Here is a 72,089-nt window from a genome sequence, read left to right on the forward strand (position 1 = left end):
TTCTAGTAAATTATAAAATTAAATTATAAAATCATATATTTGATATTGTGAATTACAAATAAAAGATGAAAACATTTTGTACATAGCTATGTCCTTTATGCATTCCAAAACCGTTCATCCGCTTGCGAAGAACTTTAGCACAGAGATAGATTAGACCTCAGGGAAGAAGATATGCTGCATTTTGTCGTGAAAAATGTAAATAAGAGGTTCAAACCGGGGAGGTTCTCAAATAGGGATTTTGACGATGGAAATGTTTGTTTATAAATGGTTGCTATTGGGTTTAATAATAATTATTATTATTTAGCCGACAAAGGGTTCTTGATTAGAGATATTTTGCAAACTGGGGTCCATCTAAATATACCACCCTTTCTTAATACACCACAATTTACTAAAGAACAAATGTATTTAATTGTTAAAGTTATTACAAACTTAAGAGAGTTTACATGTACTCGTCGCTCATCGGGTACCCAGTATTTCAATACTATAGACCCAAGAGAGTTTACAAAGGCCATTTGGCCACGGTAATTTAAAAATTAAATCCGTATTAAAATTATTAACATTGTGTTCCGAAATAATGTGCAACTAAGCGTTTATTACACACAAATAAAATACAATTTATTGGCGTACAACGTGGTAATGTTGGCATGTTGCTTACACGATTCCCCACGAAAAAAACTTAGTAACTTATTTTATTTTAAACCGAATAACATGGTAGACATCATAAAGATTGATAAATAATGCTTGGTTACGTTTTCAAAAAGTGATGTCAGGCAAAAGAAAACTAATCATTACAAAAACAATTCAGAAACTTAAATTCAATCATTTTACATTCGTATTAAGATTAATAAAATCGAATTCCGAAATAAAGTGCACCTACGCATTTATTACACATAAATAAAATACAATTTGTTTGCGTATCTTGTGTGTTATATTGCCTACACGATTCTCCGTGAAAAAGACAAGGTTAGCAATAATATTTTCAAACTGATAAAATCGCAGATATCCAATATTTCCGGATAGATGTAATCCTTCAAATTGAACCATTCATTTTTTTTCGATACTCGTCATTATGAAATAAATTGTTGGTCCATTAAGAAAATGTTCTAAATCGTTTTTATGAAATAGTCCAGGAGAGCAATTTTAGGGTTTGAGTTCAAATATTCAACTCTTTGAACAATATTTTTTATGTTTGGAGTTCTAAAGCATAGAGCAACTTGTATAGTTTAACTAAACAAATTATAATAATAATTTGTGTAATATTTAGTTACTGTTGATATTTTAATGATTATTATGAAACAAACATTTCTGTTTCTATTACCTATATACATATTCTTACTTAATAACTATTCATTTTTTCGGACACTTATTGTGTCACAATAAAATACACATATTTATACGGACACTTCACTTCAACATTATCATTTTCACCTATTGACCATCAATCATCATATACCTAGTGACCATCGGGTGAAGCGCCAATAAATCCACACTGGTGTAACCATAGTCTAGTTGATTGAACTATAATATTTTCAGTTTCTTGTAAAATATTTACTGCTGTAGTGCTGTTGATTCATTAACCAGACCCCACTCTATTGCACGAACATGTTTAATGCTTCTATACTCATTATTCAATGATTTTAAAAGACATTTTGGTAGGTATCCTTTTTTTGTCATAGTTGATACTATATCTCCAAAATTGCTAACTGTTAGTCCATGTTTTTTGTAAATAAGCCATAGATAGTTTTTAGCTTGGCCTACAGTTTCTTCGTCAATTTTTAAAACAATGTCATTAGTGACTAAAAGTTTTTCTGTGAGAAAATGTTGTTTATTTTTCAAATGTTTGCAATTCTTGAGCGATTTTCTTTTTTTTTGTACATCCGTTTTTTGCCGCACTACCCGTTTACATTTTTTAAAACACTTGTTCATATCAAAAAAAATGAGTGAAAATATGCCGAAAAAATAAATTTTAATATATTAAACTAAATTCAACACAATATAGAGAATCGTACACTGTAAACGGTGCCCTTGATAATAATCTTACCTTTAAATTGGTAAATATTTAATAAAACAAAATCTTATCATGGACATAATTTTTTTGTAAAAAATGATTTATATATTTGTTTGACGGTCTTCTCTGGTTTTGTCGTTATCACTATACTGTTACGGATCTCTCTGGAGGTCCGTGCACAAATAAAAACAACGAACACTTTCGAACTAATTACTACTCTCTATATTTAACTTGAAAAGAAAAACATACAATACACTTAATGTATTATTTAATGTTTTATAAAAAATGGTCCGACAAATATAATGTTCTGGTGCGAATCACAATGTTCCGTCTACTGCTCTGAAATGCCACTGGCCGTGCCTGCTATACGAGCCGTGCCTGTACCCAGCGATTGCCTGGAATTGCTGTCGCAGCAATTCCAGACAGTCGCCGTCGTACAATATTATATTATACACTATTATATATATATACTAACTAATATAGCCAGGGGTTCTTAACACCCCCCCCAACTTAAATGGAACTTAGGGACCTAATGGTCCCCTAATGTTCCGTACAATATGTTTTCACAACTAAATTTATGATTATAATGTTTACTTATCGATTATTTAGTGATAAAATATCCGGTAAATCCGGAGAGTACATTCTAATTATGCTATTTCTAAACTTAATAGCTAATCCACTAACTACGGATATTACAGTTAACATTAATATATACACAAGTAACATATGAAATTCCATTTGAAATATTATTAGAGAATCTGTTGTTACCCTTGGTAACTTACCAATTATTTCTATTAGCCTTTTGGATAAAGAATTAAAATCGTGTACGATACTTATGTCTTTTAGGTTCTGGGGAATTATATTTTTAAGACTCTCTGATAATACTGATTCATGTTTTTTGCTTTCTGGAATTAAATCAGTAGAGATACCTCTATTAGATCTACTTGTCGGAAATATAATGGAATTTTCTGTATGGATTTCACAATCTTGGGAGGTGGTCAACCTTCCTACGCCTGAGATCTGAAATGTTACTATTTGTGGAGGATCCGCAAATTTGATGGTCACTAAAGTTGGTTGTGTGTAAAATAACCATGCATTGGAATCCAATAACTTATCCCAAATGGATGTTGTTAATGTTACCAGTTTTATTTTGCAAGTTTCTGGGATTGGTTGATATGTTAGAAGTACTACTTCACAAACGTTCGATCTCGAGTGGCGGTGAAATGTTTGACCACCTTTACATAATTTGTAAATTCCTAAATTTACACATGATTCCCACTGTTTCCCTGTCATAGTGAAAAATTCCTTCATTTCCATTCATTTGGAGTAGAAGGCATCTAATGAAAATAATTTATTATACTATTAATTTAACTTAAATAGTTTTACATACCTAGATAAAATGTATTGAAAATTAATATAACTTATAACATTTTTTTAAAAAATACGTCGTTGAAAAATTATTAAAACAAGCTTTTTAAATAGTATCATGTTTAGGTGAAATATTTTAATTCATTTTCACAGCTTATAAAAATAAAGCAATATCAATCCGTAACTCCTGTCTTAACGTTTGATAAATTTTATAAGGCAAATGTAAAATTGTGGACAACTGGGTACCTCTCTGCTGTATAGTAGTTGTCGAGCATGTCTACCGGGTACGTTATAATATGCTGATCTAAAAAATCGGAGCATTTTACTACCCCAAATGTTGATGAGATAATTTTTATTTTTAAAAATAATTCGGAAAAAAACAAAAATAAATATAACTTAGGGTTATTATAACTCAGAATCGTATTTTTTATTATCACAGTAACCTACTCAATTATGAGGTACACTAAAACCCTACTAGTTCTCGATTGTTTATTAATAAAATTAATAGTTAATTTTATTTACTAATGGTTAATCATTTTACATGTATTGATTACAAATATATTTTATTTTCAGCTACAAAATGAAGTTGAAGAAGCTTCTTTTGACTATAGCTACAGATATTATAATGATAACCTTTCGTTGGACATTTCGGAAATACAAGGGCCATCAACACAGCAATTGTCGCCAGCGCAAAATGAAATAGTACCACCACCCAGCAGGAAAGATAGTGTTGATGAAATTATTAGTCCTGGGAATCCAAATCAACCGCGAAAGAAGAATAAGAAAAACACAACCAATACAATTGATCATAAAATTGATGAAGCGTTCAACATTCTGAAGAGGTCTGCGTCGAGCTTTAAGTCAAATTCATCCGATGAATGTACAACATATGGTGCCCATGTAGCAAACAAAATAAGATCTTATCCGCCACAGACTCGAGCGATCGTCCAACACTATATTAATAACATACTTTTTGACGCGGACATGGGAAGATATGATTACTATTCTGCAAACCCACATATTCTTTTTCAAAATCCAGTACCACAAACAAATCTAAGTTCCTATTACTCGAATACTCATATAGACCCTTCAAACCACTCTTCATCAAATTCGGTTGATATACCAAGGGAGTTTTTATCTGAGTCTACGTCATCTGTATTAGATCTAGGTGATCATCCGACATAGAATTAAATAAAAATATAAATTGCTGGGTACTTGTAAATATCGAGAAAAACAATTGTGTAAAAATAAGAAATTGTATGATGATAATATATATATATATATATTGCTTGGTAATTTTTTGCATGACACCGACAATATTTAAGTGTGGTAATTTTATGATTTAAAAATGTATATTCAGAGATTTGTCTGTATGGAAGAATTTTTTTTTTTATAGATATTTATTATTTTTATTATTATGAGTTTATGACTGTTAAATTGTTAACCCAAAGGATATTTCAAAAGTTGTTTTTGTTATTTTTTTTATAATAGGCATGTTTTAAAAAGTAATCGTTTTTTGTTAATATATATTGTTTGTTTCTCAGTTTTTAAAGAATGTTGATTAGTTGAATAAATTAATGATAAAATTGACTCCAGTTAAAATATATTATACTTTTTATTGAACTTACCTTTACATATGTGTTCAATACTTTAACAAGTGCGCTACAAACTTCTGGAATTATAGTAGAAATGATCTGTTTAGAAATTTTAAACAGATATTGCAAGCTACTATACGAATCTCCTGTAGCGAGAAATCGCAACGTCACCACTAATCGTATTTGGACTGTAATAGCCGGTCTCATATTAGTATTTTGTTTGTATATAAGTGAGCCAACAAGGCAAATTATTTTTTCAAAATCTTCTGAAGACATTCTGGTGAAATTTTGAAAGTGAAATACATTTACGTCATTTTTAATACTGTTTATCATGTTGGAGCCTCTATCTTCGTTATCTCTATAAATTTGTGACATCCACCATCGTCTTTTACGAACATTTTTTTTTTCTTTCTTTTTCGCAAGCTCACACATTACAATGACTACGTTTACATGATACGAGTTGAGCCGTTCTTAATTGAAACCGTTTTTATTATGAGTCGACCTAATATTCCTGACCTGTTTACATGTGGGTCTTCAATATTAAATCGGTATGTTATAAAATTCATTATTCCATGACATTAATATTTCTTTCCAGCTCCATTATCATATATCACATATCCATTATCACAATAATCAAATATTAAAATTTAAAATATTTAAATATTAAAAAATATGTAATTTGTTTCTTAAATTTTAATATTTTTTGTTTATTATTTAAACGCTGACTAAAATGAATTCTATACAAGCAATCGCTTGTTTAAATCTGTATAAACTTAAATGCGAGGCGCGTCGTAGTAAATATAAACTCTTATTACTACGCCATCGACGACAATTTCAAAAAAAAATGATGTACCTTCAAATGGCTATAGAAATAATTAATCAATTCATGTACAATATGATTACTTTTAATTTAAATCATATGAGCAGAAGGATGTGGATGAAGGTACTCAATATCAATACCTATTAATTTTTGTAATAATCAGTCACTGTTATAATTTGAATGTATGATATTTAGAACAGAAGCTCCGATTTTTGGGACAGAATAGTAAATAGCAACTTTGAAGAAGAAGATTGGCTCGAAAACTTCAGAATGAGTAAAGAAACATTCCAATTAATGTGTTTCAAGTTGAATGATTTTCTTAAACCATCTGAAAATGCTGTACGTCAACCATTGAGTGTAGAGAAAAAAGTAGCTATTGCTTTGTACAAATTGGCATCATGTGCAGAATATAGGGTGGTCGCAAGTTTATTTGGTGTTCATAAGAGTTCAGTGCATAATTGTGTATATGATGTTTGTATTGCTATTATTACGGTACTTGGTCCATCTTATTTAAAAATGCCTTCAGTGACAGAAGCAATAGCTTTGGCTGAATCAGTAGAAAAAGTAACTGGAATGGTACAAATTTTTGGAGCTATAGATGGAACACATATACCTATATTACCACCTACTAATGGATATCGTGATTTTGTCAATCGTAAAGGTTGGCCATCTATAGTTATGCAAGGTATTGTTGATTGTAATTATTTGTTCAGAGATATAACAGTAAAGCACCCAGGTTCTGTTCACGATGCTACTGTTTTAAAAGATTCCAATATATTTAAACAGTCTAAAGATAAATTACCAAATCATTGTCGCATTATATCTGATTGCTCTATTCAACTGATGTTGGCTGGAGACCCTGCTTATCCTCTATTACCTTGGTTGCTAAAGGGTTACACAGGAGCTCTTACACCAGAAGAAGAGTCATTTATTACTTACCTATCATCTGCAAGAATTTGTGTTGAAAATGCTTTTGGCCGTTTGAAAGCTAGATGGAGAGTGTTATTGAAAAGAGCTGATATTAATTACAAATTCATGCCAAGTATAGTACATAGTTGTGTCATATTACACAATATAATTGAAAATTCAAAAGATAATTTCAATCCATGCTGGTTAAGATCTGTCAATGAAGTTAATATTGAAAGACCACAACCTCGACAAGTAACGGTTACTCGGGCTGAACCACAAGCAAAGGACATTCGTGAAGTCTTAAAAAACTATATGTATAATAACTATCCATTAAGACAATCATCAGTACAAAATTATGTAAGACATACAGTTTAAAACATCTTTATTAAACATTAAAAAACAAAATAAATTTTAAAACTTAATACTTTCTTATCTTATTGCATTATTCCCCAGTCTTTGGTTTACAATTTTTTTTGTTATTTTAAAAATATATACATAATGGTAATTAATTAATATTTAGTCTTTGGTAAATGTATAATAACAATCCTTCAAAACTATCAACTGTACAACATTAAGTAAGACATACAATTTAAAAAATCTTAATTAAACATTTAAAAACAAAATAAATTTAAAACTTAATACTTTCATATCTTATTGTAATATTTTCCAGTCTTTGGTTTACAATTTTTTTTATTTTAAAAATATATACATAATAGTAATTAATTAATCTCTAGGCTTCAGTAAACTTGTCAGAAGGCTAGTAAATTCTGCTTTGTCTTTCTGTGCTTGTTCTTGTTCAGCTTTTAGTAGATCTTCCTCCCATTTTCTCTGTTTTTCATTCTCTTCTCTAATGAAATCTTTATGTCCTTCCATAGTCTTATGAAAAGAATCCATTATGTTCAATAAGTCGCCAGAATCTAAAATGTAGGCAAATGCATAAAAAAAAGTAATTTTGTATACAAAGAAGTTAATTTACTTCTAGTTTTACGTCGAAATTCTCTTTTTTGGGATAGAGTTTTTGTTTCATTTTTCTGTGTTGAACTTGAGTCTAACTGGTCCTCTTGCTGGTAAACTACTTCATAACTGACATCTTCATTTTCTTCGTTAACACTTGTTATATTTTCTTCAACTTCATCAATGAACTCCATATCTATATATTAATTAGTTAGGTAAGTTATTTTATGATTTTTAAGACAAAATTTAAATAAGTAGGAATTTACATGAATTAATTATATTCTCAAATATTTAGTTATAAAGTTACTTGTATAATACAAGCTACTTGGCTACAACAAGCTACTTGGGGCAGGTGTTTAGCTTAGGGCAAAAATATTATCTATATAACAATAATGTATATATTTTGCAATTATAGGTACACAATACACATAAAAAATACAGGACAGATAAATAATATGCAACACTCCCTATAAGCATAGCTTGTATTGGGAGAGTAGACTTTAGTTTATAAGTTAATTATGTCACAGCAAGTTAAAAAGAATATAACATTAGTAAACAAATTTAAAAATAAGGAATAATAATTTAAACAAAAATAAATATATGTTCAATGTTCAAATATCATCAAAGTTCAAACCATAACTAAAAACAAAATGTTCTATTGAACATACACCTATATTGATTAATCTTAAGTTATTTACAATGTATTATATAACATCAAAACCGCCCTAAGTTGGTCGTTTCTTTAACACAAAAGCTAAACAAAGGTCCTTACCATTTTCTTTTGTCGAGTCTGTTCCAAAGTCCAGTGGTTTTATAGATGGACGAGTTCCAAGGACTTCATCTAAATCTTTTTCTGAATCACAAGACATCCGGTTGCTTCCACTTATCTTGTTGAAACGGTTCTTCTCAGAATAGCCACTTTTGAGCGCCTTCCACTTGGCTCGAACTTGAGCAACCGTTTTAGATGAACCAATTTTTTCTAAGTCCAGTCTTACAACTTCATAAATCTGGAAGTTGGGTAAATTAGTTTATACTACTATTTTATTTTAAATTGCATAAGAAAATCAGTTTTGTTACTTACATCTGCGTTTCTGTATCGTTTCCCATCAAGGAGTTTCATTATATTATTTTCTTTAACAGAATCAACCAATGTAGCAATTTCTGCAGCACTCCAACTGCATCTTTTGTTAGAGTTATTCATTTCTTATAATATACAACTAATGAAGTTAATAATTAAACTTATTAGAGTAGGTAATAATACGACTTAGTTCACTAAAAACTTGAAAACAATTAAAAAAAGTTTTACGTTAATATACGTAAAATAAAATCTGATATATATTTGGGTATTATCATGATATTATTTCATCACTTATCAAAATAAAAGTGATCGGTTTGTTTATCGAGTGTTTACATGACAAAAATACAGCCGACTTTATTTATTAAACCGATTTAATTTGGTTAAACCACATATTCGAGCGTCCTTAAAATAAAGACGGTTTATGTTATTAAGGTCACTTTAAAGCGTTTACATGATGCATGATTAGACCGCTTTAGTTTTTAAACCGACCTTAGTTGTGCATGTAAACGTAGTTAATGAAAGCTGCACTTGCAATTTGTAATTGATCACTCATGATTAAACAACAAAAAACACGATTTACGTTTCCACTTTTCAGTTTAAAAAAATGTAGAGTTTATAACTTATTACTTAGTTCAATTAAAATGTAAACACCTTTAAACATAAAGTAAACTCGATTACATTCTCGCATGGCGTATAGTCTACTACTGAAAAAAGCGCAGGGAAAAATCCGGGATTTGGTCGAATAACCACGCATGGGATGTGTGTGCGACGCACTATGTCCACACGAAAGAATACATTCTTCCACATGCTCATGCGAGCTTGTTCGTGTTCGAAGGTGCTCACTTTGTTCGCCACACAATGTGCGCTCGTGTGTACATACCTTTATGTGATGAACGTCAGTGATGACATACTGTTAAAAGTACTAAATCGATTACAAGAAAAAGGACTTACATTAAACTATGAAAAATGTCTATTTAGGGTCGAGAAGCTTACATTCTTAAGGTATCAGTGAACAGGGCGTCAAAATAGATGAGAAAAAAATTTAAGCATTTGTACAACTCAAGCCACCATCAAATGTATCTGAAGTAAGAACCATACTAGGTATGATAAATTACTGTTGCAGATTTATTCCAAACCTAGCAGATAAAACAAGACCGTTAAGAAATCTGATAACAGCAAACAGAAAATGGTCACGAAACAGCACAGAACAAGCAGCATTCGATGATCTAAAAGAAAGAATTGTAGAAAATTAAAGTAACTCTTATTATGACACATATAAACAAACCGAATTAATTGTTGATGCAGGACCAAAGGCATTGCTTCCATCTTGGTTCAATTGCCTAGTAATGTAATTGCTTGTGCAATTAAGGCATTGAATCCAGTTTAAAAAAGATATTCGCAGATAGAAAAGGAGATGTTATCTGCAGTATGGGCGGTTCAATATTTCAAATTTTATTTATTGGGTTCCAGTTTCATATTAAAAATAGATAACAAGCCTTTAGTTTCAATCCTAAGTAGTCAAACAAAAGAGACATATGTATGATTGGAACGATTAAGACTAAAGTTGCAAGGATACAACTACAAAATATTACACATAAAAGGTAGCACAAATCCATCAGATTTCATGTCAAGACATTTTAAAATAGACAAGATGAAGAACAATGACTGGGACAGTGCAAATGAAGAACATGTCAATACAATAGCAGAACTAGGAATACCAAAAACAATGACAAGAAAAGAAATCGCAGAGCATTCAAACAGTGACGAGGAGATTATAAAAGCAAAAAAAAGCATTATTGGAGAATACTCCTCTATAATCAGAATATATACCATTCAAAGATGAACTAGCAATTACAAATGATGAACTATTATTAAAACAGAATAAAATAGTAATACCTAAGACGTTAAGAAAGAAAGTAGTCAAATTGGCACATACAGGACACCAAGGTATTGAACAAACAAAATCATTGTTAAAGCGAGGTGTGGTTTCCAAATATGAACAATATGGTAATAGCAGAAACCAACACATGCATCCCATGTCAAGCAACTACACCAAAAATAAGTACAAATCCGATAATGAGTTCAGAGTTATCGCTAGGACCATGGGAAAATGGACTTCGGCTAACCATTTCCAAATGGTAAACATACACTAGTTATAATTGATGAATATTCTAGATATCCACTTGTAAGAATAATTAACAATTTAAAGACTGAAACAGTAAATTATGAATTAAATAAAATATTCATGGAATTTGGGTAACCAGAGTGCATTAAAACAGACAATGGACCACCCATGAATGGGAAATTGTTTAGTCAATTTTTAAAATCACTTGGGATCAAACACAGAAAAATAATGCTATTTTGGCTACAAGCAAATGGGGCTGTGGAGCGTTTTACGAGAACACTAGGTAAAGCAATCTAAACATCAATAATATCTCAAAAGAAATGGGAAGATAATATCGATGAGTTTCTGATGGCATACCGAACAACCCCCCATACTACCACAAAAGCAACACCAGCATCACTGTTGTTCAGAACAAAATGTAGAACTTGGTTACCAGAAATGAGAAACATAGAGACTAATGAAGATGGTGAAGAAACAAATACAAGAACAAAGGGATACGATGAATAAAAACATAAGTGCAACAAACAGTGATGCAAGACAGGTAACTAAATAGTAACTGTATATTCTGGTGTGCTAACCACTCTTGCCATACAGATAACCTGTTTTCGACTGCTACCATTGCGTAGCTGTTTCTGTCTGTCGGTACTTCGTCTTTGATCTGCAATTCAAACAACCTTCCGCAACGCTAACCTGCGCATACAGGTTTTCCGTTTTTTGCGAACACAAACGTTTTATTATCCGACGTTAATTCTAAACCTTTATCTAACGCCGCTCCGCACGAGAATAAATTACATTTTAAACCTGGCACGTGCAATACATTTGCCGTGTAATTTTTATTCCAATTACCGTTCCCGTATGATAATATATTAATATTACGTTTTCCTGTTACATACAGATTTGTCCCATCACCTATCGTGATTTGTTGCGTGTTATCTAATGGTTCATAACTTCAAAACCACTCTCGATTCGCGCTCATATGATCTGACGCACCTGAGTCTAATACCCACACATCTGTTGTAGTATTTTTAATCCTTGACCCGCTTACACATGCATTTAAATTTGTACTTGTAGTACCGGTTTTGTCACCGTTCATACTACGTGGGTTATTCCTACAATCTCGTTTATAATGCCCGATTTTACCACAGTAATAACATTTAACATTACTTTTATTAGTAAATTATTTTTTACCTTTACCATAACTGCCGTTTCTTCCATCAGATTTATTTTGAAATTTGGCTAACCTGGAAATGCACTGGATTTCTCTTGTTCACCAACTTCACCTTTGATCTGGATCATCCGTGATTCTTCAATCAACAACCTACTAGTTAAATTATTTATTGTTATACTTCCCGCTGGGATAGAACCCCAAGCACTGTAAAAATGATTATATTCTTTTGGTAATGTCATTAAGATTTTTGTTATAACCATGTTATCCGTAACTGGTTCACCCGCTACACTCAGTTTCCTTCCTAAATTGACTAATTTAGAAATATGCTTCGACATGTCATCTGTCGGTTCCCTTGAATAACTGAAAAATTATTGTTGAAGCAAATGTATACTTGCCTCAGACTTCTGCTCGTAAATACTCAGCAGTTTCTCCCACATTTCAAGTGCAGACTCACAGTTAATCAAATATTCTAATGGACCTTCGTCCACTGAGGCAACTATTATTTTTTGACATTTAATAGCTGTTTTTATCCAGGCACTTGTATGCCTTTTCCAACGTGCTTTGGCATCCTAAGTCGTCTCTGTTTCCGACAACTTCTTGATAGGTAATCCTGGTTTAGTCTGTTCACCTGAAACTATACCACCTATTTCCAAGGCATTAAGTATTACCTTCATCTGGAATTTCCATAACGACCAGTTTTCCTCACATAATTGTGTAATCTTCACTGAGTCTTCCATAACCGATGGATCCCGTATACTTGACCTGTATACCAATTTACCAACACAACCATGTACACTTTTCTCCCGTTTTCCCGAAATCCAGGGTATCTCCGACTGGTTGTAGTTCTCTGCGTTAATACAAATATAAAAATGCTTCGATCACGAATTCACTAGACTGTGTGTCTGGGCATCTGTGTGTCCTGGGCCTATAACAAGTTGAAAGTGACGCTGGACGGACTAATGACTTCAGTATTAGTATAAATGAATAATAACACGACAATATGATTATGTATAAGTATGATATATAATAACGTACAAATGGACTATTTAACTGTGCAGTACACACACACCGTATACGCACTGTACGACGGCGCCTGTGCAAGTGAGTATTTCATACTTCAAAAGCTCTATATATATGCACAACCGAGGTCATGTTACATCCTTAAAGAGAGTGAGTCGTATACTCGTATAACTAGATACTAAATTGTACACACGTGTCAAGGTTGACTACTAATATTAATTGTATATTTCAACAATTCCTGCTAATTCCTGTAATTATATTGAGTGTTGTATTGCCTATGTGTGCATTTCAAGGTGCTATTTTCTTTTTATACGTATACCTACCGGGTCGTTGGTATAATATCTTATTAAACTAAGTACAATAACAATGATTGATATCAAGCTTTCAATAATTGTGTTAATTTAATCAATATATTATTATTCTGAAGTCTAGAAATAGTGAAGTATTGCCGGGTTCACCATTATAATATACAATAATATAATATATTCACATATATTAGCACCTTCACACGGCAGACCTTAAATATTTATGAATTTCAATAAATATATAATTCCTCAAATGATTTTTTAAAACATTTGGTATTATATATTTTATGAAATCAATTCCTTGTAACATCATACTAAGCTAATAAATTGAATAACTGACTTTAAAAATTATCATTATCACTCATCTAAAATATGATCATTTTATTATTTTGATTACCTAATTATTTATTAATTAACAAAAAAACGAGTATAGTTATAACACCAGAATATATTTTATTGTTAATGAAAACTGTTATCTTATAAAATTTTTTATTTGATACCATATCTAAATATCGTATATTTGAATAAATTAAATAAATAGTATAAATGGAACAATTTATATGTGTTACATTGGGTTCCTTGGGTTTTTTAAATTTTATACATTTCTAAAATACAGTGAAAGATTATAAATTAAATAATATTTCAATAAAACTAATTTGTTTGTTATTAGGTCATAATAGAATCAATAGAAAGTTTGGTGACATGTAATATGCTGTATTGAGTTTCTTTCTGGCTTCGTTGTGTCTGGCACCACCTTAATATAGTAAAAGGAAGATGAGCTACAAATAATAATAACTTCGATTAAACATTTTTTTTTGTTAGGTCAAGTTAAATTAATCAAATAGTTCACAAACCGCTTGTACAGATTTAAATTATTAAATTAATTTGCTAGTTAAAAAGAAGTAACAATGAATCATGGACACAAGGCGAAATAACAGAATATTCTAGGGATAAATTCGGTGATTTTTTAAAAGATTACTATTTACTGGGTGCTTAGTGTTGCAACCAAGTAAGCAACAGTGTTGCTTAGTGTACTAACCAGCACAATTAAATAAATTTTATACATACAAATGAAAGTAAGCAGATTGATGTGTCGTGTATTGTAATCATTACTCGCCTAGAGATATAGGTTATTAATAATAATAAATAATTAACAACTTCGGCGAGTTTTCAATCTTAAAAAGTGGACTGTATTGAAATGATATACACCACACAACATAAAATAAATATAAATAATAATTAGCATCCGTGTAATACATATGTGAGGGATGTAGGCGCCCACCTACTATATAATGTAATATTGGACTGATTGCTCGATAGTCGAGACAATAATATATAATAGTAATACAAAACGCCGCGAAGGCAATATAAAAAATAAACAAACAAAATACAAAACAATGATATGGTATCATAAACAATGATAATAAAAGCGCGTATCACTGTCGTGATACCGCGTTACCAGTTGTTGCCGCCGACCACTCGACTGTCCTTATGACCAAACCTCCATGACGCCTGCTTGACCGTTCTGATCCCGCGATCCACGTTGCTGGCTGTTGGCACTAGGCGAAATATCCTGATCGCACCCGCGCGCGATCACTGCTGGATACAATATGGCATACTACCGCCTTACCCGTTACTGCTTTAAGTACCCACGTACTTCAAACAGTTATATTGACAATTTATAATAATAACCGAGTCGCCCGTTCGCACTCACGACGTTACACAAAATGATATGCCACCGATGGCAAATGCACTTGCGTATTGATATTCCGTAACATCAATAATATGAATATTATCGAATGGCTAAACAACGCGTAAATATATTACGTGCCGCAGCAGTAATAACAAAAATGGCGAGTTCGGAAACAACTAGCGTCACACGACTTCGACGACTGCGGTGGGCACGGAACGACGACTATCTTAATTATTGCTACAAAGTCCGTGTAACGCGGCGGTAGGCCTCTGTTGGCGGCGGCCGGGCGGGTAGCCGGTTTGCACTATACGGTGGCGGGGGGTGGGGTCTTCTAACAGATTCTACGCCTTATCGGCGTAGACCCACGACAAAAATAAATATTGTCACCACCGGAGTCGGCACCGAACACAGATTAACAAACTGAAATTGTTATTAGAAACTTGAATACACGTTAATATGTACTGTAAGGTACGGTTTTTAAAATTTGATTTACCCCAGCAAAGAAGATACCTTTAAATATAAAGGTAGTTTTTTGTTGGTACCTATCGTTTTTCGTTCGCAAAGGTCCATCTTGAATTTAAATTTTACACATACTTTACAGCGACTTACTCAATTACAATAATAGATACTATCGGATATAATTTATCTGGAATGAAAATAGCATGTCTCCCCTAAAGTATATACTGTGTGCACGAATTTTAGTCCAGTGCTAATTGTATAGTAAATACAAAAATAATAATTAGTATCCCTCTAGATTTTATTAAAAGTGAAAGAGGAAAAAATATGGTCGCCTGTATGATGGTTATTTGTATTGTTTTGAAAGTCAAAATAATGAAAAAACTATATGGAAAAATTGTGTTGAAAATTATAAAAAAATGTAAGAGGATTTTTATGATCCTAGGTTCTTGCTTTTTTAAGAATGTACAAACTTTAACCTATTAAAGTTATGTAGCTTTGGGTGGACTTTGTGTGTAAATGTGTTATATTATGACTTATATCTAATCACTAATCATTACCGCAGCATTTAGGATTTTTATGACCCAGGATAAAAGATATTATGTTTTTCAAATCAATTCAGTAAGGATATAGTAGGTACAGTAAGTTTAAGTTGTGCCTCTAAAAGTAATGTATAATGCCCATTTGGAATGATTTCGATCAGTTCGTTCCACTGCAGGTGACATCGGCGCGAATCACCGACAAAATATCGCCGGTAAAATATCGCGTGACCAAAATATCGCGAAACCATTATATCGCATGGAATAAATATCACCAGTATATATACCGCCAGCATGAAATATAGCAGTAATTGCATTATAGATCAATAATATATTTCAAGCATATAATATTGTTATATTAATATATAGTAGAATTGATAAAAGTTATAAAAATATGTATAATTTAATAAAATGTATATAAAATTGATACAAGTATTAAAAAAAAATTAAATATCTATATAGATACGAGCATAGAATGTTATAAACAGTAATATTATGTATCTTACCTTGGAATCAGCACCATCTTTTTCTTTTGTAAAAGTATATCCGTTATGAACTAATAAATTTTTACCTTTTGCAGTTTTTTAAAAAATTTAACTCCATTTAAAATTAAAATAAATAAAAATAAAACTCAGTAAAACTGTATAAAAGTGTGAAACTGTAAAAGTGTCAGTCACAGTGTCACAGTGACAGTACAAAGTATTACTAAATAGAAATTATAAAATGAAAAACCAGTATACTTGAATGCATTGCTAGCTAGAAGGTGAATACGATTAGATAAGATTAAGTCAAATGCTATATACAGACGCGATAATAATGTACGGCAGTATTATTTCTTTACGATAAAATGGTTTCGCGATATTTAAGTTGCGATATTTTGGTCACGCTATATTTTACCGGCGATATTTTATCGGGGTACCCATCGGAGCAGGCCATATAAATGGGCGTGTGTCACATAAATTGACTATGAATACGAACATAAAACTATAATAATTTATAAGAAATAATATTCAATATCGGATCGATTTTATAAAGGTATTATGGTGAAAATTAGGGCCAACATATATTTTAGGCATTTTCATATTTTTATTGGTCGGTCAAAACAATAGGTAGATTATACCGAAATGTCTTTCATAACCGAACGACTCTGTATACAAAAGTTTATTTTGCATATTTTTGCATTTTTAATACCTACATATTTTAGGATTTTAAGAGATGTTTAGAGCATATTTATGATTCAGACATATTCAACTCTTTGAATCGAGAGTCAAAAAATTATAGTTATAATAAATATTAATTTTCTTGTACCTATCGAAGTCATCAGTCCTGGTTTATAGTTTGATATACCGTCAATAGATCGCGCGGCAATTGATCGTATACGACAATTGATAGTGTACGAAAATTAATAATGTACAACGTTTTTGACAACATTTTCTTTTTATTAAAACTAAAAAAATATATTATCAAATTTGAAATTAAAATATTAAAATAATAATTAATTTAATAATATGAGTTTAAAATATATAAAGAGTGAAAGAGGCACCAACATTTTGGTGGTTAGTGAATACATGTATCAGTGTGAATGTAATAAGCCCGAAAAAATCATTACCTAAAACAGCTAAAAATCAACTACCTAGTGCCACCTCATTGAAAAAAACTATGCAACGTGTTCGTCAAACTTAACTATCAGCTCCGTCAAATCTAGTCGACTTTAATTTTAATAATCTAGAAAAATTTAAATTAACAACTGATGGGGAACTTTTTCTTCAGTACGATAGTGGGTCCACTGATTCTAAACGTATTTTAATAATCGCAACAAACAGAAATTTTGATTTAATGGAAAATAGTGAAAACTGGTTTTGTGATGGAACTTTTTCTAGTTCTCCTTCAATATTTTCCCAATTATACACGATTCATGGAATACATTATTCAAACGTTATTCAATCTATTCATGCTGCACTGCCTTACAAAAAAAAGGAAACTTACAAACGATTTTTTCGAGCTTTTAAATCGATTAATCCTAATGTTAAGCCAATTACTGTTATGAAAAAGCAGCAATAAATGCAGTAAAATGTGAATTTCTGAATGTGGTTATAAATGGTAGTTTTTTGCACATATTATATCAGTGTATATGGCGACATGTCCAAGGAACTGGCTTATCAAAAAAATATAAAGAGGACTCAGAATTTGATCTGCATGTCCGCATGTTACCAGCTTTAGCATTCGTACCTCAAGAAAACGTTATTGAATCATTTAGTATTCAAATTTAGAACTGTTTTTTTCTTGTGGAAGCAAATTTGCCTCAAACAAATAATTCAGTGGAGGGCTGGGATAACTGCTTGTCATCAATGTTGAATTCATCGATTCATCCATCTATATGGAAATTTATTACTGCACTACAAAAAGAAGAACGTGTCAATTGATTGAAAGTTGAACAATTAGTTGCAGGAAATCTACCGTCAAAAAAAAAAAAAATACAATGATCGAGCAAAAAAACTTAAAAATATATGCAGTGATTATAATAATAGAAGTATAGAAGATTATTTACGATGAGTTGCGCATAATTTTCAACTGCAAGTTTAATTTTTTTATCAGGCACTATTATATTATATTTTTAATTATTGAGAACTTTGGTAAAGATAATTTCTGAAAACCTATTATTATTATTATTTAAATTATTGAGATAAATTATTTGAGAATTATTTATTAGGTCTTATATTTAATAAGAATTAAAAAAATTAAAAAAAAATATTAAAAATCATGACACTACCAATTGTCGTACACTATCAATTGTTTATACTACGCGCTATCAATTGACCAATATCAATTGACATGGATCCTTCTAGTTTATACTCATACGGTGCATAAAAAATCAATCAATTTTATCATTCAATATTTATAAATCAATATTTTCAGTATAATACACACAAATATAAGTCATTTAATTTAAATTAGAATATTATGATTAATAATTATTTTTTTTTTTATAGCATATTTTAGGTTAACTGTTGGTATACATACATTATTGGTCTTGAGGGCATATAATTGTCAGCCCTAGTGATTGTACCTTTTGATGACTACCTACAATAACTTATTGTCAAAATGTTATTTGATAAGACGTAATTGGACCATTACTGTCACTAGTCACGTGTATTCACCGCTGGGTACAACCTACGCCGAATTAAGCTGATCCACAATTAGATTGAACATAATAATTTATTTGAAGATAAAACTCAATCGTTATTCCAGACTTGTGAGTTGTTAATAAAATATATGTTATTTATATTATACAACTTTAAATGTTTAAATTGTAATGATAAGTTTCTAATTAATAATTGTTAATATAATATAGGTAGGTAATATTAATAGGCCAAAATCTCACATCATTTATCAGTCTCCCAAATACTATATATGCCACATATTATAGCTTTTATAACCCCTAAATTATAGTAAAATTAATAATTTTACATATAAATAACACAATAGTTTCTTTAAATTAAGTTGTACATATCAATAGGTTATAGAAATGTGATGATTTTGTTGGTGTTGTCTAGGATTTGGCTGAAGGCTTCGAAGAAATTATAATGCATTTCTAGGCTTATTCTGGTATCTATATGGTTTCGACAGTAGACAAGGAGGTGCCCCAAATCGGTACTAAGTTCTCGCTACATAAGATGACTTAAATTAAAGCACACTTCCAAATAAGACCCAAATTAACATTCATCTAATTTAAATATCAAAAATCTAGTCCTTTAAGTTAACAGATTCAACTCTTCTCTTCAACTTTTATAAGAGGTTTTTTGCTCTAAAACCAGTGAGTCAGCCGTGTTTTTGGAACTAAAAATATAAGTTTTTACTCACAGCCGTGGGCTGTACGGTAATGCAAGGACGGTCGCGGGCATTGTAATATATCCAACATAATTTTAGTGATTTGATTTTATTTCATTTCATGTAAATAACAATATTAACTATGAACATAATAGGTATATATAAAAATAATGCAATGACATGCGAAGCGCAGACCGCCGATAACAGACCGGTTTTGAACTGCCGGCTGCCGGCGATCGTGGATGTCAGATCTAGGACGGGACAAACGCTGCCGCTAGAAAAGGAAGCAACACATTACGGCCGTAATTAAAATTTTTTTCTGTAAATTATGCCAATTTTGTTCCAATAATACGGCTTACAGAATGGTTTAAGAGCAAAATACCTTTATTAATAGTTGTAGAGAAGAGTTATATCGGGTGACGTATAAGACTCGATTTTCGATATTTCATTCTCAAAATCGATAAAATCGTTTTGCGTTTTCACTTTTTTTCACTTTTTTACTTGTGAATAAATAAAAAATTAAAATATCAAAAATTGAGTCTTATACATCACCCGATGTAACTCTCCTCTACAACTTTTAATTAAGGTATTTTGCTCTAAAACCATTCAGTAAGCCGTATTATTGGAACAAAATTGCCATGTTTTGTACGGTATTTTCACCCGTGTATATATATATATGCCTATATTAGCCCCATTCACCCAACACCCATTAAATCATGGCATATGTTTCGATAAATAATTCCTAAAATTATATTATTTTAAGAACTATTTTCTTATTGATTACTTTGTAACGATACAAAACTGGACGTCCCGCTCATGTGGCGCACTCTCGTCACTAACCATTTATTCTCGCGTACCGAGTACCACGACGCGCTCTTGCGCATCAATAACTCATTACGCCCGCTGAACGCAGCAACATCCGTTCACGACGCAACCTAGAGAGCGTGAAGAAGCAAACTTGCTTTGCGACGGCGCGCCGCCCGAGTTAATAAACTCATGTTCGTACCGAACCCATCAACTTAAAACCCTTCTGAGGACATCATTGAAATCAGTATGTTCCGAACTATCGGTAATGGATTTCAATGGGTTTTAAGTTAAAAAGAAAAAATGGCAATCTTCAAAAACCTATTACATGTTCTATGCATCCTGTAAAAGTCATGACTATGATAAGTACCAGCCAGAAACACGGCAAAAACAACAGTTTCCCCGCTGAGTGCGGTATATTGGCGAGCTGGACGATAGTAAAACATCGTTATTCACGGACGCCAATTACCAAACATATAACAGCATTGCCCCCAGACTGAGTAAGCCGGACGATATTAAAAACGGTATCCGGCCAAAATAGCGAAACAATTACCGCGAATTAATAATAGCGTAAATAAAAATAGTGAATTGTAAAAAAGAGCGAAAATACATAATAGCGAAAAGAGAAACATCTATCTGTCGGGTTGCTTATATGACACAGTGTAAAAATCAAACATATTTGTTACAATAAAAAATGGATAAAAATAGTTTATATAAATGAGATTAATAAATTTAAAAAAGTAAAACATACCATAGAATATGGAGTGATCATGGAATATAAATAAAAAATCATTATATTTAGTGTTTATTTGTCTCTTATATATTTTTTGAATACATTCATTATAATTATAATATCGTTAAGTTCTAATAATAAGTATTTATAGTAGTAATAATAATAATTTTAAATAAAATAATTATATTCAATTTAAATATAATTATATTTAGACATTCAGTGACAAATTATATGCTATACCTTTTATGAAGTTCTTATTCTCATTAGTATTATAATTTGTAATTAATGCATGAATTATTTTATTACAGTCCTTGTACTTTTTTTTTTCTGTGGTTATTCTCCAGCAATATACTGCTCTCGTTTCAATTCTTCTATATTTTGAACTTTCTTAATTCCATCAATGAATTTCCATATATTAGGGTGGCTTGCTCCTAAAGAATATGTATTCTATTACTAAAGATACTAATTATTAATAAAATAATACGAACCAATAACAGATGTAAATCCTCTGTGCCACCCTTCAACAGCGTTGTTTGTTGTTGGAAGACCATTTTTGGCTGAATAATGACAATTCCAAATATCAATAGGATGTCTTGGTTGTCGTCGAGTTTTTCGTCTTCCTGTTATTTTTTCTACCCAGTTATCCTCGAAATAATCCAAGAATGGCATTAACAGGTCTTCATTTTCAACATAAAATTGTGTTTCTAAAATTTCTTCGTATGCATTAATAATAACGTTATCTGGTGGAACATAGGCCAAAGCAGCTAACATACGAATATGAAGAGCAAAGTTAGCATTATTAATATAATTTTCGACTAGACCAACATTTTGAATTTGTCGCCACATACATTTAGAAAAATGAAAAAAACAACCTTGGTGTTCAGCATGTGGAAAAACAGTTTTGAATACATTGATTGAGGCATGTTCAAAGTCCATTATTACCGATGTAGGATTTAAAGATGGTTTTATTTCTAATAAATATTTAAGAAAACGTGTATATGTTAATTGAGATTTATCGGTTAATAATGCATAAATGGTAGGACTAACTGTTTGGTCACCTTGTTGAATAAGTACATGAATAGTGAATAACTGATAAAAAAGTGAAGGTACCGTTTTAAAAGTTCCATCGACTAACCAATTAGTTGATTGATCCATTAATTTTAAATTATTTTCGGTCGAAAATATTAAAATTCGATCTTGTGATGCCCACTGTCAAATATTAAAAATTGTTCGCCTTTCATCGTTTTAGTATACCTACTCATCAGCAATTCTAAGGTCACTCACTGTTTTCGGAATAGGTGGTGCGCATTGGTTACGTGTTCGAACTCTTCGTATGGTGTGTTTTAAATGATGAACTGAAGGCATTGCACCGGCTACTCCAGGTACTATTTGAACAGTACTGATTATATCATGTGGAGTATTTTGTGTATGAACAGCCGCTTCTTTTATCTTATTCACAGCCATTTTGTATTAGATTTTACACGGATCGGGAACACGATTATGTGAGTTTTCCTTAGGTTGACTTTTAATTTCTCCGTTTATCGTAATTATTCTATCTTTACATGAACTTTCTACGCAACGCCAATATATTGTGTTATTTTGTTTTCAATCTTCACGATGCAAAAAGCCACTATACAATAATAAATCCTTATTTTTATTACTTTTTACAAATTCCATTGATAATAATATTAATATATTTTTTCACTGCACACTTTTTTTTTAACGAACGAAAATATTAAGTTAAATAATACAAGCTACACATTTACGCACTGTCGAACTACAACTGTAGGTATTACATTGTGTCAGCTCAAATATAACGCGATTGACAATCTTATCCATATTTTCTATATATATATAAGTTAAATAATAATTAAGATAGCATATTGACGATATCAGTAGGTATAACGATATTATTGTGACCTACCTGAATAGGGTTTTGTCCTAAAATTATTTCGCTGCGAGATATTTAAAATGATATATAATTTTAAGTTTCGTTATTATGTATGATCGCTTATTTTAAAATTCGCTGTTTTTATTTACGCTATTATCAATTCGCGATTTTTAAATTCGCGGTAAATTGTTTCGCTATTTTGGCCTAGACCCATTAAAAACATCGTTATACACGGATGCTCAATAGTCTGTCCCGGCATTCCCTTTCCGCTTCGAACGACCGTACGCTGTGAAAAAGTGTGTTGTTGTCACTCGTTGCCCTACGTACACTCTGTGAGACGACCAACACCAGGCACCGCAGTAGTCAATCCGTCAGCCGAGTCGAGAACGCCGAGCCATCGCCGCCGCCGTCCGATCGTTATACTCCACTGAGTAAGTCGAGAACGCCGAGCCATCGCCGCCGCCGTCCGATCATTATACTCCACTGAGTAAGTCGAGAATGCCGAGCCATCGCCGCCGCCGTCCTCATCTACACCCCATTCACCGTCCACGCCGGTAAGTCACTATAAAGTGTTACCGTGCCACTGTACGAGCCGTTGTTATTGAAAGTACGCCGCCATCGAGAGCAGAGCATACTTCACCAGCTACCGAACAAAACTGTGAGTTATATGTTCGCATTCCCACCCTTTTATGTAACCCCATTAACTATTTTTATTGTACACTCTGATGAGTATAATTAAAATAATTTATAAAATATTGTTATACAAAACATTTGAATTATATAAAACTAAGATGATGAAGACATAGGTTCAAAACATGATATTTCAATAAATAAAAACAATTTATTACCAACAAATTGCGTTTCATTACAACTTGTAGCGTCATACTAAGTTGGTAAGCTGGATAACCGTTTTTACACTATTTTATCTAAACTCTGTTTATTTTGTTAATTTAATTATTCATTTATTAGTTAGCAAAACAACTATAGTAATGTTAATATGTTACACACCAGTATATTTTTTGTAAATTCATAAAAGTTATTATCCTATACATTAATGTTAATACATTTTTATACTTTATATGTACCTATTCTAAACATCAATATTTAAATAAAATGAAATAATAATTTAAATGGGCTGATTCTTACTTGTAATATAATATTAGTATATAGCATAAGTTTCTTGGTTTTTGTAAATATTATACATTTTTAAAATACAGTGAAAGGTCGTATTAAATTAAATAACATTTCTATAAAACTAACTAGTTTTTTATTTCTTATAAAAGAGGTGGATTGGTTATAGGTGTGCTATCTTGAATCGGTTACGGATTGTAATATTTTCTGCACCACTTTGTTTTAGTCCAGTATTCCTCAGCTACAAATAATAATAATTTTAATGAAAAAAAATTTTTTTTTGTGGCAAATTAAATTAATCAAATCATTTTTAAGCCATTTGCAAGGTTTTTATATAACTGAATTAGTTTAAAAATTAGAAAGAAGTGACAATGAACCTTGGACGTAACATCATATTCTTAGAATATCTTTGGTACTTTTTTAAATGATTACTGATTGTTTAGTTTTATGCCAGCAAAATGAAAAAATTTGTGTCCGTACAAATGCGAATTGAATAAAGTCATAAACTAAAACTTGTTTAGGTGTAATGTATATTGTATAGTGCTATAGTAAAAAACTATCTTTGGCCCCAGAAAAGAGGTTACCGTATATAAGGGTCGTTTTTCGTTATGAAATAATTCATTGCCGAATTCAAATTCAACACATATTTTACATTGACTTACTAAATGATGAGATACACTCAAAGTAAAAGTAGTGTTACCTACTTTCCTCTTTTTTTTTTTTGTTTCAAAATACTTTTTAAAACAGGAAAATGTTGTTACAATATTCAGGGTAGTTTCTGGTATAAGTTATATGAATTGCCATCTGACTATATGCGAGTTTCCTCCGAACGCACCCTAAATTGTGTGGGAACGAAAAGAGTAGATACCTATTACAACTATACTAGCTACCTCCTAACGGGTAGGTAGCAATCTAGTAAATGTATAAGTAGTTCCAAACATGTTCAAACATTATGTATCAAAATAAGTTTAATGGTCGTAATTAATGACTTTTGTTATATTTGATATTTGATACGATTATATTATCTATACGCATAAACATCAAGGGCGCCCATTAGGGGGTGCAAGGAGGTGGGATGTCCCCTCCTAGACAAATGCAAAATGATTCGTAATTTTTTGTTATTAAAAATAATCAACTATTTTTACTGATGATATTATAATATATGACATATTACATAAGGTACATCTTTTATCTATGTTGTGTATTTATCTTCTGTTATTAAATAAAATCAATTTGGTTGGTTCTTAGTTATATTTTTAAGATATTGTCAACCCCCTAGGTTTTGATTGGTGGACGCCCTTGCTACACATTAAGATGATATACTCTTTTGTGTAATGATAAGATATACATAATCAGTGGTGTAGTGGGGCGTATAAAGAGTTTCAGTGATAGGGGGGTTAAGAAATTAACATAGGTAATCATAACAAATTTAAATGTATAATCATATATTTTAGGAATATGATTGTACACTATAGAGGCTCAATTGCGGTAAGGTAGTAGTAAAGTGTATGTAATTCTAAATATATTATTAGTAATAACGTAGTTTTGATTGGTGGACACCCTTGCTATACATTAAGATAATATACTCTTTTGTGTAATGATAAGATATACATAATCAGTGGTGTAGTGGGGCGTATACGCGAGTATACGGCGTATAACGACTTCTCCAGTTTTTTTTTGATGCGTATACTTATAAATCAATAATATAAACAGTATTAACAAATAAACAATAATACCAAACATAATTCCATGTTATCACGTTCATTAGAAACCGTTATTATTTTTACATTTTACACATCTATTTTTAACTTCATTTTATGGATCTATATTTATTATATATACATATATTATACGTCTAAAATTATAAGCTTATCGATAACGATCGCCGACGCCGAGATTCACGGTCACATACATTACTGAAAATAATTTTGTCAAAAAATATTATTTTGTGTACCTACACTGTGTCACACAATTACATAAATATAACAATTGATCTACAAAAAATGATGATTTCATTTATTTTTAATTATTCAAAGTTGTGATACATAATTTATCTACTACCGAGTATACTTTTAAGACTATAAATGTTAATAAATATTTATGTTTTTTGACTTAAAAAGAAGTGGGGATAGGGGGGTTTAACATAGGTAATCATAAAAATGTAAATGTATAATCATATATTTTAGGAGAATGATTGTAAACTATAGCGGCTCAATTGCGGTAAGGTAGTAATAAAGTGTATGTAATTATAAAAATAAAATTAATAATAACGTAGTATATATGGTGGCTGTGGGGGGGGGGGGGGGCGAAGCCCCCCAACTTTTACACATCTAGCACATTATATTAGCAGACTAATGTAAATAATATACGTGATCGAGTAACGTTTAGTTGATTTTCAACACTCGTTCTCCTTGTACGATATTATTTTTATAAATATTCTTTTAAATAAGTTTTTAGAATGGATCAATGTGAAGTGCGAAACATGATTAGTGAAAGGGCAAATGTGTTAAGATTATTAAATGCTTTAAATTTAGTTTTCAAAAAATGTTAGCCTTCATCTAAGAACGGTGGAACTGTACTTCAAAAATATGTAAGGCTTGTATAAAAGTAATCTTTGACGAAAGTAAGTTGAACCATAATAATCATGTAGCATTATCTGAACAAGTACTTAATAGGCAAGAAATTAGTAACTCTTTAAAAAGAAAAGCAGTCACTGAAACATTATCATGTAAAAGGCCTTCAAAGTTATTACATGCAGAATAAATTTATTAAGATACCATAAAATAGATACTATATTACAACTACCGATGTATGGTATCTCCTACTGAAGAATTCATATTTTTATCTAAAAGTGGTTTGACATGAACAAGATGAATATAAGTCATCTTAGATTCGTAGTCACTAAGGTAGCATTAAATTATACTTAATTTATAAACACATACACAACTATTATGGCACTTTGAGTTACAAAAGTCGACCAAATTTTTTGCATCTACACCGATAGGTATTACATTATATTACAGTAGTAATGACGGACTACGCGACGTCGTGACATTATTATATTTATTGGATTTCGAATAGGTAGGGGTTTTACGATAAGATAATGAAATATTATCTATATTACCTATAATGTTTGAAATTATTATTGTGTTCGCGCAAATTCGCAATATACTATGTGTTCACTTTGTCGCTCAAATTACGGATCGGTTCGTATTACCGGCAGTTTCTTTTTTCAGTGCATACTAGTTAACCTCCCAAAATATACGAATTGCCTCCCATCCTTTTCGCAAATAAAAAGGTTAATTTACACTAGTTGTCTCCGATGACCAGGTAGTTCATAATTATATACGAGTGGCCTCTCAAGAATATTCGGACTAGTTGCCTCCCGTATAGAATTAAGTAAGTAGTGGTTCATAAACTTCACTAAACAGTTCCACATAAATAGATTAATTTATAAAACTAATATAGTATACTCAATAATATGATATAACATTATGTATTGAATAATAAACTCTTTTAAATTCGCCTGTTTAACTATTCAATTATATGTTATTCGTTTTCCTTTTGGTTATACTTTGTAATTGACTCCGGTCCATTAAACTAAGCTAAATAATGTTTATTCATTGTTGCTATTAAATAAATAAATGTAAGTATCATTCTTGGTGTATATGTTATGGGCCATGTAGGAAATCGGGCATTGTTATGCAATAGCCGAACATTTTGGGCAACGCAATAATACTATTTTAATACTCAATTTGTTCATACATTGGTAGGCTCATTTGTACGAGATTGCCCGGACAAAGTGTACATCACCTGGATTTGAGTTGGCATACAGTAGTGTGCTAAGGGGGGGGGAGGTTAGGGGTTATATCCCCCACATTGTCTTTTTTTACCGACCTACAGAAAACAACTTAGTTATTACGGCTGTCCAGAGTCATTGATTTTTCTAAATTATTAATTGTATTCGTTGAGTCAACAAGCTTGAAATTTAATACGAGGCTCCTAATATATTCTTACAATGGCAGTTGAAAAATATTTAAAAATAGTCTCAATTTTTATTATTAGCATTTAGTTCAAATTTTGATAAATTACGTAAAAATCACGAAAATGTGCAAATTATTTTGAGTTATAAATTCATACAATTTTTTATCTAACTATCTAATAATTGATAATTTAATACAAGATTCCTCATAAGATTGTCGACCTTTATCAAAAAAAAAAATGTTTACCGGAAAATCAAATTTTAACATCATTGGATTCACTCGATTTCCCATGTATCGATTTTCTTATATTGAATATTTTTTTTATATAATATATATGATATATAAATAAATTTTTATTTGTTTGGTCAAAAATCGTGAAAATATAATACACGGCTCCTAATATATTTTTACAATAGCAGTTGAAATATATTAAAAACACATAAGCACATTTTTTTTAAATATTTAAAGTTTTAATTTTGACAAAATTTAATAAACTTAAAATTTAAAAAGTGGGTAAGTGGATGTCACTCTGTTGTACTGTAGGTTACACGTGAGTCAATTTACAATGGATTGTATTAAACTTGAATTCAATGATATGATATCTTTGTATAAGAAAAATGATTCTGAGTGGAGATGGGTTATCAGTCTGGATATTTTACATTGTTATTATTTATTACCTATAGCCTTTAAGTTGAACTAATATTATAATATTATTATTTTTATTCGTTTCTATGGTGATGAACAAAGCGTTAAAAATTGAAATTATGTTTTTAGTGATTTTTCGTAAGTTGTTGGTGGATTTTCTGTGGCATTAAATTACTATTGAGTAATTTGAAAAAGAACCTCTTTAAAGTTCCATCTTGATCCAATTTGGTAAAATATAAGATACTATATGTTGAAATCAAAGCACACCTTTTGGTAGAAATTTTGTATCCAGGGTAAAAAAAAATAAATAAATAAATACCATTGTAAAACCACAAGCTTCTAAAATGATTTTGTAGTTAAAAATGTATATATATTAACAATATAAGTATAATATAAAATATCCTAGGTTGCCAAACCGTCTCTGCTCAGAACCGTTTTTTGCACACATGATATAAACACTTGAATTCAAATTTACAGTCACACACTTGTAGCTTACTGTACAGCAGAGCGACTTCCACTTACACACTTTTTTTTTTGTTTATTCAAAAAAAAAATGTTGTCCCCCCATTTTAAATTCCTGGACACGCCACTGATGTTGAATGGTATTTATTACAATATCACCACAAAACTATTCTTACATAATATTATTTCATTCTTTTGATACCATGACTTCCGAGTTACGAGATATCTATCTAATTGTACACAATATACTTGATGAAAGCTGCTGATAATACAAACCGAACCGTAATTTGAACGACAAAGTAAACACATAGTATATTGCGCATTTGTGTGAACACTATAATAATTTCAATTAGTATAGGTAATATAGATAATATTTCATTATCTAATCATAAAACCCCTAACTAATTCTATACGGGAGGCAACTAGTCCCAAAATTCTAGGGAGGCCACGCGTATATAATTATGAACTACCTGGTCATCGGAGGAAAATAATGTAAATTAGCCTTTTTATTTGCGATAGGGATGGGAGGCAATTCGTATATTTTGGGAGGCAACTAGTATGCACAGAAAATAGAAACAGATGAAAATTAAGAATTTAATAATTTGTTATTATTTTACTAATTAATTGAAAATAAATAAATATTATTATTCATTATAAGTTTGCACAAGTATACAAACATTTATTCTGGATTTGTAAGTCTTCAAACATCTTATTGAAGTAGCCTTGTTTCGATTCTATAACAAAGAATATTGTTAATTTTTTTAATAATTTGAATTATGTTTTAACTTTAGGATAACGACAATATATTACATTATTTAAAATAGGTATTAGTTATGAACAGAGCAAGAATTATAATATATTAAAAGAACCAAATTATGTAAATATATTAAATAAAAAAGGAAAATACAGTGGTGGAAATTTCATATTTTCGATGTCCAGGCGGGTGAGATCTGTCTGGAAAAATATCCCATTTATTCCGCAATGGATATCTCCCATTGAATGTAGGTAGTTTAAATCAGTATTTGTATTTAATACAGTGTGCATTTTATCTTAACTGCCACTCCCAATGGTACTACCCCGTCCTGAACCGCGTCCTGAACGCATGTTTATGGATAATTATTTAAAATTATCATTACCGTGGACTAATATTGACAATCGTTTTTCTAGGTCATAAAACTCGATAATCTAACTTATGTCGACCATAAATTAAATTTCCTGAAATATATTAATTTGTGGACGTATAATATTGGAAATAAGAAATTGTCTCAAAACTAGAAATGTATGTATATTTATAGTTTACAAATATAATCGTATTCCTATATTATTCAAATTGTGTAAATATGTAGGGAAAAATGAATTTATTGAGAAAAATGTAAAACTATGTAGGTAATATTATGTATTTATTATTTATTACAAATCATTTGAAACAAATTTATCACTTACTCAAATTAAATTATTTAATCACGGTAAAAATTAGATTTTTCATATGAACTGCTCTTTACATATGACTTAAATGAATTTTAATTTAGAAAAAAATCATTATGATTTTTAATCAATATTATTAAATCACAGATCCAGAAAAATAGCTGCATATTATTTTTATGTTATGAATACATCTTTCAAATTTTTACTTTGGAAAAATTATGTAAAAATTATATACCTGACCATAACATCAATTGTTCTGTAACGACAGCAAAAAAATTCGTTACTAAATAATAATTTACGTAAGATGAGGTTAGATTATTTTTATCTATCCCCAATCATCACAGTCTACACAGTACAATATAATTAACATACCATTAATTATTATTCTGGAACTCTCAGTATAATTGAAAAAACCTACAACATAAAATAAAAAAGTGTAAATTATAAATATTGTTTAAGTCTTCCAAGCAACACGTGATAACTCAGACGAGTGTAAAACATTTTTTTTTGCTGCAAAGTGAAAATTAAAAACTGGCTTTGTTTCTGTATTGAAATTTGTAGAAATTTGATCTGTATTAATGTTTATTGGTAAAGCATAATTAATTTAATAAATCAATTGAAGTTAAAAAGGTACATGTATTCTATAATAATGTTCTTACTTAAATTATATGTTACAATGATATTTTCGTACGTATTTTCTAAGATTTAATAAATACAAACTCATATTAATATTTTATTACATTTTATATGTACTTATATTATTTTAAGATTTAAATTTTATATAATTTATTATTTATTATACAAACGCCAATCAGCTTTTACATATAAATAGTATGAAATAATACATATAAAGGTTATTATTATAACATCATAATGGCATGAGTGTAATAGACAAAAAAATGTTAATACATTTAAAAATAAACAAATCACATTCAAATTATAGAAATATATGGCCTATATATCAACATTATTATCATTTAAGCTACGGATGGTTCTAACAAAAGGATCATTCGATAAAAAGTTAGAATGGAAACTTATGATGTCAAAGATGTCAGGGGATCTAGTATGGATGGCTGGAACTCTATGATAAGCCATAGCCATGCTCAAGGAGATGTGGTGCATCGGTATTACTCTGAATTAATTTTAATAAAAAATTGTGATCAGCCCTTAGATGCCTGTCCTCGAGAGAACAAAGATTTAGCGTATTCATAACTGGTAGATAAAAAAATTCAGGAGATCAATTTTTAGCAAGAAGTGATTCTGCACTCATACAACTAATTTTATTTTAATTCGGAAATAAGGATTCCAAATGATCAAGTCATAGTCAAAAATTTAAGAGCGCAATAAAAAGTTATTAAACAGGATGCTGAGGTCAAATTATTAGTATGGTGACGTAGGAACCAAATTAGTCTAAGACCTTAGAAGTGATGTTTTCAATATGAGGTCTAAAGGAAAGTGAAAAAATATATATTATACCTAGATTCTTTATCTGGGTGACTCGATTTAAAGGTAAACCATTATAGGTATAAGTGTAATCAGCAAGATTGCATGATTTAGAAACTGTATTACTTTACACTTGGCATAGTTTATTCGTTTATGGTAATAGATTTATAATAATTTAATACCAATAGCGTGGCAATAGTTAACAAGACTATTGAACGATGACTGAAGGAATACACAATTTAATATTGGAAGATATACGGGCAAAGTTTCTCATCATCTTTGAAATGGTTGTATACTAATAATTGGTATGGGCTATAGAAATTTATTGAGAATAATATTTATTTATTACTAGCTGTGTCCCGCGTGCTCCACCCCTATGGATAGTTGTTTGCAAATAGTATGGCTGTTACTCGTGCAGTCGAGCATAATATTTGTTTATTTTATAAATATATATTTCGGTCAAGTGGGTAATTTTAAAATTACCTTGAAATTAAACCTATAGCCTGGTTCGCTAAATACTATTTCATTTAAAAAAACATCAAGAAAATCGGATGAGTAGTTTCAGAGTACATTTGACACAAATATTCCATTTCCACATATAGCGTATATTTAGCACGTAAATATATGAATATATAAGTATAGATATATTTAGATTGTTGAATTTTACTTCTATAAATAATTCATTTGTAGACGGCGATAAAACACACACAAAAGAAAAAAGTCAGGTTGCAGGTAGATTGAAACTCAAAGGTTCTATAGACACTAACGCGATCGGTAACGGGAATACCCGAAATACCCCATGCAATCATACATAAGTAGATTAGCTTTGTTTTTTATTTTTCAAGAATTTTATAAGTACTTATTTTTTATTAACAAAAGTGGTACTAAAATCTTCAGCAGACTGTCAGATAAAACAGTAAAAAATTTGGTGACGATACGTTGTGGATTTGTATGCGTTACAAAAAATCGGGACATGCTTTTAGTATAGATTAGGGTTACACATTGAAGAAGTTTATGAATGAGTTTTTGAATTTTACCGCAGAACAAAATGGACAAACAATGGTCATATCTCCAATCAAAACCTTACTACTTAGCCTTATTTTCTTATTTCTTAGGCTTTAGCTGACTCCAAATTAATAACCCCTCGTTGGCATCGCTGCAAAAACATGTATTTAATTTCATCTTCAACTATATTGTTCCTAGATAAGCGCATCCTCTTGGTACCATTTGTGGAACGGCCAAAGTTTAATTTCCTCTTTTTATTTTAATAAAATTCTTAAAATTAACAACCAAAACCATAACCATTAGCAACCTTACAATAAACAAAATTATATTATTATTTAGTTTATTTTTTTCCTGGACAGATAGCACCACTGTTTTATATTTGACGTCCAGATTTTCTACTTTCCCGGTGGATTTTCCTAAAATGTTCTTTCGTAAAAACCTTGTCCTAGTAGTTGCAAACACTACAAAATAGAATCATCCAAATCTGTCTAGCCGTTTCGGAACCAACCCATGACAAAGATTTCTATTTCGCTTTTATAGTACAGATTATAATTTTTTTTTTGAATATTCAACGGTAGTGCTTCGATATGTACGTCAAGTTCAAAACGGAGCGTCTCAATTTCATTCGTTTCTATCAGTGGAAGTTACGATCAGACGAGTGCATCCACTTACGTGCCGCCAACGCAACTGAAGCAAGCGCGGCCAAAATTGGTCACTTGACTATTCTCTCAGCTTGTTAGAAGACGAGCTGGCTGAAAAAGTCCTAACAAATGTAGTTCCAAGATCCTTTAAAAATATACACATTTCATTTCATTTACACCAGTCTATATGATATTTCTTTCAAGATAATTAGTTATGTGTAGTTCATCTATTGTTAAACTATATGTTAATACAATTGTAATTAGGTTCATTGTAACTGTCAAAAATAATATTTTTAAGATAAACCTTGAGGGTAAGTCACTTAAAAAATATGTTCGAAGAGTCTAAGGAACATAACATGAAATTACGTGAGGAGGGTGGCCCAACCCTCTGACTTTGGGTATTTTAATAAGTTATATAATATTTTATATTAAAATAAAAATGTATTTTTAACGTCTATTATAATATACCTTTACTATATGTTTGGGATATCGTAGCTGTATAAAGAATAATATTTCACAAATTTAATATTTATATCACCATAATTATTAATGTTACAATTTATCATTGATATTCTGTCCCGGATCTCTTAAACATTTGTGGCAAGATTCTAATTTAGATTTTATAAACAGTTAATAGAATTACAATGATCTTCAAAACTATTGCATTCTTATATTGGTAGATTTGTTGTATTGTACCTATGATTAAAACTCACAGATTCAAATTTTAAATATCTAAAAATTGAAAACGAATAGAGGATAGAATTATAGATAAAACCTTAGTAATACTTTTAAATTTTAAATTTTTATAGAACGCAAAAAATGGGGGAAAACTAAATGTATGTATTACGATGATAGCTAGGTAATTATACATTTCTGAGGCAATCGCCTGCTGATTATAAATGTTTTATCGATTTATAGGTATAAGATTTTTTTTTTAATAAATTTGTCATTTATTATATTAATAGTTATAATATACTTGCAGTCATATTCGATAAATCCTGTTTAAAAATTAAAAATTGTACAAAATATGTAATATTGACGGTTAAATTATTATTAATGAATTATATTTTAAACAATTAAAATAAACGCGTTAAAACTTTTATAATACAGTTTGATCAATATAATGTTCATCTTTCACTCATAAAAATTGAGCATAGTCCCAGGTTAGATTTAGTAGATGGTGTTTTTTTAACATGGTTCATACTTCTTACTCTCTAAACTTACTCAGATTACATATTGAATCTTAAGATACCCTTTTTGATTTTTTACCATCTCTTTAAAATGTGAATATCGGAAAATCCATTCTTATTGCTCATTTAGATCATTTGATGAACCATTATTACAAAATTAAAGTTTGTATGTTTTGTAGTTTTAGATGTAAAGACCGACCGTATATTTTGTGTACCTATGTGTGTGTTCTTAAAATAATTAAAATTGAAAGAAGATAGGTTAATGGAAAATCTCTTAGTAGACCATTAATATTTAAAATGTTGTAAAACATTAATATATATGAGAAAACGAAATTTATGAGTTACAATGTTAGCATCTTACAAATTTCTGAGGCAGTCCATAGTTATAACTATTTGATTCAGTTATAAAAGATTTTTACATAATTTATAAATATACATAAATAAATAATAATAATATACTTGCCACCACCATTCTCATTTGGTAGTACTACAATTTAAAAAAATAATATTTTATAAATTTTATATTGACATAAGCACAAAAAAAATATTATTAAAATATAATAAATCACTTTCTACATTTAATGAAATCTTAAGTAGATGCCTTATGAAAACCAATAAAAATAAAATAGAAGCCATGATAGTTAGTAAAGAAAGCAGAGCACCTATCGTTAACAACTTGATTATCAATAAATTAATCAACTACAATAATACAAATAATAAGGAGTAGGTACACGAATCAATGACACTAGATGTTCGGTAGAAATGAAATATCGAATAGCGAATGCAAAAAGAATGTCTACTCAGAAATTACAACTACACATGAATAATAATCTTAGTCTAAGAACCTGGAAAAACTTTGTAAAAGTTACCTACATATGGAGTATTTTGTTGTATAGTAGAAACAAAAAAAAGTTAGACGCAATGGGAATATGGACCTGGAGAAGACTACTCCGCAGTAGCTGGATTGAAAAGAAAAGCAATGCAGACATTTTCCAAACAATACGTGAAATTAAAATACTACTCTCTAGTATTAGATCTAGGAGTGGTAAACTTATGGGACAGCTAATAAAATGGGTGGATCCATTTTACTCCACATTATTTTAGACTGATATTATGTCTATTTTCCTCCAATATTTTAGCCATTGTTGTAGTATTACGTTCCGTATTATAAAGATGGAGTAAGGATAGGATCCAGGGTTTGCAAACGTTATAATAACGTTATATTTGACAAATACGATTGAAATTTGTAAACGTAATTATAATGGAAAGCGATAATAAAAAAATATTGAATACCGCAAAACAAAACATAACAATAAATTAACAAAATATATTATCTTATTACTACTTTACAAAATGAAGTCGGTTTTTTTAATTATTTGGGACGAAGCGTCAATGTCCCAAAAAACTTCAATTGAAGCTTTAGATAGAACGATGCGAGACTTGCGCAATAATATTAGTCCTATGAGTGGCTGCACAGTATTGTGAGACTTCCGTCAGATCTTGCCTGTGATTGCAAGAGGGAGCTGATGAAGTCAACGCGTCTTTGAAATGATCCTACTTTTTTAAAAATATTAGAACTTGAAACTAATATGAGAGTGCTATCTACTGGTCAAGATAATATAAATTTTGTCAAAGATTTAATTTTAATAGGCAATAGCGAATTTCAAGCAACGAATGATAAAATAAATATTAAAAATGTCTGTAATTCAGTACCCACTATAACAAAATTGATTCAAAACATGTACCTGAACATTCAAAATATATCTTCTAAATCACTGAAACGGTTTCAAGAAAGGGCTATTTGTCACCAATAAATGAGGAAGTCGACAAATTAAATGATTTGATTCTATCTAGGTTTGACGCACAATCACAAATGTACTATTCAGTTGATACAGTTTTAGAAAAGGAGGATAAAGTCCATTTCCCAACTAAATTTATTAACTCTTTAACGCCTTCTGGAGTCCCACCGCATACACTGATTTTAAAAATAGGGGCACCTATTATTTTAATGAGAAATTTGAGCGCACCCACAATGTTCACTGGTACAAGACTACAAATCAAAAAATTGAGAAGTTCATTGTTCGAGTGCATAATATTAACGGGTTGTGGTTATGAAAAAACTGTTTTAATACCAAGAATACCAATTATACCCTCAGATTTACCTTTTTAGTTTAGACGTATTCAATTTCCCTTTAAATTAGCATTTGCAATGACTATAAATAAAGCACAGAGACAAACACTTAACGTTGCTGGAAAAGACCCATGCGTTCAATGTTTTTCTCACAATCAACTTTACTATACGTCACCCTGTCACGTGATATCCAAATTGAATTTGTTTTTTTTTGCCCCGAATCGAGTAAAAGCATATACCGATATAACGTCGTTTACAAAGAATTTTTTTAAGTCTTTGAATTATCAAAATACTGGCATAATTCATATATTTTGTTCCATCCATAGTTATACTTACAAAATTTACATACGCGAACTATAATTTTAGCATTACAATAAATCTATTGAATAAAAAAAATGTGCAAAAAGCATAAATTTTTCTATTGACACAAGCGATATAACTTTTTTCAACATTATGAAGAATCCGCGGTGGTGACGCTAAATTTATATTGCTACATTACCACGGAAACGTGACTAAAAGTGGTCCAAAACTAAAATTATTAGTTTACATTCAGAAAATAAAATAATATCAAATTAATATCTAAGTAATCTTGCATTAGCGAAACATTGGCGGTATAGTATATCATTAAACAAAACATAACGCAAACCTTAATTTATAGAATATCATTAAATGAAAAATAACGAGAATGTAAATTATAGAATATCATTGACCGAAAAATAACGCAAAACAAAATATATTAAAATCTATTTATTTAAAAGGTCTATTGGTTTCGTAGAAATATTTATTTCATGCAACAATCTAAAAATTGATTATATTTAATTTCGTATCCGGGCCATTACCCATCCGAATAAGTTATTATTTTTGAATTTTATAGGTATTAACACTATTTTAAATAACGATAAATGCAAAACTGTGATAACGTTTTAATTCTGGATAACAATAAAAGCAAAAGTTGAACAAAGTTTTAATTGTAAACAACATATATATGAATTTTTTTTTTCAAATGCAAAAATTATTTATATTAACTAATTTATTATTATATTTATTTATTGGAGGAAAATGGACAGTGGAATTATCCATGGTATCTTGTTGTTGGAGGAAAATGGCTACGGCCAATAAAATAAGATATTATGTTATAACAGAATGGATAGAATGGATGTTGATTAGACAGATAGATCGTTCATTAATGAAAAAGAAAAAAATAAGCAATACAAAAAGCGGGAAAGTAGGTAAAGGCATCAATTTATTATTGACAATAGTTAAAAAAAACTAGTCAATATCCAAATTGTCTTAAGCCTATAAATAGCTCAACATTTGTAAACAAATAGGTATTCGTTAGTTTAGTAATAATAATTTACTTACATATAGTGGTTTCTATGTCTATTTAAAAAAATTATATGTTACAAATTTAATAGTGACATAAATACAGTTGGATTTTTATTAACCAAAAATAATCTAAACATTAGAAATATTCATAATAGAACTTTTATAATTAAGGTTGTTTAATATTTTATTTACTTAAAGTTTAAACACCCCATGGGGGTAAATAGTTCAATTATAGTTTTACAATACATTTTACATCAAGAATCTAAATATTGAATATTTAAACAAAGATAAAGTAGTTATAAAAAAGCAACAAATATATAACATACGATAAAGACCAATATGTAAGTACTAATATTCATGTTCAAAATAATATTTTTTTAATTTAAGTTATGAATCAAAAGAAAAATCAAAGTTAGGTACATTATTACATTATTTGCCGTCGACCGTTTTACGCGTCCGTCCATTGTCTAGACTCGTGTATTCTTTCGACGACGTCAGTGACAATATCGTTTTACTGCAGAGTGAGTTCTTACAAATAGCATTCCCGACGCGTCGGTCGTAAGTGTACCATTATTGAATTATTCTGCGTTCAAATATTATTATATCGCCTTCGAGGCCACCATTAAGGGGATTCAGACTTGGGCATATTCAGACACCGGTAATCACTAATCAGCCGCAGACGAAGCGACGCGTGGTGTCTATAATATTATAATCATATCATCGGAGGTCAGTAACCAACTACTGGAGTGGTCATGCTGGTCCCTGCTTTAACCGCAACCTTATCACTTCTCGATTATCATCATAATTATAATCATCGGCTTATTGCCGTGTCAAAGCGTGATCTTGCTGTATTATTTATTACTTATTATTCTACATCATTATTATGTACTTGTAATATTTAACTGGGCGCCCGCTTTATTTATTATTTTATACTATTGTACGGTATTTACACCGAGTATTTGTTCATTTATTTATATTATATTTATTGTTGCACGACGGTGCTTTAACCTACACACTTGTGTTATTAATTTCGGCTTGTTGCTTGTATGAAAGTTGCCAGATCTCTGGGGTGGACATTATTTTATAACCATCCTAGGCCAACCACCATTGTTGCCGCCGCAACATAACAAATATAAGATTAAGCATAGAAATAAGATATCGGCCACGGTGGAACAGCTGGTCACACACACACACACACACACACAATCACCGTAGTAATCATTGTTTGTGTTTGTGTGTGTATCAATGACTAACAATATCGAATGGTTGGCTCGCGCTGCGTTTTACGACGGGCTATAATAATGAGCCATAAAATTTTTTTATTTTTAATCTAGAATTAAAGAACTTATACAATCTATACTAAATAACTGGTACAAAAATGTGTGTGTCAGAGTTTGTATCTGACGCTCAATGTCGATGTGTTAACATCTTTTAAGCCTTATTTTGATCGGTTCAGATTTTTGGAATAAATAACTTTTTTCAACAAAATTTAAAAATATGTGTAACTTTATTTTCATTTATAATGTGTCAGGTATATAAGATGATACAAATTAGGGTGAAATGGCTAATTGAGGTCCGGGTAATTTTGGCAGGCAGGGAATAAGAGATTCGTGATAGCTGAAATATGTTACATAAACTTGTGTTTGTAATGTATCCAACCCCCGTTGGAAAACAACATCAATGGTTGTCCCATGTTGTGTTATATGTTGAGTTCTGTTTGAGTTCATCTGTAATCCGAATTGGTCTTTCAAGAACTCAAGCAGTGGCTGTGCTTCAGAATCGTTGAAATTTTTGTTGAAATCTCTACTCATAAGCATTGGTAAACTGTGATAGTTCTTTCCAAGGAGCGCTGATCCAGCTGGAGTATATGGAAGAAGTACGAAATGTATACACTTCATAATGGCTTGGATTCGTTGACTTGGTGAGATGTATACCACTACCGCAAGTACTTTCCGTCCATTCTCCAACTCAAGTTCAGTTGTGCATATATCACCAATGGCTGCTACTGATACGCCCATGACACTTGTTTGACGACTGATGAAGTATTATAATACTGCTCTCTTATGAGGTCAGCTTTGGAGTTTTCTTCAGTGATATGGAACCCTAAACATAAGAACTTAATAGATAAGCTGGATAAAATTAAATAGCACTTTCAAAGAGTAATGGCACATAAGCTTGGTCATATTGATGTCTTCTTGGAGACCATGGCTATGGATTTAGGTATAAAAAACCATTGGCTTCCAGGTGGTTATTCAATGACGTGGCTTTCATACATAAAATAATTAATAACAAAATATCATATTCAGAGTTTTTAAAAAAAATACATTTTTAGGTATCAGCTTTTAATCCAAGAAATCATTGTCACTTTTTGATTCTAAATTGCTCTACTAACATTGTCAAGTTCAGACCGGAGTATCACCATTTAGATAAATGTAACAATGTAGCAAATTTGAAGTTTTTTTTTGATTCGTTAATTAAATTGAATAACTAAACTAAATTAGCTATTTTGTATTTAGTATGTATAACTAACAATTAATTGTATATACGTTTGTTTTGGATAGCTTCAAATATTTTTTTTTATAAATTTCTTCTCATTTTGGCACTGTATGATTTGCAATATTATATTAATGTATATAATTATATACAAGCTGTTCTGCCCGACGTTCTTCATGCATATGATTTGTATTTTTAATAAATATATTTGTACAAAATTGATATGCCATATTTTTTCTAATTTATTATTTTATAATTGATCCCGCACACTTCGTTGTCCATTAAAAATGTCGATGTATTTTTTGAATTAATTGACTCTAGTGTACTCTATTGTACTCGTAGTTAATTTTGGATTATTATAGAATTTTTCATCACATTGTTCGTTTCCTTGATTTTTAGGATCTGGAGTTTTAATTTCTCATTGTTTGATTGCAATTCCATACCATTTGCTTCAAGGTTAAACAACTTCAAGGTACCAATACACTAGAGTAAATTATTTCATTTGGTGGTAGATTTGCACCGACGACAATATTTTCATTAATTTTGCAAAGCGGTCAGTTTGATAGTAACCCACTTAAATTATGTTTGTTTATAATGACTAGCCATACTTCATAGATGCCATGGTTTTCATTGTTAACACTAACAAAACAAAATAATTGGAACAGCTCTAATTCCGTGAACTGTAATAACAAAGCACTTGGTGTGGATAACGCTACTTATATATTTATATGATGAAAATATGTGGGAAAAACTATATTTACTAAATACAATGTTAATATACTATAATTTTGAAATGTCTGATTCCGTTCCTTGTTATAACTGTATTCTATTTTATCAAATTATATAATATATATTATTCGAAGCAAAATGGTATTCGTGATGTTTATAATAAAATTATTGTAAGTACTTGCCATCACATTCTTTGGTTATTTCTCCTGTAAGAAAAAAAAATATTTTATAAATTAGATACCTACAGAATGATATTAACACAATTAACCACGACTATACAATTATATAAAGATAAATTAATAATAATTTAAGAAATATAAATGCATGCCTAAGAACATTTATAATAAATTATCTTCAAACTAAAGTGGTATTTTTGTAGTATATTATTGATACACTATTTAATACATAATACAACTATACAGTTTAAATGACACATGATGGAATAAGATAAAAAGAAAGCCGCTTAAATAATGTGATTATATTGCAAAAGTCACATGTGTTATCACAGCATGACATAATATTATAACATGATCTATATTATATTACAATATTATGTATTTGTTTGATGATTTTTTTATATTTCCCTGGAACCTAATTGTAGGGTAGACGATGATTTTGAAGGACCATTCGATAGATTGAACTTGTAGTAAGCTTATCTACCGAAAATATTGAAGGCGTCGAGGGTAGGCAACCAAAGTTGCATGCACGTTTAACGTTTCAGACAACGACCATATGACAGCACCTACTTCCAATATATGGGCAATTCAACACACAGCTCAAAGATGTGATGGTGGGTAGCAATGACGTGACAACGGACAGCATGGAATTGACATGTACCGAAACGCGAAGATGTAAACGATACAAGCTATATAATGGGAAATAGGATTGTGCAGTTAATTATACAGGGTTGGGGTCTCTGTAGTCGGATCTGTCCAATTGTTACAATATGGATTGAACGATCCAAAATATCCTAGAATCAGTGACTAAGGTGGGGCAGATGGTTGGTCGATCCACAGCGTATTGCATCTAGACGACCTGGGTGGCCTCTCACACAACGCACAATGGTTGCTGTCGGAATTACGTTAACGGAGAGTGATACCAATAATTAAGCCGATGATGTCGTAATGATCACCGTATACTTAATTCTTATTGACTATAATTAATCCGGACTATAATACAGAAACGAGAGCCGAGAGGTAATATAACAGGAACCAAATAAATAAATACTCACCGAATTGTAAGCGATATTATACGATTTATTGGTAGTCGTTACATAATAATTACGATCTGCAGATTCAATATTCGTGAAACCAGAGACAAATACGATTATCGTGTCATATTACTGACAACGTAAAAAGAGAAACGAAATAAAATATAAATGATGGTGTTATTTACATTGATTTAGCAGACATTAGAATTACTTTTGTATGGAATTGTTGTATATGCATGCACGCGTATGTATGTATGCATGTATGTATGTATGTATGTATGTATGTATGTATCTTTATATATGTATGTATGTAATACATATATATAGGGATAAATGTGTTGACCCGGGATAAGACGAGTGTGTGACCGATTTGGTTCTCACGATGGTCTACGTGACCGAAAGGGCTGGGTCAGCACATTCTTAGAGGCCTGGACGGCCTCGCCCGACGGACGGCAGTCGTGTAAGGTCGAAAGAGTGAGTAGCACCCGCGTTACTGGTCAGAGCATCTTTTATAGTTTATTACAGAGCCTCATATAGTTTTAATCAGAACCTCTCTCAGTGTCAGTATTTATATAGATTCATTACATAAATTATATATACATTAATTCGTTTGTGTTCAATTGAAATATTTAGTATTAATATCAACTTATAAAAGCATTATATACATTATTACAACAAGTGTCTAATTTAATAAATTGGTAATCTTAGTATACGTAATCTACGTGTTACTTATTTAACATCAATACCTACGGTTTAACGTCATTCGACGGTGGATCACACTTCAGAATGAATCATGTGTATAATGCACAGGATGATAGGGTAAAGAGCGGAGGGATAAGAGTTATCCATTGTGCGTGCTATGCGTTATCGCCGCTACAATTAATGTGGTGACGGAAATTCTGACGACAGTATAGTTATATTTAAATATAGTATATTTAAACTTATATCAGGTTCCCTAAAAACTTAATAAAATTACAATTACTTTACAAACTATTGCGTACTTTATACTAGCTTAGACATTCCATGTCATACAAGTTTAATATGTAAATTAAAGTTGCTTTATTATAAGAATTCTAATTATAAAAATACAAAAATATTGTGAATTTATGATATAATTTAAACCACAAGCTGGTTTAAAACAAAATACATGTTGATTTGGTATCAGTGATAACCTATGGAAGAATATATTATAGTTGATCCGTACATGTTACAACTATAGCAGAAAGAACTAGGTACTAAGATGAGTGAAAATCATAGAATTACATTAACAAAATAATATATTAAATGACTTACATAGTTTGTTGGCCCACGAGGCAAGACATTATAAACAGACATTATATTTGTAATTTGTGTCAACCGTTTGTATTTTTATTTGTTACGTTGCATCTTTATGTAAAATTATGTATCTTTATTTATTATTTTTATGTTTCATCTTTCTATATCAAAAACTACTAAAAGTCAGGATACAACGTTGTTTAAGACAGCAGATATAAAATGGTTATAAAGAGTTAATTATTTGATTCGATCAACTTGTACTTAAAATAGTTCAGTTTAAAAACCACAACTCTAGAACTTAAGCTATATAATTTTTAAAAATAACTTCTCTATTACAACAGATAAGCTTAAAAGTTTTATATATAAAATCGATTATCTTACTTGCACATTCTAAAGGTAATATACAATTGTAAATTAAACAAATATTTTTATAAACGGATTAAATTTAACCATATTTTTTGGTTAGGAAATTCACATTTTCTGAAATAGGACGTTTTGCTCTGCTAATATTTGCTGTCTTGTTCCTTGTAAATTAATTTTCATTAACATACTGACGCCCATATTGCCTCCTAGTCACGTCATCTCATAATATAACCGAAAAACTCAACCTGTCTTTTATAATTTTGTCTAAAATGAATGCCATGCAAGCCATGTTTCCTCTAATGAATTATTTTTTATTCTCTCCACCCTAATTACTCGTTCTTTGCATTCTCTTTACTGCTACAACAAACCTCTCTTCAATTATATTGTGTCACTGTCCAACATTCCGATTCATACAAAATGACCAGCCTCACGAACCCATTATAAAATCTTTTAATCTTAACGGAATTATCTTGGCCTTTGTAACAAAATATCCGATACTTATCTCCCCTTCATCCATTGAAAAATAAAAGTATTTATGTCGTCATATTAAAAACCACATTTCTTTTCAAACAAAACGTGGTGGCACCTTTTTCGCGCTGTTTGTGGTTTTCTTATTTTTATCCACCTGAATATCAAATTTTAGGCTCTTTATAATATATTAGATTATAATTTATAGTATACCTAATATATTTTATATGTTTATAATATATGTTAAATACGTGTTGTCATATACTGCAGAGATTAAAAGCGTATTATAATTGGATATTTAAAAAATTTGTTTTTATTTTGGCATTTGGTTGTTTATGGGTATAATTGTATCATTATTGATAAATTTAATATAGTATATTTACTTATAAGTGTTGGAAATATTATATGTATACTGTATTACTGTTGCGTTAAAAGTTTTATTATTTAAATAGTTAGAGCATCCATTTATAACGTTTACTCAGTATTTAGTATGATATACACATTAATCACATTAAATCTATGTAGAGTTATCAGTTAGGTTTGTTAGCACAGTATTAATATTTTAATAATTCATATTTAAAATGAATATGATTAGAAACAACTAAAGGCAATAATACAGTTTTATACGATGGTTAACAATACAAACAAATTACTAACTGAATCGATTGACGAATTTAGTATTATTAAATGAATTAGGTATTTATTAAAATGGTATTTGGTAAGAATAATAATGATAACAATAATATTTTAAACTATTATCATTAAAAAATACTGCTAGTCCTATGCCTGGAAAAGTTTGGATAGAAGTTAAAATATATCTTAATATTTATTATAGCATATATTTTGTATATAATATTATGTACAACGCATTTGATTTGTACTCTGGTAGATAAAAACTGGCACGAAAAAGGGACAGGCCGCAAATGGCCTGACGGCATATGTCCTGGTACTGAATTTACGTAAATTGGTCGTATAAAATTTGTCGTCATACATTTTCGTCACGAGACGTAAATACTGGTTTAAGAACGTTATCTAGGTACAAATAGGCAATACAAATTATTATAATATATTCTATGTATCTACATTGTTCCTACACATTTTACGATAGAAATTGAATACCAGCTTGTAAAATGAATGTTTAACTATCATAATTACAGAATATATGATCGGTTTTTAAGAGAAAAATTAATATTTTTCAGGAGACACAAAAACATAATAAATGTACATAGTTAATGTTTTTAAATTTTTTATTCATAATCATGTTTAATAAATGTTTTGTTATTTTACTATTAAATATATTTTAGTATTTATTTATTTTTTTCAAATTATAATGACTTATGAGCTATTGCATATTATACCTGTTTGATTTGAGCCCTTTCGCATCATGACTTAAGACCTATTGCATGTAATTTTATAATATTTATGCTCTTTGTCAATAAGTTATAATTATAAATGAGCGACTTTGACCGTTTCTCATAAATAAAAAATTCTGTATAACGACATACGCATTCTGTTTTATCTCGTAAACCAAATCCCACATGGAATCTACAGTGGTACCATTCAGCGTGGCTTGAAATTTCACAAAGAATTAATGTATAAACTGAAAATGTCCAAAATTGACTTAAGCCCTTTCTCTTAAAAACCGTCCATATTATAGTATTATTAGTTGAATATGTCGGCTTCACCCGTGTGGAGTTTTTGTGGCAAATCATTTACGATATACGCTATATAGCATTGGTTATTAACCTTTTTAAAACCACGGAACACTTATAATTGTATAAGATGTTTGCGGAGCACTGGGTCGTAAAACCAAACAATACTTAATTTTTTTTTTTTAAATGCAATTACATATATAATGATACTCGTATTTAGTCAGTGGAATAAATTAATAAAATTGATAAATGATATAAAATGAATACAATTTTTAAAGAAATTTTTAGATTATTTAATGTGATATTTGGGCCTGATGACTGTTGAATATATTTTCAATATTTGGTCTTATATGTGAAAGTGCTACTCTCATTTCCTCTTCTAAATTAGTTAGCCTTTCACGTTTTTTTGTCTTAATAATTTTTAATGTTGAAAATCCATGCTCACATAAGTATGATGTTGAAAATTGTAATAAAATTGTAATCGCTTTTTCAGTAATATTTTTAAACTCTGTTTGAATAGAAATCTAAAATTCTTCAACTGTTATTTCGGAAAATTTAATTTTGAGTGTACGATCAGTTGACAACGTAATACATTCCTCCTCTTCTTGTAACATGAACTCATAAATTATTAATGTATTGATTGTAGAAAATGGATTTCGTATCCAACCATATTTTTCAATATTAAATGCGGGAAAATATTTCGTAATTTTTTCTACTAATAATTCTAAATGTTGCGTTATAATTGGAATAATTTCATATTTTCATGTATATTATTTTGGACCGAAGGAAAAATGTCTAGCGTCTTTTTTTAAACTATACGCGTTCTCCAAAAGGATATTTTTTTTTGAAATGTTGATAGTTTATCCGTGGACGTTAAAATATTTTCATTTTTACCTTGCATACTAGTATTGACAGTATTTAAATAATTGAAAATATCGGCTAAATACGCCAATTTTGTACACCAAATACTTCACCATAATTTTGGCGGACTACTTTAGCCAAGTTCACGGAGCACCAGTGTTCCGCGTAACACCGGTTAAGAACCATTGCTATATAGGTATATCTCGGTTTAAGTGTATCTCAGTTTTAGTGTACATCAGTTACTGTGTGGGGAGTTACCCGTTTCCGCCATACCTCTTTTCCGCCAAAAATAAAAAAGGTACGATTCCCGTTTCCGTCTAATAAAGTTTGGAAACCATAGGTTTTAATTTTTAAGCAATATATGTTGTGGTATGTATAAAATATAGTAATGTAACATGTAGGTAAAAGCAATGACATTTGTAAATAATTACGAAGATCATAGGTACAACAATTTATACGTCGATAATATTCGATAGTTGTTGATAATCGCCGATATCGGAAGTTTATTTATAATTCGCACACAATAATTATCTGACAAATGTTAAATTCTTATATTTCGATTCAGTATCTGGTCTGTTCGTCACCAGTTTAACAACGGTTAAAATGGAATTTATTATGAGCAAAGCAGGTAAAAAGATGTTGATTTTTGGATCAAAATTTAAATATGTTTTTGGTTATACGTCACAAACACATGTGACTCGGTGGAGATGTTTTATGAAAAATTGTCCAGCCATTATTTTGGAAAAAAAAAAGTATTACTTGAGACGAAAGGTAAGTTTTCTATCTAAGAATAAAATAAATATTTTTATTTTATAATTTATGAAAATTAAATTAATCAATTCTTTACTATAGGTGATCATGGAGACAATTGTTCAGTCAAAAATATAGATCGTCAAAAATTAGCAACGACATGTAAGCGGAAAGCTGTCGAAGATATTTATCAAATACCAAGAAAAATAATACTAGGTGAGATTCAACTATTAAACTTATATAACATTAATCCAAATTATTGGAACAACTGTTTTTCAGAAGAAATTAATTATTTTGGAGTTTCCTCAACAATGACAACAAATGATATCTCTGCATTACGAAAATATGTATACCGCGCTCGTCGTCAATTTTTACCAACGAATCCAACATGTATAGATGATATTAACCATGCTGTAAGTTCAGTTAATACTTTGACGACTAATGATTAAGAATTTTTATTAGTGAATGATGACATTTCTAATATAATAATATTTTCCTGCAATACTAATTTAAAAATGTTATGTAAATCCGAAATAATTTTTGTTGTGGGCACATTTTCATATTGTCCTTCTTTATTTACCCAATTATATACAACACATGGGTTAGTTAATACGTATTATATACCTTTAGTTTTTTGTTTACTAAATGATAAAATGATTGAATCATATAAAGAAGCATTATTTCAAGTAGTGCATAAATGTTTAAATTTAAATGTAATATTCAAACCACAGTCAATTACAATTAATTTTGAAATTGCCATTCACCAAGCTGTATTGTGAATATGTCCATCAGTAATAATAGTGGGTTGCCGATTTCATTTAATTCAGAGTTGGTATCGAAAAATACAAGAATTAGAATTAACCTTAGAGTGTAAAAAAAAATGATTGGTTAAAACACACTTTTGGTTTAACATATTTGGACCCTTCGGAAGTATCAGATTGTTTTTCATTTGATTTTATGTCAGACATCCCTGAAGACAGCAAATATTATATTGATGAAAACTCGAATTTTCCGCCAAGTATGTGGGCTTCACATACAGCGACATTAAAAAGAACAACTAACAATTGTGAATCTTTCCATTATCATTTCAACGAACAAATGTATAAAGCACACCCATAATTTTTTACATTTTTACATATACTTAAAGACACAATACAGAAGGATACTTATATCACAATTAACAGTGCAAATAAAAATATTAAAAAAATTTCAAAGAATAAAAAAATATTAAACCGTTTATAAATGACAGAAGACGCAATTAGAAAAAAAAATCCAATGAAATTAGTAGGTACACTTTTGTCAAAACTGTTACTTTTAATTATATGATTTTTTAAAACCTTATCTATACTTACAAATGTCATTTTTTAAAACCTGACATATACTTGTATTATAATTTGAAATAGTTAAATATAAATGATATATTATAATATGCAAATACATAATATTTAAATTCTCTAATTTAATTGTGCCTATATTCGACTAATGTATTATTATTATCTACTTGTATTATAATTTATAATAATAAGAATATATAATAATAATATATATAAATTATAATATATAATATATATTCTACATGGTTCCCAAATAATAATTGACGGAGACGTCTTGTTGGCGGAAACGGGAATCATACCTTTTTCGTTTTTGGCGGAAACGGGTCATGCCCACTGTGTGCATGCAATTTCAGTAACCTGTAATCGACTGTGTAGTCTAGTTCTCATTATATAGTTAATACAAAAATACAAAAATAATAATTAATTTGCATTGTCATGAAGTTAGGTACCTTCATAAATATATTTCAAACTAGTGCAAATATTTAGCAAATTAATTTTCAGAATTTGCTAATCAAGTACAAATTGGGAAATATATCTTTCTTACTGAACTTAACGATCAACTTAATAATCATAATGATATAAGGTGGACCCTCCTCCTCACTTAATTCAATCTGTTTCAAACCAACGTCAATAATAAAACAAATCAATTGCAAACAATTGCAATTCAATTTTTAGAACTTGCAAATTAATATTGTAATATCAACGATTTTTTTCAGAGGTAATTTAGGTACCTATACAATTTGTGTAAACAATAATTTAATTTTTCTAGTATAATATTATAACCTAATATAATTCTAAATATTTTGTATATTATGTTTATATATAATATAATAATCGATTAATTTTTAGATTCTGAGCGATGCGATGCATGTATTGATTTTACAATTATGATTTATATACATAGTTTTGAAATCATAAGTTCACAAACCGTCTTCGCTCAGAATCGTTTTCGTTTATATCATTGAATTAAAATGTAACCCTTACACACTACCTACAATATTGCATATCGCTTCCCACTTGCCCGTTTTTTTATTTTAATAATTGAAAAAAAAATTGTAATTATGACAATGTTATGTCAAAAGTACTTGATAAAAATAATAAATTTATTATATGCTATAATTTATTTAAAATTATTATCTCTTATACAAATTTTAATAACTCATATGATTAATATTTTTTTTTATGTTTGATATAATTTTAAATATTTCTAGATAAATATTATTTAGATATAGTAGTTTCTACAGAATCAAGACAAATTACTATTTTTACATAATTATGTTATATGCACATATTGTTTTGGAAACTACTAAATTTCCAAACGACCAAGTTACCAAATGTCCAATTTCAGACAACCGATTTTACCGGGACCAATTGACTGTATTCTCCAGACCCCTCCTTCCCGAATCAAAGAATCCATAGATTCTAAGTAGATACTTGAACCTATTCACACACACTGACAAACTAAATCTCCCAACATCTTCATCACATACCTAATCCTGATAATATCTTGACTACATTCTCCAAATTCACACATATTCATATCTGTTTAACTACTACTGAATTCCTTCCCGGTTCCCTTGTACCTATCACTGTTCGCCATCACCACACTCTTCAAATCTATAGACAACTTCTTCCATGCTTTTTTAAAAAAAAAGTATTTTTTGCCAACATAAATAGCACTATGATAGCACCTCACCCTTATATAATCCTTAATCTCGTTCATTAATCACAAACCCGGATTAAGATAATTTTGGGCCCGGGGCGAAAACATTTTAGGGGCCCATTAACATAATCAAAATATTGGTGACACACCAAAAAACCAAAGAAATATATTTGAGAGATGACATTTTTTTGTTACTATATAGGTATTTTATATTTAGTTATTTAAATACTTTTTTAAAAAATGATAGTGCTTAAATAATGAACATAACAAATTATAAATATTATTGTATGAATGTGTTCATTATTCTAGGTAATATTCAAAAGTTAACATAAAAAACAGTTTTACCTAGTTATAATGTTTCACTTTTAATCGTCGAAAATTCGCAATCGACGGTATTCACTGAACTCGAGTACGCCTATTAATCCCATTTCCTTACAATTATCATCCTGCTAAATAAAGACAATATTGTCAGTATAATAATAATAATAATAATAATAATAACATATCAATTATCGATATATTATTGCAATATAGCCTATGGGAAACCTAAATGTATTTTATTCTATTATTTCTGATTTAATAAAAAAAAATCGTATCCCTAAGGGGCCCACTAATGTTTGATATCTGTTGTGGGCCCGGGGTCATGACCCACTCTGGCTCCCCTTAATCCGGGCTTGATTAATCATTACAAAGTATAACAGATATATCTCAAAGCTGATCTATGTGCATATTTATTATAAAATATTAGATAAAATAGTATATACAATGAATCATATGCTTACTTTCAGGGGATTTGATCCCTATATTAAGGTAATTAATTGATTACTGTTATGCATCATACACTATTAGAATATTTTAATAATTTTGTTTAGGATAATTATTTTCATGACAAATAAAATACACCAATTTAATTTATAGAACTGCCAACAAAATGTATTTGTATTGAAACAGAAATGTGCCAAAAATAGTCAAAATATATACATTGGCATTATACGTTATAAATGATAGTTTTAATTAATTTTAGTAGTTTTGGTAACGTACTAGGTATGAAAATTATTGAAATACATAAATTATACATTTATTTAAAATATTCGAGCAAACAAAAAATCGTCTTTATTCCTCATAATTTTGTTACTCATCAAATATCTTGTATAGACTATTTTCCCCACATATTACATACCTATAATAATATGATTAAAGGACCATACAACACAAAAATCATAATTTTTTTTTGTCTATTATTATTATTACGAATTTGCACAGACAAAAAATTTAAATAAAAGTTGTCAACGGTGATTCGTTCTATAGTTAAAAATTATAAAAATTACACGTGACGTCATGAGATCCAACTCTACAACGCACCGAGGCAACGGCCGTCCGGGAAAAATAGACGCATTATCAGTTATCAAACTGTTTGACCGTTATTATTATTTTATTAGTGAAAACAATTTTATTTATACCTAGCACCAGTGCACCACGGTCTTAGAAGATAGCACACAATTATCTTAGTCCGTACTCCGTGGTATCTATCTAGTATCTACTTATGTCTTATAAATCTAAATTAATTAGTGATTCTGTCGATTTATTATCGATTTTTATGAACATACGTATTACGTAGCTCTTGGATATTTTTTTCAATATCATTATTTTGTTTCATTTTCAAATATACTCGTATACTCGTGATAAGTACCAACCAATTTCAAAATAATATAATTATGTACAAATATATTTTATTTTATTTTAGTCCTACTTTAGCTGTTAGTAAATTTGATATCAGTTGACAGTTTATTATTTATTTGTTTATTCCTCCTTATATACTTAGCAGTTTACGGGGTTTTATTTTATTTAGCATAGTATACCATATCATAATATTTTTTAATTTTAATGAAGTTTTTATTATTTCATATATTTTGTCATTACTGTAATGCTAAAGTGGAAAATATTCATAATTATACCAAGGAAGCAATGTTGGCCGAACAAACTATATGTGAAAATAGACATATTTTCAAATGGACGTCTCAGCCATTATCTGATAAACGACTTGTACGAAACATTTTAATGGGACCTGCTTCAACGTTATCCGGTGTATTATTTAATCAAATGGAAACATTTTGTTCGTCTTTAGAAAAAAATCATAGTGCTTTTATGTGGAAAACAAGTATAATAAAGCACTTATGATGGTCTGCTCAAACGTGCGATGGTAATGGAACTGTATTAGTTGAACAATTAACATCAGTTCTGTATCACATTTCAAATATTCACCAGTGGAATGATAATGAACTGCAGATAAAAAAATGTGAGCATGATCCACTTACCGATGAAGAAACAATAAATAAACTCTGGATTCTTAAAAATGGCGATTCGTATATTTTGCGTTAAAAAAAGTTGTTACTGCCAAAGATTTATTGAAAAATTTGCCTCATGCTAAACATTTTATTCACACGTACCGCCTAGAGTCATACCTCAACACACGTTTAAAGTACATGCCAAAACGTATACATTTGAAGTACGAAGGCATGTATATTGAATCAATAATTGCTATTTTAGATCATAACGATAATTCCGACAAAAAAATAATTGGAAATAAAATGGTTTATTCCAAACCTCTAGGACGGTATACAATAAAAAATACTTATGAAAACACGGAAGGAAATTGGAGAATAGACATTATGAACAAGGTCCATTTGATGGCAATAGAAGGTTCTTCGGGACCACTGAAACTACCAGAAAAAAATTTAACACCAAAATATATTGTTCAGACACCAAAACCAGATATTGAAGAATTAAAATCAAAAAAGTATTATACGTTTAAGTAGTGTAAATTATTACAAAAATAAGTATAGTTTAATGTTTTCAAATATATAAAAACAATATTACCATGTCTAGGATTTTTCCTATTATTTATATGTAATTTTACTGTAATTTCACGTGTTAAAAATTATAACAATAGGCTCATGTTCAAATTTTTTTTTATTTCTGGTGGTTTATTCCGACGCTTTCTTACACAAAAAAAAAAAAATACGGGAGAAATTCATTCAAAGTATTTTTATACATTACGATTTACAATTTATTTATAGTTTTGAAGAATGTAAATTGATAAACTAACCACCAACTATTATTAAAACAATAATATTATCCATTTCCAGTTTATTATTATTATTATTATTATTATTATTATTATTATTATTATTATCGATCAGTATTACAGCAGTAATGTTTTAGTCTACTTTTGGATCAGTTGTAGTTCGTTATGGCGAGTGTAAAACCTCATCAATTTGAACCAGGTTGTTTAAATCAGCAGGATTCAAACAATTTTACTGAAAATTATGATTTTGAAATTAACGTAGATAATCGAAGTGGTGTAGTAAACCCAAAAGCCATTATATTATTTTAAATAAAATAAGTAAAATAATAAATTATACACAGTATAATTTATGAGTAGAAACGTAGGTATTAATATAATCCTAAATAACAGGAAACATAGAGCAAAGGTGAAAACAACAAGTTATTTTACCGAGTCACAAAATAGTGCAATTCAACAATATTAGGGATGTATTAATACCCACAGCTATAATACGATATTAAACAAAATCACGTAGAATAAATTATACATTTAGTATAATTTATAATGGGTAATGTAGGTAGTAATATGCAATGTAAAATAAGCCTAAATAACAGGAAACGTGGATCAGAGGTGAAAACAACAAGTTGTTTTACCTAGTCACATCATAATGCAATTTGGCATTACTAGGGAAGTAATATTAGAATATAGATATCACGCCACCAATACGTCATTGTTAGAACCCGCATAAATACGGGTAGAGCACCTACTATTACTTAGAAGATAGTCAGCCCTCGTCGTAGGTCTATCAAGCTTACGACAGTGCTTATAGTTATTTTGTAATTCAAACTTGTAATAATAAAGTGTTATGTAATTGTCATATTTAAAAAGTCTAACAAGTGTTATTAATTATTTACCTATCTTTCTCAACCACGACTCAAGACGACAACGAACGTGCTACGTTGTTTAAATAATTATTGTATTAGTGTTCAACGTGTCCTTCACGGCGATCACTACAGTGGTAAATTAAATTGGTGCAAATGTGGACAGTGCATAGTTATGACGATGGATCAAGAAAGCGTCTGTTGTCAAGAAAGTGAAAAAGTAAAACAAGTTAGTGGAATAGCTGGTTGTGTGACAAACAATGTTTTATTCAACAAACTAGTTTTAGACAAAGATGTTTGTCATCATAAAATGATTTAAAAGTAAAAAAAAACAGAAAAAAAAAAGTTTTGTGTAAAAGTGAACCACAAAATAAAGTCTGGCGATACTTGGCTTACAAACAGTTTATTTCGTGGATAAATGCAAGGACAACGATTGGAACGGGAAATAGGATAGTAATTCCATCATGTGTGATTTACGGATAATTAGGTGCTATAAAAATTAATTTACCATTCATACCGCTAGAAATATTTCAATACGTTTTCATTAACTGGTTTGTATATTCACTTGCAAATAACATTAATTGATAAAATTTAAATAAAAAATTATACATATCATCGTCTGAAAACAGAATAAACAACCAATCACGGGCGAAGCTGTGACGGGTTGGCTAGTAAGTTCATAAATAATAATGATTAATACGTAATAAAATACATTGTTTTGTTACTCATATGAACCAGATGTCATTCGTCTTAAATAAACAATATCATAGCATAGTATCATATCAAAAAGATAATAATTGCATATTTAGAAAAATTAGTAATAGGCCTGTGTACACATTGCCGCCGTGAGTAGGATCTTATGACGTCACGCGTGATTTTAAAGACTTTGTAACTCGAAAACTATTGAACGCAGAATAATATTATTGGCACCATTTTTTTAGTCTGATTTTTTAAATAAAAGTCAATGTTGAGTGTTTTATGGTCCTATAAGAGGATGTTACATCCAGATTGCATACTTACATACAATATGGTTAAGTAATAAGCAGCACTAAAGTGTACTAAATTTAATACAATATTAAGAATCAAATTTGTGGACTTACAACGCAATGCCCAGGCTATGTACAAATAATCATATATTAAAGAATTATAAATTATTACGAATTTGGTACAATGGTGCATTTTAAGAACAATTACATAATTATTTTAAATGGAAAAAATGTTTATGTAATATTTCACAATTTTATATTAATAGTGTATTATAAACTATAATAATATAAATATTATGTATTAAATATAAATCAAGAAAATGTACTCAAAAGCTAATGAATATATTAGTTAGCAATTGGCATCCACGTCATCATATTATCATTAAAAATGATCTGACCATGATTGTCAATTTAAATTTATAGGAAAGAGAATAAATTAATAAATATATGAATATTAAATTTACTCAATCTATATAATTTATATGAATTATCATTGTAGTTTAAAATAAATGTATTATTATAATATCCGGAATTCCACATTTGCCAAAATCAGCAAATTTATAAATATAAATATTTGATGTGTAGATAAAATGTTATGATTTGAGGTAAATACTAAATACTACTCATAAAAATGAAATTATAATTAAATACCTTTAACTTTTCAAAATATAAATTTTTTTAAAAAAACGCAACGTCTTGCCCTCAGAAATATTGTTTTAATTCAATTTTATGATAAGTATTTTTACTCTAGAACCAACATTGTGTGAGTTCCACTCAGACTGCGTAAATACGTTTTGTCAATGTCTTAAGTGTGTAAGACGGAAACAACACATGTGGTGTCCTCTTAATTTTAACAACAAAATATATTTGAAAACATTTTAACTTATGTCAGTATGTCACTGTTCGTGACTCAAATAATTATTTTTTGTATATATTTCTTGCTGAAAAAATAGTGATGCAACTCAAAACTGAGTATTTAATATTATTAAGTATACCTACCTAGTTAAGTCAATTAAAATAATAAATTGTATTAATAATATTATTTAAAATAAACCCATTGTAACTTGTATTTATAGTTTACTAGCTGATCTCGTGCATTTCGTTGCCCGTTAAACGTACAAACTCTATATGACTCAAACTTTGATCAATTCTTTATTTTAATATTTTAATATTCGGTGTATGGTGTTCAAAATTATCTGAACTTTTCTGTTGCCCGGGATAAAAATTCTGATTCACAGGCCCTTTTCGGCTAAAACTTACCGTTCCTTTTTCGGCCAGTACTTACAGATTTCTTTAAAATTTACAATTATAGTTTATAACAACTGCACTTTAAACATGTGATTTTTTGTATTCATTATAACCTACGACTAGAGATGTGGATTTAACGTAAAACATTTTTTTGGTAAATTTACCAAATTTACGGTAAAAGTTGTAAGTTTCTATTAAAATTAAATTTGTAGTGTACCTGTTGAATTTGTTCACAATATTATTTAAAGTAAGCAAGATAAATATAAAATAAAGTATTAGTATTTAATCCCTTTATAAAAATAACGATTAGTAATTATTAATTATAGTAAAATATAAAATAAAAATAAATCGCGGTAACCACATGCACCATATCACAATTATTCGTATCACGTTACTGTCTTTATCATTTTATAAAAATCCTGATTTGTATTATAATCCTAATATCTTAATAAAAAATATAATAACATACAAATAAAGTAAATCTAAAAATTCTTGTTTGAGTTCTTATTTAAATAAATATTTTTCTATTATATAGTTTAAAATGGAAAATGGCAACGTTGCAGAGTTTTTTATGCTCAATTGTGTCCGTTTTCTTTTGTATTCCGTTTTTTTTGATACGCCGACAATTTGGCTCAATCGTGTCACAGAAAAGGTGTTTTATGCTCAATCGTGTCCCAGCCACCACCCGGGGGGGGGGGGGGGGTGATCAATTCCCTTTTTAAATGAGCCTAAAACGTATTCTCAGACCTACAAAATATACACAGAAAATTTGATCAAAATCGTTCGAGCCGTTTCGAACGAGTTCAATCACTAACACTGTGACACGAGAATTTTATATATTAGATATACAGACATACAGTGTGATCACGATAAGTGGAAACACTCATTAACTATGTGCAGGCTTCATATATTTCAATTCTGTTTTTTTGACTAACTTATTAACATTATTATACACATTTTCAATAATTAGACTATTTTTGTGACAGTTAATTTTGCGAATGTGCACAATAATATTTTTTTTTTAATCGCATGACTTATTTATGACCTCAAATTATTTTTTTTTGTATTATTTAATGAATTTTAGTGGTTGAATTTCTTTTCTAAGTTAAAAAGGGCCGAGTTTTAGTAATCTGATTTTATGTCATTTGCGTCGGTGTAATTGATTATGAAATACGTATTTAATAATAATAAATACGTAATAATAAAAATATCCATGCAAATCAGATTACTATAACTCGGCCATTTTTTAACTTCGAATAGAAATTCAACCACTGAAATTCATAAAAATATACAAAAAAAATTATTTGTGGTAAAAAATAGGTCATGCCATTAAAAAAAATAAATATTGTACGTATGCGTAAAATTAACTGTCACAAAAATAGTCTAATTATTTGAATATGTGTATAATAATGTTTATTAGTTAGCCAAAAAAGCAGAATTGAAATATATGAAGCCTGTACATACTTATTCAGTGTTTCCACTTATCGTGATCACACTGTATATTGACAAAAAATAATAATACAAATCAACAAACATGCCCGATTAACCAAATTCGCGGGTTGAGAATAAAAAGGTTCTATATGTCACAATATCAAATTGTTCAGCAGAGCGATTCTTAATTTTAAAACCCAATATTTTTTTTCAGGTTATCTTATGAATTTAACCATAATTTTAATGAATAAATAAATACAATTATTGTAAGATACATTGTTAATATTACGTGTTAGGCATCCACACATTTTATAAAACCCAAAAAACTGGAAAAATGTGAAGAAAATTAAATAATTTTATGCAAAAATACCATTTTTGAAAAAATTGGACATAGAACCTTTTCATTAGCCCGCTCAATAGTAACCAATATATAATACACTATTATTATTTTAATCTGCAACAATAAACTAAATTAATATTTAATTATTATTAGTATTTATTATTATTAGTTTATTATTATTATTGATTCCCTGAATTCCTCTGATACCATCGGATTTACCGTCCCAATTTAAACGCCTATAATTTTCAGTGAAGATATCTTTTGCAATGACCATTTATAAATCACAGGGTCAAACTTTCAACGTTGCAGGTTTAGATTTGAGCGTTGAGTGTTTTTCACATGGTCAATTATATGTCACTCTTTCAAGAGTAACCTCTAAAGAAAGCACGTTTGTGTTGTCTAATGACAAAAAAACTGTGAGCGTTGTATACAAAGATATTCTGTAGTATTTAGTATTTATATATTATTTATTATTAAAAGATGTCTAGAAAATGTTACTAAAAATACATCCATGTAATTCCAATTCTAATTCTAATTTATATGGTAAAACAACGTTTGCCGAGTCATCTAGTATATATCAAATCAAATCATAACATTCTATGATATGTTGGTTAACATGTAATTTATTAATATGTACTTAGGTATATTGGATTATTTACGATGTTATGATTTTATATTTAATTGTTTATACTCACTACTGCGTTTCCAACAATAATCAATTGGCGTAATTAATATGTCTGTAAATAAGTTAAAAAATAAATACAGTAAGGTTGTTTTTTACACTCATTACATGTACCTTATTGCAATGCATTGTAAACACAAAAATATAATTTTGTTAAACTATTGTAGTGAATAATATAAATATGCAAATAATAATAAAAACAATTGTATTGAACAATAATACTTACTTTTAGATTTCATCAAAAAGTTATCATTGAAGAATTTAGTTAATAAAACTAGAAATTAAAATAAAAAATAAATTGTAAATTATATTTATAACATTTTATATCTAACCTATCTAGTATCTATACATGTCTCACTATGCAACGGAAGTTACAAAACATTGATGCTATGGTGAATTTTGGTTTCTCCGAAGTTTTAAATACAAAAATCTTTAAATACACTTTTTTAATATGACATTTTTAGGAGTTTGGGGGATAATATCAAAATCGTGGGAATTATGACTTGACGACAAATTCAAATCTGTTTTCAGAATTCTCGCCATTAAACTTATACATCTGTTTGTACAAATACATGGAGGTTTGGACAATTATGGATCTTTTAAATATAAGAATTATTTTCAGGAGATAAAATATTTAATAAAAGGGGGAATATATCCCCTCCCGAAAGTTATGTAATATAATATTAAAAAAACAATAAGTCTTTTTGTCTTCACCATTATAAATTACCATTTCAACATTTAACTTTAACAATACAACTTCTTCTTTGTATTATAAATTAATAAATTATGCACTTTTTGAAAATATTCAAGCCATATACACATTGTACTGAGTAGTGAACTGTGTGAAATTGGCAACTGACATGGTGAGCAGTCCGCTATATGTCTTATTTCATACATTTGTATTATTCTAGGATAATATAATATACTTAACATATTTAAAAAAGGAAAAGTTTTTTTTTTACAAAATCATATGCTTGTTGTTGTTAATAATATTGTAAAACCTTATAATGAACTTTGAACATCAAATTAATTTGGTTGTTCAACAGTTTGACAAATCAACTTCCATTCTTATGAGACCTATTATAGACTATAAAATATAATAGATTCTAAAAAAGTCGATACAGCATTATCGTCAAATAATTTTTTCGTTAATTCAATTTAAAAGAAATAAAATATAAATCCGTCCAAATAACAGATTATAAAGCTATCATGGCATATTTACGCCTTTCATTGCATAATAAATGCGTACTCCATTGGTCTTAGCCTTAATATAAGCAAATGTCATGTTATGTCGTTTTCTAGGCAGCGATCTTCTATCTATCACAACTATTCTCTTAATGGCACTTCTCTTAATCGTGTCTTCCTCTATAAAGATCTTGGTATTCATTACTCACCATCATTAAATTTTGAGCACCATATAAATGTCACTGTAGGTAAAGCTTTAAAAGTATTGGGTTTTATTAAACGCAATACTAATCAGTTTTCTTCTGCTCGTTGTCTCTGCACATTATACTTCTCATTAGTACGTTCTATATTAGAATACGGTGTGGTGGTGTGGCATCCCTACCTAGCTAAAGACGAACTAAGACTCGAGCGTGTACAAAATAGATTTCTTTTCTACATTGCCTATATAATAAAGATACCTCACCCTACGCATGACTATTCCTTAATTCGTAGTTCATTGGGAATACCAATGCTGTCAACTCGTCGACAAGATGCCGATGAGCGCTTTATAACCTCGCTCCTAGGTGGCACCATATATGCACCCGATCTCCTCTCTAAAATATGTTTTCATATCCCTTCCTTCTTCTCCAGAAATCACGCACTCTTCCAAGTTCCAACTCACAATACATTATACGGACATAATCACCCCTTGCAAAGAATGCTTCGTAATCTTAACAATCTTAATTTTGATTTTAATAAGTAATTAAATAATATCATTGTTATAAATATGTTATATCATAGATTTATATAGATAAATTAAGGTATTACCATTTAGTTTAAATTATGTTGTGTTTTTCCATATGTTCTAATTTTGTGTGTATTTGTATTATTATATTATTGTTATATCTATTAAATTTAAACTTAATCTGTTAATTTAAAATTGCCGTTTGGCGTTTATATATTATAAATAAATAAATAAATAAATAAATACATGTAACTTTGTACCTATTATTTAATTGTTATTATTATTATAATTATTTTTTATGCATTTATTTATTTTGTGAAATAATTCATCATATTGTAGGTATACTTTGTAAAATGTATGTATTTTATGGGTTGTTCGATGTAATAGATTTCTTTTTAAACATTTAACTATTTTAATTTATATTTTCTTAGATAAATACCTTCTTTTTCGGTCATTTCACGTGATCCATCCACAAAACCTATTCATGACAAAAATAATTATTGATTTATACAGCGTGAATATTTTATCATAAAACATTCTATATTTCAAAAAGTATTAATTTTTTCGAAAATATTTATTTACATAGTGTCAAGTTGTTAAAAAACTACGTTTTATTTAAAAAATTCTATCTTAAAATATTTGATCCTTATAATTTCTTAAGTTTTTTACTTTTTTGAATGACAACATTGAGTTTTAATTTCATATTCCAAAGCATAATATTTTTCTAAGTATTCTGATTCATAAAAATTGAATTAAGGATTAGTAGATTAAGAGTTATAAGCAAGGCTAGGATTTATATGCAACTGCATGTTTTGTTTGCAACTTCTGATTATTGATTTTGTCAGTAATGTTAACGAATCACCTCATCCGATCTCTGTTTTTCAATATTTTATTATCAACTTGTATAATATGTCTAAAAAAATACATGATAAAAAGCATTTTTTTACAAATAGTTTAGTGCAATAATTTGAAATAAAACACAAAATCAGAGATCGATGAGAGCTGTAGGAAGTCTTCTTCTTTCAGATAAAAAATATAATCATCAAAACCTGACAATTCTACAAAGCTTGAGAGTTCTTCCCGTAAAGTCATTTTTTTCGATATAATATACCATATCAACCCCTCTAAATAGGTATCGGGTAGTAGATTAGAGTAAAAATCTTTATAATTGAAGTGGCAACTAAACTATAAAATTTAATTTTCAAATTTTATAGAATTGTGGAAAATTTTAAAAACTGGCAACGTGACCATTAAGACAAACAGCCGATGTATTTCTGATATATTTCAACAAATAAAATTTTTTTTTGTAACTATAGTTTTGTGTTAATCTCATAAAAATTTAAATGCATATTTTTGCATATTTTTTATTTTCTGTGGTGATAATCGATAAACAAAGCGTTAGAAATTAAAATATGATTTTTAGTGGTTTTTCCTGTGGTATTAAATAATTATTAAGAAAATCGAAAAATAACCTTTCTAAAGTACCATCTTGGTCCAATTTTCCAAAAGATACGGAACTATATGTTGAAATTGAAGTACTCTAACCACTTCATTCCGCTCAGAATTTTAAAATATATATAACTACAAAAAATATTGTTTAAATGTTAAAATACAATGTCTAATAAATAAAATATTATAACAATAAATTATATAATGCCATATTGTTATGATGCAACAATATAATGATGGGTAGTATTTAAGCGCATATAATATTTAGAATATTTATTGGAATAGTAAAAGAATGTATCAACATGACATTATGTATATGTGATTTTGGATGTTCTATACACATTACTTGAACACATTTGCATTGTGACATGTGACAACACATCTATGTTTCAAAATATGTGCTTAAGAAAATGGTGTTACTTTGTTATTAGAAATAACATGGCAGGTGTTGCAGTTATACTATTTGTACACGCTTGCGGCATGCAACTCACATTAAATGTTACATGTTCCAATAAAATATTAATGAAATGTTGATACATATTATATTATGTTGTACTATATGTTAATTTTGGTTGCACAAAATGTTATATGGGTACCTACCTAATAAAATTCAGATAAGTCAAGCTATATATTTCATGGAGAAGTTGTTTTAATTGTTTCAGCAATACTGTAGATTACTTTGATTACGACCGTCGTATATTAAAAAAAACATCGTATATAGGTTGTTTAAAAGGTTTTGATACGTTAATTTTTCTATAATGTATCTTAACTCCATCACTGCCAATTAAACTTAATAAATTGTCTGTTTATTTTTAATTTTTTGGCTCATAGAATTCCATGATCATCCATCGTTTAGTTTTATCTTATTTAATCAAGTAAGTTCAGTTGGATAAATATTTTATATTAAGCTTGTTCGTAGTATATATTAATTTATGAAACGTAATTACACTATACTTCTCTCTCGCCGTACTAGAAAAAAACGTCGTTTTTCTCTCCGTTATGTTGGCTTGACGATTTTGGATTAATGTCGCATAGGTACATAATATGTTTAATATCTATGCAGCCATCATGTATTTCTAATAGTATTATCATAATAATCATCACGTAGGACGACGATTGATACAAGATATTCAGGACGTTACTCAACTAAGTTTATTTTTTGTTCCACGAAATATTAATGATTTTGTCATAGTAAGAATTAAAGTTAGCGCATTTGCATGATATAGTCGGAAGTGGCCGCTAGCAATATGATAGTATATCTAGCAACCTTTTGTTTTTTTCAAAAACAGGTGTTCTAAAACTCGTATACAACATCATTCTAATACATTTGTATTAGATAATTGTATCTATATCCAACACATTTCAAAGTACAAACGCTTTATTTTGCAAAACCATCACAACAATTCACCACCAGAAACGCGCGCATCAGCGACCACTTTGTTAACCACGCTTAGAGGTTGGAGCATTAGAAGCTTTTCTCCTATCGTTTATCTGCTGTTTTAAATCAAAATGTTCGCGCACCGTCTTTGTTATCTATGTACATATGGTCGTTGAGTAACCTGTAAATAATAAACAGTGCGTTGGACGCAAAAACAAAAGATGATTAAAAGAAAATTGCAACGGTTGCAGTAGCATCATCCATGTTTGTTTCCTTTATCAGAAAAGTGTTATTATTAAAATCGGAAACTATAATGCGGTGGTAATTTAGTATAATAATGGCAAATACTCACCAACAAATGCAATTTTATTTCTTTCCAACATTTTCCTATACTCATTTATATTTTCTGGTATAGTAAATTTTTCATGATAACCATCCATCCAAGTGATGATTGACAACAAATTCATGAAATATAAACTTCTTATAAAATATAATATTATTATCATATTATTATATTATAGACATTTTACGGTAACCATGAACTAAGATAATATGGAGTAGAAATGACGTGGTTGGTCGGTGTGGGGGTGCCGATTCGGTTTTCGTACGGATTTTATATGGAAGGGGAAATTGACGGATCACTCTGACCCTGGTGCAGAATTATTATGATTATAATTTTGATATAGGGATTTTCATAAACGTTTATAATAGGGTCATAGATAAATAATTAAATATATATATAGGACTATGGGAATTATACGCCGGGATAAGACAAGTTACTGGCACTGTAGCCTCCCAATTTCCCCTTAAACGGATTTTCCGTACGTAAACTGGGCCACTGATACGAGTGCTGTTTACAGTCCATATTATCTCAGTTCATGACGGTAACTAACTCTATATCGGGTTATACCACCTATAGGATCTACGATTTTAACATTTATGAATACATAACTACAGAGGAATGTATAACATATATATTAAGTGTAGTAAACTAGTTTTACATTTAAATAGTAAGTAGTAGACTTGTGATTTTATATATTATTCATATATTACATTCGACAACTATAATTATTACAAGTGTATATAGCGATACAGTAGCATTGACGATATATATAACGATTCTATTGCTATACAATAGTGGTTTTTGATGTATATGGGTGGGAATGTGCGTATACTTTGGATCCCGATTCTACGAACTAAAATAATATGAATCATCGTTGTATTACACCAAATTACAACTACTTGGACTTAGAAGCAAAAGGAGCCATATTGGTATTTTTAAAACCTACTTTTTGATACATGCATGATTATTGATCAGTGCTCTAAAATCCAAGCTCACATCCATCCTTGCAGAACCATTTCTTAAAGTTACCCATAACTAATAAATGCTAAATCGATAAAATATACAAACTTATCATATATTTGATATATACTATTTTTACAAATAAGTGTAATTGGATAGACTAATGACAGTGGATGATACGAAAGATTACATGTACTATTACAAGTATGAAATAGCCAATTCTAGGTCACCCACATAATTAACCCTTACTCATATACTTCATTAGCCCCGCAAACAAACCTATCCGCAGAAACCGCGCTACACCCACCCACTCCTGTAATTAATAATAGTGTAAGTTCAAAAATAAAAAAGTACCTATGTTAAAAACAATTTTATACAAAGTTCTAAATAGCCACGTGGAACTTTTACCATTTAATCACCCATTAATCACAAAACCGGATGATATGAATCATGAGAGTTTTCGAAAAGAAGATCTTGATAAAAGCGGTGTGCTGAAGAACGATGCACAAAGATTGTTTTAAGATTTGAATTAATGATCAAAGAAAAACTAAAAGAATTATGTGGAGTATTCTGCAGGAAGTGAATCATAATCAGAAAACAAAATATGACTGAAACATCTTCACAATATGTGAATATGTAAGCTATACATTTTATAGTTTTCTTAAAAATGCTTTCAAACGTATAATATAATATTGTTGTATACAACTAACCCGTATAAAAATTATTTACAAACTTTAAAAATTGTAATTTATAGATAATTATCACTTAAAATTACTTACTAAATTGATGTATAATACTGAAGTTTACGAATCCAGAACTATCTATAGGTAAGTAAATATAAAATATCATAAATATATTGTTACTTGATGTTATACTTGACCAAATGTAATACCAATCATTATAAAATAGTTTTCTTATTTTATCCAAATTATATAATAAAAGTTGTAATAATCTTTAATTGACAACACATCATTATTAAAAATAGCTACTATATAAGTTTTTGTTATCATAACACATATAACATAATATATTATGTACATACCCGAAAGCCCCAACACCGTTAAAATATCTGTTAAACATGTACATCATAAAAAATATTATATTAACCAAGTTAACTGATTGAAATGAAAGCCAAATATTTTAGTCAAATATATAATGATCTAAAAATAGTTAAGTCGGTTCCAATTCTTGTAGAGCTATAATCAAACTAACCAATGTCTGTTTTTACAAAAATCATGTGGACAACTGGAGCAATAGGTAGGTAACCTCTCTGATATCTTACTGTGGGTCTGTAGAATGTATTGAACGTACCTCTTCATTGAGTACCTAGGTACTAGGTCCAGTGGTAACGATTGTGTGAAATTTGCATGCAAAAAACGATATTGAGCGGTATCTATCAGCCTATATTATTACTAAGTTTATTTTATAAGTTATTTTTATTTTGCTACGATAGAAATGTATATTACTTAAAATAATAAAATAGTTTGAATTATCGTTTTTCGAATACATCTCATTAACTATGCCATTAATTATTACCTTTAAATAGATTTTGTATTTTACTAGATACATAATGGTTGTACTATAAATTTCGTGACATTTGAAAAATTGTTTATTATTGGACTATTGGCTACACTAGATATATTCGTGATAGACCAAAAAAAAATATTTGGTGGGAATGTGAACAGATTTCAGTTAACAGATACCACATGATTGACGCTTATCAGTGAAGTGATTGTGATAACCATTTTTTCGTTTTGTTCAATCGTTCTCAAGGAGCGAAAGCTCGTCTGGTGTTCAAATAAATTAACAAATTCATCAAGGTAAGTCTTAATAAATGTTTTAATGTATTATTTAAGTAATTTCATCAAGTCAAATTGATTTCTCAGTAACTACAATATGTTGTGTCCGTGGAGATACAAAAATTAAATTCCATTATTTATAACATGTATCCTATAAGATACAATTTCTTCAATTCAGTATTCACGGAATTCACCAGTTAGTACATTAATTCACAATTACTTTTTTTTCAGTTTTATTTAAAAATATGTTTTCAAGAACTCGGAAGATCATTGCTTTGGCCTGTACCCCTGTGGATAGTGGTTCTGATGATGAAAATGTATCAGAAGTACCTCAGCATGAAATGGAGAAGCATATGGCCTTATTGGACGATGATTTAGAAGATCGGGTATGTTAATTTTATTTTTTAAATCATTAATTTATATATTTTTTACTTGGGTACTAAAATATTTTGAATTGTAGGAATATAATGAAACGTTAGTAAAAGAATTTGAAAGAGAACAAGAAACAGTTGATGAAAATGTATTATAAGAGCATTATATAGAAACGAATTATTTTATTGATGAACCTTAGTTATACCAGGATACTCCATTACCTAATTATGAAAACCAGACAGATTCTCTGCAAGCTACTCCATCACCTTTTCAAGCAACTCCCTCAGCTTCTCATGCAACTCCATCATGTTCTCAAGTAACTCCGTCATCTTCTCAATCAACTCTTTCATCCAGCTCAAGACGTTCAAAACGAATACATAAATCACCAAACAATTATAATCAGGGTAATCATAAAATACAAAGTAATAATCAACCAAACCTAATCAATCTCAAAACTCTAAAAATATAGAAAGTTCATCTAAAACATTATGAATTTAAATGGAAAAAATCTAGTACTAAATTGAATGCTGAAGTTCCATTAGCTCAAGAGTACCTTGTCAATGAATATAAAAAGACTCCGTCGGAATATTTAAAATTTTTTTCTTCTGATGACATATTTAATTTTATTGTGGAACAAACTAATTTATATTCATTCCAAAAATTTAATAAACCAATTTGTACTACAGTTACAGAAATAAAAGACCTAATTGGTATTATGTTAATTATTATGGGTATTGTAAAAATGCCAGCGTATTCAGATTACTGGTCACCATATACAAGATATAGTCAAATATCAACTGTTATGTCACTAAAAAGGTATAAGCAGCTTATGCCTTGATTGCATTTTTGTAATAATGAAGTTACTGATGACACTGATAAGTTTTTTAAAGTTAGGCAACTTATAGATATTATTCGAATAAATTGTCTTTCAGTTCCTCAAGGGAAACGATTTTCCATTGATTAGATGATGGTGCCCTACAAAGGGAAAATTCAGGATCAAGAAAACAATATATGAAAAATAAACCAAAGAAATGGGGCTTCAAGTTATTTATCAGAGCCGGTATTGATGGAATGGTGTATGACTTTTTAACATATTCTAGAGAAAGTATATTCCGTAACATACATTTTTCGCCTTATGAAATTAGCTATTTTGGACTAGGGCCCAAAGTAGTTATTTCATTGTGCTTGTCAATACCTGACAAACCACTTAGTGTTGTATATTTTGATATTTTTTTTACCACCCCTCAACTCAATAGATATTTGAGATCAAAGTTTGGCATTGTAAGTCTTGGAACTTTAAGAAAACAGCATCTGCGTGGTTGCCCTTTTGTTGATGACAAAACAATGCTAACAAAGCCAAGAGGTTCATTTAAGTTATCTATGTGATAATTCAAAAAAAGTTTCCATAGTAAAATGGTTGAATAATAAAATTGTTTGCTTAGCTAGTTCAAATACAACTGAGAGTACACAAAATACTAGCTGTATTTTAAGATACTCCAAAGAAACAAAAATAAGAATCCCTGTGTCATATCCTAATATTTTCAAAGAATATAATTCTCACATGGGTGGAGTTGATTTAGCTGATATATTTGTGGCTTTGTATCGAACAGGATTAAAATCACACAAGTGGTTCATGTCATTATTTTCACAAATGTTAGACATCCGTGTTAATAATGCGTGTATACTATATCGTAGAGACTGCACAGCACTAGGTGAGAAACAAAAAGGCTAAAAGAGTTTAGACACGAAATAGGGATGGTGTTGACAAGTAAGGACAAGCAAAGACTTGGACATTGACTTTTAGAAAAAACAAACGATTTTCCTGCCAAAAAAATAAAAAATGAAATTGCCCAAAGACCATATGATGAAATGAGATATAATAAAATAGAGCATTGTTCTGATTTTACCAAAAAAGGAAGGAGTCGTTTTTGTTCAACTGGGCAAACCAGTGTCATTTGCTTAAAATGTAACGTAAGACTGTGTCATATAGAAGGTAGGAACTGTTTTAAAATGTTTCACTATAAATTATAATTTTAGTTTGCAACTAAAGACTGAACAAGTTGTTAATTTGTTTTCTGTTATGACATATAATTATTATGTTTTTTGTTATTATATATAACTAATATAATATAACTGGTATAAGTATTAATTATTATGTTTTCAATTTTTTATATTTACAATTATCTAAAAAATTGTATAATTATATGTTATGATTATAATAAAAGGTTTTTTAAAAAAAATACCCTAAATTGGTTTTCAGATCTAATATAATTTATAAAACTAAGTAATAAGGAATATGGATTATGTATCTTCAGGAATACATGTGTAAAACAATCGCCTCAAAATGTTGTGTCCTATAAGATACATCTCAAATTTCATATTTGGGTAGTCAAATTGTTTTAAGACAATGTTTTCCAAGTTCAGTAACCATGAGTTAACTAGAAAAACCTTATTTTAAAATTGTCTGTTGCTTTTCTCACCAAGTGAACATTTATGCGTTAAGAGTATAATACATTTATATTATAATATTTAAGTGTTGCCTACTTCCTAACTTTTGAGTCATTGTCGACAACCGATTTATTATTAGTACAGCGTGAATAGATTAGTAGAATAATATTAATGAAGAATAGCTTAAAAGTAAAATCAACATTTTTGAAAAATCCAATGTGTATAAATCTACTAGCTTATAAATACAAACACAAAAGTATCAATATCCTGACAAATAAAATTTTTCAATCATAAACAAATTATGAATAGCTATTAATTTTGTGAAAAACTTGTAGTGTTATGTTAACTTTTTTTTTTTTTGTTACTCACTCATGACTAAAAATAGGTAGGTAGGTACTTGGAATTTTTAATTTTGGTATGACCGATGGTCAACGAAAATATACAAAAGAAGAAACACACATATCATTGCAAAATTAATACACGTATCGTTCCGTCCAGAACCTTAAAGGTGGTTCAAATGAAAACCTGAGATATAATTATATAAATGATTCTGTTGAAGTACACAGATATACAGAAGTTAAAAGGTAAATAATAATATAATCGGATATATATAATATAATAATAAGTATAATGATACGATGTACAATAGTGTTACGAGGCGTAATATAAATCAACGACTAACTATGTATACCCGGCTACACTACACAGGACATATATGCTGTAGTATATAAAAATGTATAGTCAGCGTCTGATGAACTACAGTGTGAATATAGTACTTATACACTACATTATATAGGGTGTTTTGTTTATAATTCCAACAGATTCAATCAATCTATTTTAAAATTTGTGTCAAAATTTCAATTTCGACCATCGATTTATCCCCCATGGTATAATAATGAAATAACGGATATCCTTACACAAAAAAAAAGCCCACTTACTGAATACAAATTAAATTCTAATGCTCTCAACTATACCAAATTTTCTGTTTTTCGAGATCAATTTCAATTTATGCCAAAAGCATGTTTAAACGAATTTAATTATCGTGTAGAATATTTTTTTTAAACAAAATCTTATGATTTCTGGAAATTTATTAATAAAAACCGAAAATGTAGTGCCGTGCCTAAGGAAATGTCATATTTTAATGTTGTAGTATCATTGGATAAATAAGTAGTTGCAAATATTTTTGCGACTCTATTTTCATCAGACTATTCAACAGATAATGTAAATTTTGACAGTAAGCTATGTGATATCCCTACTTTTGACTTACCCAATAATGTATATTTTTCCATTGAGGATGTCTTTAAAGGATTGTCCCTTCTAAAAGG

At 29.4% G+C, this 72,089-nt stretch overlaps 4 protein-coding genes and 1 pseudogene across 4 annotated transcripts; 3 read left to right on the forward strand and 2 right to left on the reverse strand.

The window, feature by feature from the left end:
• Positions 1 to 3,099: 3,099 nt before the first annotated feature.
• Positions 3,100 to 4,597, forward strand: LOC132941624 (uncharacterized). The gene is made up of 2 exons (XM_061009768.1): positions 3,100 to 3,192; positions 3,950 to 4,597. The coding sequence occupies exons 1-2, from the start codon at positions 3,100 to 3,102 to the stop codon at positions 4,559 to 4,561; spliced, it is 705 nt and encodes a 234-aa protein (XP_060865751.1). The 3' UTR covers positions 4,562 to 4,597.
• A 468-nt stretch (positions 4,598 to 5,065) lies between these two features.
• On the forward strand, positions 5,066 to 7,075 carry LOC132941634 (uncharacterized). The gene is made up of 2 exons (XM_061009778.1): positions 5,066 to 5,161; positions 5,987 to 7,075. Exons 1-2 carry the CDS (start codon positions 5,066 to 5,068, stop codon positions 7,073 to 7,075), a joined length of 1,185 nt encoding a protein of 394 aa, XP_060865761.1.
• A 348-nt stretch (positions 7,076 to 7,423) lies between these two features.
• On the reverse strand, positions 7,424 to 8,855 carry LOC132951851 (uncharacterized). The gene is made up of 4 exons (XM_061023859.1): positions 8,736 to 8,855; positions 8,427 to 8,661; positions 7,677 to 7,850; positions 7,424 to 7,617 (listed from the first exon to the last, which is right to left on the reverse strand). Exons 1-4 carry the CDS (start codon positions 8,853 to 8,855, stop codon positions 7,424 to 7,426), a joined length of 723 nt encoding a protein of 240 aa, XP_060879842.1.
• A 12,777-nt stretch (positions 8,856 to 21,632) lies between these two features.
• Positions 21,633 to 23,311, reverse strand: LOC132937092 (uncharacterized). Its single transcript, XM_061003918.1, has one exon. It carries the CDS (start codon positions 22,556 to 22,558, stop codon positions 21,866 to 21,868), a length of 693 nt encoding a protein of 230 aa, XP_060859901.1. The 5' UTR covers positions 22,559 to 23,311; the 3' UTR covers positions 21,633 to 21,865.
• A 25,019-nt stretch (positions 23,312 to 48,330) lies between these two features.
• LOC132933809 (uncharacterized) lies at positions 48,331 to 48,792 on the forward strand (annotated as a pseudogene).
• Positions 48,793 to 72,089: the final 23,297 nt, after the last annotated feature.

The sequence above is a fragment of the Metopolophium dirhodum genome, chromosome 1 (assembly GCF_019925205.1).
Source record: "Metopolophium dirhodum isolate CAU chromosome 1, ASM1992520v1, whole genome shotgun sequence".
Classification (NCBI taxonomy): domain Eukaryota; kingdom Metazoa; phylum Arthropoda; class Insecta; order Hemiptera; family Aphididae; genus Metopolophium; species Metopolophium dirhodum.

Bases quoted from the DNA above. Each gene is read 5' to 3' on its own strand.
- LOC132941624 (XM_061009768.1), top strand. From the start codon at position 3,100: ATGCATTGGAATCCAATAACTTATCCCAAATGGATGTTGTTAATGTTA. The intron at 3,193-3,949 runs GTACTACTTCAC...TTTTATTTTCAG, and splicing joins GATTGGTTGATATGTTAGAA to CTACAAAATGAAGTTGAAGA.
- LOC132941634 (XM_061009778.1), top strand. From the start codon at position 5,066: ATGATCTGTTTAGAAATTTTAAACAGATATTGCAAGCTACTATACGAA. The intron at 5,162-5,986 runs GTAATAGCCGGT...TATGATATTTAG, and splicing joins CCACTAATCGTATTTGGACT to AACAGAAGCTCCGATTTTTG.
- LOC132951851 (XM_061023859.1), bottom strand. From the start codon at position 8,855: ATGAATAACTCTAACAAAAGATGCAGTTGGAGTGCTGCAGAAATTGCT. The intron at 8,662-8,735 runs GTAAGTAACAAA...CCCAACTTCCAG, and splicing joins AACGATACAGAAACGCAGAT to ATTTATGAAGTTGTAAGACT. The intron at 7,618-7,676 runs GTAAATTAACTT...CCTACATTTTAG, and splicing joins ATTTCGACGTAAAACTAGAA to ATTCTGGCGACTTATTGAAC.
- LOC132937092 (XM_061003918.1), bottom strand. From the start codon at position 22,558: ATGGATCAATCAACTAATTGGTTAGTCGATGGAACTTTTAAAACGGTA.